General features: G+C 35.2%; 1 long non-coding RNA gene and 1 pseudogene across 1 annotated transcript; both read right to left on the reverse strand.

Annotated features, from left to right (window-relative positions):
* Positions 1–18630: 18630 nt before the first annotated feature.
* Positions 18631–19583, reverse strand: LOC125405543 (ATP synthase F(1) complex subunit gamma, mitochondrial pseudogene; annotated as a pseudogene).
* Positions 19584–27365: 7782 nt separating this feature from the next.
* Positions 27366–57181, reverse strand: LOC146889220 (uncharacterized). The gene is made up of 3 exons (XR_015000232.2): positions 57044–57181; positions 55553–55605; positions 27366–27825 (listed from the first exon to the last, which is right to left on the reverse strand). It is a non-coding gene; the product is annotated as an uncharacterized LOC146889220 (long non-coding RNA).
* Between the last annotated feature and the right edge of the window lie 14908 nt (positions 57182–72089).

Raw genomic sequence — 72089 nt, forward strand, 5'->3', positions numbered from 1 at the left:
GTTTTACAGCTCTAAAATAAAAAATAAATGTCATTAATTCCCCCTATATCTTTTGGATAAAATTATTACGCTGTAAAGAAACTTACCTTCTGATTTGCGTTGTCATTTTGAAAAGTCTTTTTTTTTTGGCTGGTCAGTGAGAAGACTGAGCGAGTAAAGGTGCTTGCTCCCAAGCCTGATGAAATGACTTCAATCCCATGGACCCACATGGTACAAGAAGAGAACAGAGAAAAAAAAAAGAAAAGAAAAGAACTGAGTCACATCAATTGTCCTCTGATTATTATACATATGCTGTAGCATGCCTGTATGTGTGAACATGCAGATGAACAGATAAACAACTGAAAACACATGGAATAAAGTTTCCTTCTTGTATTTTGTGCATCCTGATGGATCTGTTGTGTCTGGTTTGAAAACTGAGAGGGGAGGAGGGAAAGAGAGAAGAATGTCTCTCTCTCTCTCTCTCTCTCTCTCTCTCTCTCTCTCTATCTCTATCTGTGTGTGTGTGTGTGTATGAGAGAGAGAGAGAGAGAGAGAGAGAGAGAGAGAGAGAGAGAGAGAGAGAGAGAACTGGGACATTAAATAGCCTACACAACACATTCTCACATTCAATAGAAGTGGTAAAAATTTATGAAAGTTGAGAGGAAATTTGTCACATATGAAGGCCAAGTAAAAGGATGGAGTGGCAAGCAATAACTCAAAGTGCCTTATGTAATTCTCTAATCTTTATATAAGCTGTCAGTTAAACACTGCTTTAAGTAGAATGACCAGGATGCACAAGAAGTTTTAGTGTTTTTGAAGATTTTCATCAATTTCTCCCTCATATCATCCCATTCATGCATTGCTATATAATATAACTTGAACATTAAACACAGAATAACATATTTCAGAACATAATTGAAAATCAGGTATTGTTGAAGCTGGAGTTTCTGGAATAATAGTTATAATAGCTTCCATACTCCACTGCACATCACCATTATCTGGAAGTCTTTTTAAAGTCTAGATGTGGTACCCTTATAATAAAAATGTCAAAATGGTTGTGATTGATTTTGTCCAAGGTAGAAGGAGGAAGCTAGGTGAGCATACCATTCATTTAATATAGACATTTTTATTTAACATTATGATGAAACTTACCTAGTGAGATGAAGCTACATACATGATAAAGTTTTAATATGTTCCCAGTAAATCCACAGTTTAGAATCTTAATCTACAAACTCAAATGCTAATTGAATTTGGAGATGGAGTTTTTAGGAGGCAATCATAATTAGAGTATTAGCATGGGCCTCTCATGGCAACAAACATGTCTAATAAGAATAAAAATAATTAGATTTTGTTTTCTTTTGTTTTTCTATGGTAAAGCAAGAAGGTCTTTAATAGATGCCAAGCAGAGACTGGCACCACAAGTTTCAACTTTCTAGACTCTATAATCGTGAGCCAAATGAAATTGTACTCTTTTTTGTTGTTCTGTTTTTTATTTATTTTTTAAAGAAAACAAATTATCTTTTTTCATTATACAAACCAATACAAGTTCCCACTCCCTCCCCTTCTCCCATTCCCTCCACGCACTCTCCTACCCCACCCCTTCCACCCCTCAAAGAGGTAAGGCATATTGCTTTGGGGAAGGACCAAGGCCCTCCCTACCATATCTAGTCTGAGCAAGGTATCCATCCAAAGAGAATAGGTTCCCCAAAAAAATAGTACATGCAGTAGGGATAAATCCCAGTGTCACTGCCAGTGATCCCACAGTCTGCCCCAGTCATACAATTGTCACACACAATCAGAGGGACTAGTTTGGTCCTATGCTTGTTCCTTTCCAGTCTGGCTGAAGTTGGTGAGCTCCCAGTAGCTCAGACTGTTTCAGTGGGTGTACCCATGGATGGTGGAAAGGGATGAGGAGGGGAGAAAGGGAGGGGTGAGGAGAACTTGAGGGAAAGGGATAATCTAGATGGAGGAAGGACAGAGATGTGAACAAAGAAAGAGATATCTTGATTGACTAAGCCTTTATAGATTTTGCAAGAAACCTGGCTCTGGAGAAATTCCCAGGAATCCACAAGGATGACCCCAGCTAAGATGCTAAAATAGAGGAGAGGGAGACCAAACTTGACTTGCCCTGGATTCAGACTGATGAATATCTTAAATATCACCTTAGAACCTTCATCCAGAAACTGATGGCAATAGAGGCAGAGGCACACATTGGAGCACCGGACTGAGCTCCGAAAATCTAGTTGAAGAATAGGAGGAGTGAGAATATGAGCAAATAAACTGTACTCTTAACAATTGTTCATTGTCAGTAATCTGTTATAGCAGCGGAAATAAGGCTAATACAATATCAGAAGCCACAGAGCCCATGCAAACACTCAAACTGTGGTTAGATTTGGTAACAGGTATTTTTCCCTCTGAAAAATCGTTAGAAAATTGAACTATAGTAGCACTGTTAGCAACCAGTCTGCTTGTCCCTGCAGTGTACCAAATAGTATTTTCTTTCATTGAAATAAAAAAGTAAACTACAATTTAATAATAAATATTTCAAAATAAATTAAATGCCTCTAAGACAGTGATATTGTTAACTTGAGATTCAAAAATTATTTAAAAATACGAGTTCACTGCTATACTGATCTATTCAATTTCCTTTTTATTTGCATTGCATAACCCATTCCTCTTATTCTGCTGATTTCTTACTCGTTTAACCTTTACCTATTAGTAACTTGCACAAACTTTCCAGCGTCACACATTGTAATAGTCAGGAAATCTGCTATATGATACTCAGACAAACCATTATGTACTGTTAGCTAGTGAGGAGTAGGCTAGGGCACTTTGCCATGGAAAGTTTAGATGTTTGTGAGTGCAAGTATATTTGCTTTATTTTTGCCAGAATATGTTTTAGTTAACAAGAATAATGAACAAAATGCCTTTTAGCACTTCCCTAGCACATTCAGACATTCTGCCTTTTATAATGACGTCAGAGGTTTGTGTTTACTCTTTCTAAGCTGTTTAAATAATGATTCTGACTCACTGTGTAGCTAGCACAATACTAAATGCTTCATAAGTATTCCGTCACTGAACATTGTTTAGGAAGTATTAGCATCTTCAATTTGATGACGGTAACCTGGAGCTTATGACTATTTAATAGCTTGCCCAAGAAGAAACAGTAAGTAGTTGAACCTAAAAATAAATGTAATTATAGAGAATTGTGTTCCATTAAAGGTTTTAATTTTAAATCCTCACATTCCATCCCTTAGAATACGGGTCTTTAAAGAATGGAATTTTAGAGAGAAAACAGGAATTTCCAAATAAATGAAAATAAAGAATTCAAAACCTTTTGTTTCAGTGGTAAAGGGAAACAGTAAGCTGTCTTCTGACTCAGCTATAATACAATGTACAGAGACTGGAGTGGGAATTAGGAATAAATATTAAGAGGGAGGCATAAAGCAGCACATTAGTAATTGAATTAGAAAACTCATGGTATTAATCACACACTTCTGATTGTATTTAATAATAGCTTAGGTATAGCCATATAAAAGTTTTATTGAACATGCTCTTATTTGAATGAAATACTTAAGCAGCAGAAATATTTTTTGTTCACAGAAATGTAAAGTACAAATTCTTGGATTACATTTAGAACTAAACATGTAAGAACACACATGAACAAAGAGGATGACTTTTTTCAGTGTTGCTTTTTTGTGTAATGATTTCTTAGATCTGTTCCTATAAACATATTATGATGCTTACTTACTCTCTGGTAAAAAAATAATTCTACTTTTGATACCTGATTTTAATTAGAGTTTGCATGTTTTTGTTTTTAAGTGGGAGGAATTTGCGTAATGAAAATGGAGGCTGCAATTGATATTTGAATGTCAATGTCAACAGCAATCCAGTGTAATCTAGGCAGCACAGTATGCAGACCATCTGGGCTGACTGCCATTATCCTGCAAACTAGCTAGGCATGAGTGATCCTCTGGAGCCTAATTCCCTGGTTTGCCTCTCTCAAAATAACTCTATTTGCCAATATCTTAGAGCAGGTGCAAAGTCATTCTGAAGTTTCCTGCTGAGGTTTATGCAAAGAGCTGGCTTAACTGGACTGTGGGCTCAAATTCCTACTTCCTGAGAACACTGAGATTCAAGAATGACTTGGTTATACTTCTCTTTCAAGTTAATTCATACGCTTTTCCAGATTTCTTCAGCTCTTCTGTCTAAATCACACCCTATTATCATGTACAGTGTTTCTCAAATGAAATAATTGAGAGTGTAAATATATTTAAAGGTAAAGGTAAGTTGGAGGAATTCATAGGCTGGTAGTTGTGTGAATTGATTTTTGATTCAACAGGTGTTTGATTTATTATTTTTTTTTGAGCATCACTTGCCTCCCCTGGGCTTTCAATCTTATGGAAATAAACAAATAAAATAAGGAGCTACGTTAGAAGGTAAGGAGAAGCATAATGTACTCTGTCAATACAATATTGGATAACGGGGAGAGAGATTACAAGCAAGATTAGTATACTAAATGGTTTGAGGAAGCATGTAAGGAAACCAAACCAGATTGATTTTCTTATTTCCAATTCAGGTAATTTATTTGGATAATAACATACTTGACCAAACGAATGAGGGTGTAAGAGAACAGAACAGTTATGGTCTTTTTGTTTACACTCTAATGACTGCCCACTCAAAATCCACTACTTGCTTCCTTTCTTAATGTGTGATCTAGTTTTGATTTTGTGCTCAGATAAATAACGGGGCTCAGATAAATAATGGCCTTTTCCTTGTCCCTTTGTTTGATAGTTGATGAATATGATAAGCTTTTTGACTCCATGATTGGGTACCATGTGACAAGGTAGGTAACATACTACTTTGTAGTAAGACAATAAGAAATAAACATTGAGATATAAAACAGTGTCTCTAGAGGGAATTAGAAATTGGTTTTCTTCACTTAGAAGAAGAAGAAAAAAAGCAACAGCAAGAGAAGAAACTATTTACTTTTGAATACTATTGCATGTACTCCTCTCGTCATGTAATTTGTCTTTTAAATATATTAACAAAGAACTGGACATTGTCAAACTACTGAATTAGTCCTAGAAACATTATGTTTTTCCATTGTATTTTCTTCTTTTTTGTTATGAACAGAATGGTGTACCTCTTCATTCCTAAAGATATATCCATGTTCTTCTAATTCTCAAGGCTTATATGATATGGCTTATGATGCTTTTTATATTGTACCTGAATGGTTTCAGTTAAGGATTTTGAAGAGTGTATTGTGGATTATGTGAGTAAGAAAGAGTAAAGGCAGTCAAGTGAGTTCCTATGGATGAGAAATGGAAGGGAGTTTTCACATATACACATAGTAAAAGACAAAGGGTATAAAGACCTATAGATTGGAATGGTACAGTCACATACTCCAAGCAACCATATGCAAGAGGGCACCTAAAAAGGATTTTTCTCTGGACTCATGTTTGGAAATATGAACCTACCCACATACTCTTTTCTGATTACTGACCTACAAATCGTAAGGTACTATACTTCCATTGCTATTAGGCACCGAATTTATGGAAATCTGTTATGGCTGCCTTAGGACCCTAGTAAAATCTCACTGAGGTCATCTAATCTGTTAACATACATAAAAAGCACCAGCAAATGTGCTTTGTAAATGAAGAGGTTGATTTTTCATTTCCTAAGTATTGCCCATCTAAAAACAATAGCTGTAAGTTACAAAAACCAAAAATATATTTTTCGGGTTAGGAGAATATGAGGCAGAAGTCTGCTCCACACATTCTTCAAAGGCATAAAAATGAGTATAGAATAATAATATTAATGTCCTTCAGATAGTAAATTTTCATAGAAACGCCACTTGGGAATCTTTCTAATGAAGTAATTTCACATATATTCACATAATATTGCTTTATAAATAGGAGAAAATGAGTTTACTTAAATGTGTAGCAACAGAAAAGTGCATAGATCAAATAAAGTTTGGCCTGTTATGTTCAGATTTTTACAAACGCAATAGATTCACAAAATGGATATAACAACATTCCTAAAATACATTGTTCATCCAAAAACCAAGTCAAAATATGTGTGTAATCTTAAAAATGTACTCATGAAAGCCTTTGAGCCAACATGCAAACATACTATTCCCATTTTAGTCCATTATACCCTCATTTCTGTCCAGTTATGACAGAATTTCCTAGGACTTTGCATAGTTTCCTAGCCATTTTCTGGGCCTTCAATGTTGCTGACCTGCAATAGTCTAAACAGTAGTTTAAGAAATTCTAGTAAATTATAGCAGTCACTCTACTTAAAATTTTTTCATGGGTTCTCATTGCCCTTTGGATGAAGAGAGGCGAAAGAAAAGGAAGCACAGGGAAGGAGTAGGAAGATCTCTCTTTACCACTACTTTGAAGACTGGATGATCTGATTTTTGTCTCCCACTGAAACATCCTCTCATGCCACATTTCTCTGTAGTCAGGGGTCCCCTTCTAGTATTAGCTCAAAGCACCTCTTTTCTAATGCAGAGTCCTTTCATTTGCTCACCTCTCTGCCTGGAATATGCCCTCACTGATATAAGTCATTACTTGCCTGACCTCATCATTAAACTCTTAGGTCCACTTCCACCTCTTCAAAGAAGTTCTTTTGGATCCCATACGTATTAAGAATGAATATATTTTTCCTGGATCTCTGTTATGATTGTTGATCACTTTAAGAGACAAGCCACGCCTATTCCCTTTGCCCCCCCTCTTCTTCTCCCTTCTCTCTCTCTCTCTCTCTCTCTCTCTCTCTCTCTCTCTCTCTCTCTCTCTCTCTCTTTCCTCTTCTCCTTCTTTCCCTTCTCTTCTCTCTCTTCTCTCTCTCTTTATCTCTCTCTCTCTCTTTTCCCCTTTCTCTCTTTCCCCTCCATAACCTCCCGAATAAATATTTAACCTCACTTTGCATGTCATGTTTATCCATGTTTCTGTCTCCTGCCTGCCCACCATGTATCTCCCTGCCTGGGACCAGTCACTGCTCGAGGACTGGCAGCCATCTCTGCCTGGGACTAGCTGCTCCCAGGGCCAGCAGCCTGCCACCACATGGCCCGCTAACACCATTTGGGGACCTACTGCATTTCTGCTGTCTACTGCCACCGGGAATCTTGCAGCATTTTTAAAAAAAAATACAACAATCTCCATTTGTTCATCTTGGATTCAATGGGGTCACCTTTGGTTAGCACCAGCCCACCTTATGGCACCACCCTCACATTGAGGGAAATACTACACTATATTGTACATATGTTTTGACTTGATTTTTGGATGAACAATGTATTTTAGGAATGTTGTTATGGATATGGATAAATATTTAGATGGAACAAGAATACCAAGCTAGGTTTCTTAGGTAATAAAAGAACCTCTTGATAGAGAATCCTAGCTTGAGAACTACCCATCAGCTGAAAACATAGAACTTTAGATCCATAAATTTTCTTCTTGACAGAAACTAGAGCTACATTATCATCAATATGAAGAGTTTCTTAGCCCCTGCTTACTCTATGCTATAGACGTTTTGCTAGATTTTTATTTAAATTTATTTATTAGAGTATTTTAATTTTTGAAATTACTGTATAATTATACAATTTCCCTCTTCTATTTCCTCTTTCAAATATACCCCTCCATGCTCTGTTTAAAATTCACATCCCCTTTTTATACTAATTAATGTTGAATACATGTATGTAGACCTACACACACATACATATTTGATATGTATATGAATATTTCTAAATACAAAACTGCAAACTGATCAGTCTATATACTGTTACTTGTGCATGTGTTTTAAGGAATAAGCATTTGGTGTTGGATAATAAGTTGGTGTGTGCTTCCCATGGGGAGACTACTTCTCCCACTCTCAGCACTCTTATGTTGGACATAATTCGTTGTGTAGGACTGAGGTATCTTGGTTTTCTCTACCCATTCACTTTGACATGTTTTTGACGTGTTTATTGTTGTATTGGTTCAGCTCATGTTTAGGCAATTATGCTGGTGAGGTTATATAAATGTAGTTTCTGACACTAGGATGCACAATCTCACATTAAATTTCTTGATCTCCTGTTTTTGTTTTGTTTTGTTTTTAACAATCTTTTGCCTGTATCCCCCTAAGCCTTAGGTGTAGGAGTTGTAGATACATCAGTTGGGAATTGTCTCCAAACTATCATGGTTTTCTGGGCATTTTCTATTTCACCTGAACCTCTCAGCTCCAAATCTTCATGGCAACAGAAAGCACATTTAAGCTTCCAAAACAGCAATTAGTCATATTCAGCTGTGGCATATATGAACCACAGTAACGACTACCGAGCCACAGTAATCTGAAGGGTGTAATAGTAACATGCATACCTTGGTGATCTCACCAAAAGATTTCTAATTGAATTTAAGACTCATGAAGTAATAGAGAATTCATGCTTAGTACTGGAAATGTAGCTAACGTAACATCATGGATCTTGGAGGAGATCCTAAAACACTTTAGTAAAGAAGTAAAATCCCTAACTGCATTCTAAATATTTGTTCTTATGCCTATAGTCCTCTGACCTCAGCAAGGAAACTTTTCTTTGAGGAAGTAATTCTTACCAATAAACTTCTCATGCTTCTAATGCTACCTTCATGTTTTCTTCTTAAGAAATCAGACTAATAAACACCTTAAGTGTTCCTCCTCCTAGTCAATTTCTTATTAATTCACTTGTTGCTTTTCAAATAACTACTACAGCCTGTAACTACTTATTACTTGGATACTCATTTATTATTCTACCAATTCACTGTGAACTCTATGGAGAAATTTTCCCTAAACTTGCTCATCCCATTCCCTCATGTTCTCTTCATGCCTCCATTTCTCCTCTCCCTTCTTGCCCCTTCACCCCTGCCATGCTCCAAATTTCTTCTTTTTTCAGGAGAACTTGTCTATTTTCCCTTCCCTGGGGAATCTATGTATGTATATATTAGGGTTCTTCTTGTTACCTAGCTTCACTGGGGTTGTGACCTATAAGCTTGTTATCCTTTGCTTTATGTCTAATATCCAGTTATGAGTAAGTGCATACCATGTTTGTCCTTCCGAGTCTAGGTTGCCTCACTCAGGATGTTTTTTTTTCCCAGTTCCATCCATTTGCCTGCAAATTTCAAAATGTCATTTTTTTTACCACTGAGTAGTACTCCATTGTGTAAATATATCACATTTTCTTTATCCATTCTTCAGCTGAGGGGTATCTAGTTGTTTCCAGATTCTGGAATCATGCTGATGTAAGCACAACTGAACAAATATTCTTGTGGTTTGAGTGTGCCTCCTTTAGGTATATGCCCAAGAGAGTCATTTATGGGTCTTGAGGTAGATTGATTCCCAATTTCCTGAGAAACTGCCATACTGATTTCCAAAGTGGCTGTATAAGTTTGCACTCCCACCAGCAATGGAAGAGTGTTCCAATTACTCCATATCCTCTCCTGCATGAGCTATCATTTGTGATTTTTATCTTAGCCATTCTGACAAGTGTAAGATGGTATCCTAGAGTTGTTTTGATTGCATATCCCTGATGACTAAGGATGTTTAACATTTACTTAAGAGTATTTTGGCTATTTGAGATTCTTCTGTTGTGAATTCTGTTTATATCTTTACTTCAGTTTTAATTGAATGATTTGGTATTTTAATTTCTAGTTTCTTGAGTTCTATATACATTTTGAGGATCACTCATTTGTCTGATAGGGGATTGGTAAAAATATTTTCCCATTCAGTTGGCTACTGTTTTGTCTTGGTGACTGTGTCCTTTGCCTTACAGATGCTTCCCAGTTTCAAGATGTTGTTTTTATTAATTGTTGCTCTCAGTGTCTGTGATACTGGTATTATATTTAGGTAGTGGTTTCCTGTGCCCATATGTTCAAGGCTACTTCCCAATTTCTTGTCTATGACATTCAGTGTGGCTGCATTTACACTGAGACCTTTGAACTATTTGAACTTGAGTTTCATGCATATGGGTAGATATGGATCTATTTACATTCTTCTACATGTTAACATCCAGTTATGCCTGAAACATTTGTTGAAGATGCTTTCTTTCTTCCATTGTGTAATTTTAGTTCTGTGTCAAAAATGAGGTGTGTGGATTAATATCAAAATCTTTGATTTGATTCTATTGGTCCACAAGTCTGTTTTTATGCCAACACCAAGCTATTTTCATTACTATAGCTCTATAATAGAGCTTGAAGACAGGGATGGTGATTCCTCTGGAAGTTCCTTTATTGTACAGGATTGTTTTGACTATCCTGGGATTTTTTTTCCATATGAAGATGAGTATTGTTCTTTTGAGGTAGGTAAGAAATGTGTTGAGATTTTTGATATCGATTGCGCTGAATCTGTAGATCGCTTTTTGTAAGACTGCCATTTTTAGTATGTTGATTCTACCTATCCAAAAGCATGGGGGATATTTTCATTTTCTGACATATTCTTCAATTTCTTTCTTCAAAGGCTTAAAGTTCTTGTCATACAGGAATTTCACTTCTTTGGTTAGTGTTCCCCAAGATATTTTATGTTATTTGTGGCAATTATAACTGCTGATGTTTCTCTGATTTCTTTCTCAGCCCCTTTATCATTTGTATATAGGAGGGTTACTGAGTTTTTTGAGTTGATCATGCATTCTGCCACATTACTGCAGATGTTTATCAGTTGTATGTGTTTCCTGGTAGAATTTTGGGGGTCACTTATGTATACTACCGTATCTGTAAATAGTGAGATTTTGACTACTTCCCTTCCAATTTGTATCCCCTTGATCTCTTTTATTGTCTTATTACCATAGCTAGAACGTTGAGTGCTATGTTGAATAGATATGGAAAGAGTGGACAGCCTTGTCTTGTACCTGATTTTAGTGGAATTGTCTTGAGTTTCTCTCTATTTAACTGGATGTTGGCTGTCAGATTGTTGTATATTGCCTTTATTATGTTTAGATAGGTTCCTTGTATCCCTCATCTCTCCAAGAGTTTTATCATGAAAGGGTGTTGGATTTTGTCAAAGGTTTTTTTCAGCATCTAATGAGATGATCATTTGGGTTTTTCTTTTAGTTTATTTAGATGGTGGATTACATTGACATATTTTTTTATGTTGAACCGTCCCTGCATCTTTGGGATAAAGCCAACCTGATCATGGTGGATTATTTTTTTGATGTGTTCTTGGGTTCTTTTTGCCAGTATACTATTGAATATTTTTACATCAATGATCATGAGGGAAACTGGGCTGTATGTAAATCTCTTTCTTAGTCTTGGTGTGGTTTCGATATTAGGGTAATTGTAGCTTTGTAAAAAGAGTTTGGCAGCCTGGTGGTGGTGCCATATACCTTTAATTCCAGTACTAAAGAGGCAGAGGCAGGCAGATCTCTGTGAGTTTGAGGCCTGCCTGATCTGCAAGAGATAGCTCCAGGACAGGCACCAAAGCTAGGGAGAAACCTTGTCTCAAAAAAAGAGTTTTTGCCACATTCTTTAATTCTGGTTCTATGGGGGGGGGCTATTTGAGGAGTATGAAACCATCTTTCTCTGGGCTTTTTTTGTTTGGGAGACTTTTGATGGCTTCTCCCATTTCCTTAGGAATTATAGTTCCATTTAAATTGTTTATCTGGTCTTAATTTACTTTTCTTATGTGGAACCTATCCAGAAAGTTGTCCATTTCTTTTAGACTTAGATTCTACATTACTATTTTTTTTTGGAGTATGTATTTTTAAAGTATGACCTATTCTTTGACTTTCCTCAGTGTCTGTTGTTTTCATGTCCCCCTTTTCATTCCTGATTTTGTCAATTTGGGTATTCTCTTTCTGCCTTTTGGTTAGTTTGGATAAGGGTTTGTCTATTTTGGTTTTCTTGAAGAACCAGTTTAGTTCTTTGTGTCATTGATTCTTTGTATTGCTTATTTTATTTTTATTTTATTGATTTCAGCTCTCGATTTGGTTATTTCTTGTTGTCTACTCCTCCTTCGTGAGTCTGCTTCTTTTTGTTCTAGAGCTTTCAGGTGTGCTGTTAAGTCACTTGTGTGAGATTTCTTCACTTTCTTAATGTGGGCATGTAGTGCTATGAACTTTTCTCTTAGCACTGCTTTCAAAGTATCTCATAGGTTTGGGTACGTTGTGCCTTCATTTTTGTTGAATTCTAAGAATTCTTTATTTTCTTTCTTTATTTCTTTGACCCAGGGGTGATTTAGTTGAGCATTGTTCAATTTCTATGAGTTTGTAGGATTTCTGAAAGTAGTGTTGTTGTTGAATTCTAACATTAAGCCATAGTGATCTGATAAGATCCAGGGGATTATTCCAATTTTTTGTGTCTGTTGAGTTTTACATTGTTACCAAGTATGTTATCAGTTTTAGAGAAGATTCCATAAGGAGCTGAGAAGAAGGTATATTCTTTTGTGTTTGAGTGAAAAGTTCTACAAATACCTGTTAAGTCCATTTGAGTCATGGCATGTTAGTTCTCTTATTTCTCTGTTATGTTTCTGTTTTGCAGGCCTGTGCATTAGTGAGAGTGGGGTGCTGCATTTTCATATTAGTGTGTAGGGTTTGATGTGTGATTTAAGCTTTAGTAGTGTTTCTTTTACATATGTGGGTGCTCTTGTTTGGGGGGCATAGATGTTCATCTTGTTAAATTTTTCCAGTGATGAGTCCCTGAAGTGTCCTTTTCCATCTTTTTTGATTGACTTTAGTTTGAAGTCTATTTGGTTAGATATTAGGATAGCTACACCTGCTTGTTTCTTAGGTCCATTTAATTGGAAAATCTTTTTCAAACTCTTTACTCTGAAGTAATATCTGTCTTTGAGGTTGAGGTGTATTTATTGTATGCATAATAAAAATGACTCCTTTTTCTGTATCCATTCTGTTAACCTGTGTCTTTTTACAGGAGAATTGGGTCCACTGATATTAAGAGATATCAATAACCAGTAATTGTTAATTCCTGTTATCTTTAGATGGTAGTGTTTGTGTGTTTCCCTCCTTTGGTATTTGTTGTTGTGAGGTGTGAGGTAATCTGTTGCCTGTGTTTTCATGTTTGCAGCGACATTCCTTGGGTTGCAGTTTTCCTTATAATAATTTCTGTAAGGTTGGGTATATTAATAGGTATTGTTTAAATCATGTTTTATCCTGGAGTATTTTGTTTTCTATATCTGTGGTGATAGAAAGCTTTGAAGGATATAGTAGTCTAGGCTTGCATCCATGGTCTCTTAGTCTCTACAGCACATCTGTCTAGGACCTTCTGGCTTTCACAATTCCTTTGAGAAGCTGGATGTAATTTTGTCATGTCTGTCTTGTACGTTACTTGGCCTTTCTTCCTTTGTAGCTATTATTATTCTTTCTTTATTCTGTATGTTTAATGTTTTGATTATTTTATGGGGAGGGGACCTTTTTTGGTCCAGTCAATTTGGTGTTCTGTAAGCTTCTTGAACCTTCATAGGGGTATCCTTCTTTAGGTTGGAAAAGTTTTTTTCTATGATTTTGATTTCTTGAATTTTCTTTAAGATAACTTTTAGTATTTCTCTTTTGGGAATTCTAGAAAAAATATTTAAAAATGAACTTTACAAAGCTTTTCAAAACTTTTTGACATCTTTAATGTATTATGTAGAAAAATTGTTCAGCGATTTCCCCATTGCTATTTGATTTGGAAGTTTTCTTCATGTATAAATCTGAGCTCTTCATAGGCTACAGTCATGTGAGATACATTGGTAAGAGGGTCCTATCAGCAGATTCATGTTGGTTTGCTATTTTTTAATAGTTACATTTAAATAAAGAATATATTGCATTTGATACAGTTTCATTTTATATAACCCAGGTTGGTTCCATGATGGTAACAGGGAAGATCTCTTCTGTGTGTCTTTCTTCCATTTTCTTCTATGAATAGTCACCTAACTAGAATGCAGTTTTATATTAATAATGACATAATCAGAAGAGGTGATACTTGTATCACAGTGATCAAAATATCCTATATTATCAAGTCCACTTTTAGGTGTTAGAAAGTATATGATCCCTTCTGCATAAACCTGTTATGTTTCACTGAGGGTACAATGTATATTACATAATTGGGTCTTATGTTTCATTTTTCCTAAATGAACAAGGTAACCATTTGAATGATTCTGCATGTAGGAATCATAACACCTATCCATGCAACACTTCTCAATGAAGGTTCTATTTTCACTCTTCCTGTAGAAACTCAAACTATATACTGCCTGATTTGGCATTTCTGGATCACAATCACTAACTATGGTAAACAACTGGATAACCTTCTCCAAATAACCCTTATATAGTCAATAATGATCCTAGGATTAAATATGCTTATGTGCTTTTACTAATTGAGTGAATTTTGGCAGAAACTAGAGAAACTCACAGTTCTCAGTCTTGAAAGGACAATAGCATTTTAAACATACATATAGGTACCATTATGTGGGCCAAATAGGTTATACTTAGGAGTGTGTGTGTGTGTGTGTGAATGCAATATCAATTGGTGATTTTAAAACTGTCATTAATTTGAAGTAGAATGGGGAAGTTTCTGAAATTATTTTGAGGGAAGAAAAAAGTGTCTAAAGGGAGGGGAGCAGAGAAAAATGTAGAACTCAATTATAATCAATAAAAATAAAAAAGAATGGAAAAATTGTAATCTCAAAAATAAAACAAAAATTAAAAAAGATATTAGCAGTAAAAAACCTCTAAGCCCCATTTCACAGTCAATAGTTAATGAAATGAAATATATGATATAAAAACAATGAAAATGAACTGTATGATACCAGTATGCATTTGTCATGCTACCTTCATGTCATCATGGGAATGTAAGGCTCTGTTTCCTTGCTTTAATATGACAGTAATAGGCTAATAATGTGAAAGCAAAGTGACTAGATTGGTTTTTAAGGACTGAATATTATGACACATTAATGATGTTTGATCCAACTGGGGTTGTTTAGTTATGAAGAATAATGATCACCTTTAGAACAGAGAATTGAAGCTTGAGGAGGAGAGCCTAATTAGAGTTTCATTTGATCATTAGACAAAGAATTGCTGAGCACCTGATATGAAATAGGTGTCATATTGAGCCTTTTCAAATAAAAATAGACTTATTATGTGTTGCTTAGAAAGCAAATCTAGAAATATTGTATGAGATGGCAAGCAAATGGCTTTTGGCTTAACATAAGAAGATGGAGATATAATTAGCAGGGAATATAGAACAAAGAAGTCGATGAGTCTGAGAAGTCACTGAAGACCCGACATTTAGACACATTTAGATTTTCAGAGAGCAAGAAATGAATCCTATTCATCTTTGAGATTCTGGTGAATTCATACACAGATGTGCATTGAGTGGATCAATAAGACTGTGTTGAATATGTAAACATATCAAGTACATGATTGAGATTGCTTATTCTCAGAACAAGGAGTGTCATAGGGTCAGTCTCTGCTTCTCTCGTCGGTTCCCTCACACAGTATGTAAAAGATGGGTATTCATCCAAAGAAGTTCAAGAATAATATGGAAGGCAAAATAATTTTACCCAAGAATGGCCAGATGATTGTATGGAAAGGTATATAAGTAGCACTGAGCTCTCTAAGGAGATATCTGTATGGAGCTGAGAGTATGTCTTTGGCTCATCATTCCTTTCTGTCCACCATCTGGGATACTAGGAAAAGCAGCAAGATGAGTTTTCTAAATAAATTCCAATAATTCTTCATTTCCTCCATTATTTTGACTAAAGAAAGCAATTTGTTTCTTGTCATTAATTTATTTCAAAAAAAACAAAACAAATCAAATAGTGGAATATTATTGGGGATATGATTCAATTACAAGCTATGTTAAATTTTGGTTAATGAAGATTTTATCTGAGGAGAGAAGATACTTATTGATGAGAAGTTAACGGTTACCAGTCAAAAATTAATGTGTATGAATACATGCTAGGGTCACTCATGTCTCTCCAAGAGAAATCTCTTGATGCCATATCATCAATCACATATAACTAGTGTATATATGATATATGCATTTTAGAAACAATCCAGAAAATTCATGTGAAGCAAAAAGAATATCTTGCCAAATGAATAGATTATTACCAGGCAAGTTTGGGCTTGGGTCAAAATTATATTGAAATTAAATGATACATCCTAAGTGCCTAAAAGTCTTCTCTATTTTTGCACATTGAATTAGCTTTTACGTTATACTATGATATGGGCCAACAAAAGGCAGATAACATGTTTCTTATTTCTGAATATAATGAGATAAATTCTGGCATCTAAATTTGTTTTTCTGATGAGAATAAAGAAAACTGAATGTACCAAATGAACCACATGATGTATAATGGTGTTTCAGTTAATCATATAACATGATGTACTGGCATTCTCATAAGACTATAACACCTAGTGGCAATGTACCTGTCTTAGTTTGGATAGACATTTCTTATCATGCTTGAACACTAAAAAAATCCTACCTTGCCTAATAATATGTTTCTCAAAATTTATCCCTATCATTAAACACTACTCAATTGTAACTAATTTTTCACACTAGACAACGAATTACACGAGGAAAATAAATTAGGTGCACCCCTGGATGTCATCGGTTTCCTACCTAAAACCAGATTCTACTCTCTAAAGTCATAGTGAAGAGTTCAAGCAGAACTAGAAGACTATGTCTAAGAATTGATGAAAGAGAAATTAGGGAAACTAAGAAGCCTGAGAAATGAGAACTACCTAAACAAAAAAGTCTAGATGAAAGCTAATCGAAAACACAAGAAATGAAACAACTGGAGACCTGACTTGTGAAAGGTCTTCAATTATTTCATTTACTAGAGAAAAATTCACAGTTGCTTTTAATGGTGCCTGTCAGTACTGTGTGAGCAGAGAGCAAATAAAAAAAAAAAGGAAAACTTGTGCAGCAAAATGTCCAGAGGGGCTTTGGAAAGATCTTACTTGGCAGTAATATGATTCAATAGTGGTCTATATTTATGTAAATATTTAATAAGATAAAATGAAATCAGCAAATAAAATATCTTACTTATATTGCTTATATCTGAAAAGTTTTGTTACTGTCTTGCATATATGACACTTTACTCCTAAACAACAAGATACAAATTCTTTTTATATGTACATAAAAGAATTACCCAAATACTCTATGAAACAATTATTTTTACACTAAAAAGTTGAAATTATGTGAAATATTTCCATTGACTTAAGGGAAAAGAAACTAGAAAACATTAGCATTGGGAACTTAGTAAAATTCACAAACATGACAATTTTTAAACATCCTTTTTAAAACTGAGTAAATGGAGAAGTTATGAATAAAATTGGAAAATATTTTGAGGATGGTTAAAGTGAAACACGTATTTCTGGACATAGTGGGATATGCCTATAATCCCAGCATTCAGGAACTTGGTGAAGCAGGATCCCAAGTACATAGCTGGTCAGCGCTACACAGAGAAACTCTCCTGTTTTCTAAAAATCATATATTAAAATTTATGGGAAACAGTAACTCTACTCCCATGCAGGACTGTATATGCCAATAATATAAAAGAAGTTAGATTTGTTTGGATATGATACCAAAAGTACAGACAATAACAAACTAATGGTCTGGGTTATGTATAAAATGTAAAATATCTATATATCAATATAGCCTAAGAAATTATTTGCAAACCATTCATCTGATAAAAACTTAAAATAGAAATGTACAAAGAACAACCTACAGCTGAACAGCCACAATAAACACAAACAACTTGGTTAATAATAACTAAAGAGTTTAAATAAGTTTTCTTCAAATTCACGCCTAACTACTTAAGATGCAAATGAAATCCACATAAGATAGCACCCATCAGAAGGAATATACTTAAAGTGAAAGTGAAGTACAATGTTGAAGACATGAGTACATTGAAACATTCAGTCAGTGCTGATAGAAAATCAATATGGCAGTTATCCACAAAAGCATATCAGAATTACCATGACAACCTGAAATTCTGTTTGGTTGCAAAATGTGTTAAAATAACTGGAACACAAATGTCTGTAGCAATATTTTTCATTTATCATCCTGCAGTAGGAACAGAAAAAAAATTAATTGAATCCATTAATTTTATATGTAATATATTCATTGAAAGGGATATATTGTTTGAACATTAAGAGATGCAAATATTTTCATATTTTCCCCATCATATCACTTGTGCCCTGCTAAAATAAGAGAAAAGAAGAACTACATAATGAGACAGAGCAGGGACAGATAAGGCTGGTGTTTGGAAAAGCAATAGGGAATCATATTATGTTATATCCACAAAAAATTATATCTAAAACATATGAGTGAATGCGCATGTACACACACACCCATATATGTGTATATGATATATGTGTATATGTAGTGAAGTTATGCGACTTGGAGTGATAATGCTTCTGCCAAAAGTCATAAACTAACAGTATCAGGTGTGAGAACCTACTCTTGATGGTAATGGCAGTAAAAACGTCTCTCTAAACAATATAGATGATTGTTGTTGCCCTTGGTTACCTCTTATAAGTTGAAGACAAGACCCCATTGCTAAAGGTATCAGACATGTGTAAGTCTTAGATGATTTTACCTGGATCTAACCCCAAATCTCCCACCTTCACAAAGACTAGCTTTCATGGTACCACAAAGTGGAATGAAAACTTCAAATTAAAAATAGCAATAGAGTCCTACCTAGCTATGATGATTAGATCCATAACAATTGCCAACACAGCAAGATTTTCTTTCTTTCTTATTGAATTTGTTTATTGTAAGATAATTTACAAACATCTTGCTGTATTTATAACTCAGTGGACCAAGTTTCTTCTGACAAAGACAGCAACCAGTTAAAATCAGCTTGCTGCTTTCCTTTACCTATTATTTGTGGGTACAACTTGATTTTCATTACTCCAGAGCAGCAGCCCCAGACATGATTTCAATCAACTCCTTTGTGATGACATCTTGATGGATGCAGTTGAACATCAAAGTCAATTTATCAATCATATCAGAAGCATTCTTTCCGGCATTGCCCATAGCTGTCATTCTGGAACATTTCTTACTGGTGATGGACTCCTTCAGGGAGTAGTAGGTGATGTTGGCCAGACTATTCCTGGGAATTCTGCAACACATCAGCATTGAAGTCATCACAATGGCTCATGCTCTCAGCAGCTGTAATGGTATTGAGAAAGAAGGTGGACTTCTCTTATTTCTTGTAGGAGATAGCAGACTAGAACTGATTAAAAATGATAGGGTCTTCATCAAATTCATATCCAGAATTTAACAATTCAAAGGAAATGCCTGATGCATCTCCAAAAGTAGGGGACTTCTGTCCCACAACTTTGACACCAAAAACTGGTCAGAGTGAGTCCTTTAAAGTATGTCCTTGATTTTGTTACCAATTCTAGAAATCATAACTTCTTTCCCAGCTGCAGTGGGGGTAGTTACCTCATTGTTCATCTGTTTGGCCACTGAGGAATGAATAGCACCACAAATCCCTTGATCTGAGGACACACCAAAAAGGAGGTGTTTGTTCTTGTTCTCAGGTAATATAGTATCAGCCTTCTCATAAAGAGCTAAGGAGCTTGTTCCATACCCTCGAACTAGCCTGAGCTCCCGCTCAGCCCTGGCATACTTTGCAGCTGCCACCATCTTCATAGACCTGGTAATTTTCTGGATTTTTGATGGACTTAGGTCTCCTGGTAATATCGTTCAAAGTTGCCACATTTCAAACTTGGATCCATTTCAGCTGAACGGCACAGGGCAATAGCCCGGCAACACCCTCCAACAAGAGCATGGTGGAACCTTGAAGGTTGGGCAGACGGGACTAGCAAGATTTTCCTTTAGGTGCAATACTAGGACTTGTATCTTGGCAATAACTAAGAGCTATCATGGTGAACTTATAACCCATTCAATAGGACAGAAATCATGCCTGGTACTTGAAAACTAGCTAACTACCCAGGCATACTGGTGGCATAAATCTTAGAAGAGAACCTACAACTGAACCTTTACTAGAACATAATTTCTAACTGTATTCTAAATATTTATTCTTATACCCACAGTTAATTATAGCTCCCACCCTTCATCAAGGAAACTTCTCTTTGCAGCATATGGGGACCTTTATAGAAAACCACAACTGGTCCAAAAATCCAAAATATTCCTGCACTTAAGTCTCAGGGAACATGGAAGAAGAGGGGCTGAAAGATTGGTTGACCAAGAAGTCTGTTGTGAGATTATGTCTCCTAAAATTCCAGAGAAACTTCACCTTCAAGAATATTGCTTACTGAGCAATACCTGAACAAAACCATGTGGTGGTGGCACATGCCTTTAATCCCAGAACTAAGGAGGCAGAGGCAGAGGCAGAGGCAGAGGCAGAGGCAGAGGCAGAGGCAGAGGCAGAGGCAGAGGCAGAGGCAGAGGCAGAGGCAGAGGCAGAGGCAGAGGCAGAGGCAGAGGCAGAGGCAGAGGCAGAGGCAGAGGCAGAGGCAGAGGCAGAGGCAGAGGCAGACAGATCTCTGTGAGTTTGAGGCTAACCTTGTCTACAAAGCAAGTTCCAGGAAAGGCTCCAAAGCTACAGAGAAACCCTACCTTTAAAAACAAAACAAAAACAAAAAAACAAAACAAAACAAGAAAAACAAAAACAAAAACAAAACTAAACAAAAGCTGAACAAGCACAATACCAGCAGACATACTCCCATGGAATTGGGTGCATCAAAACAAGAGCTACAAATAGCTAAAGTATGTTGAGAGTAGGGGAAATAGTCTTCCACCAGGGAGAAACTCCATAGTAGGTTCTCTAATATTAAGTGGTCTACCCGAAATCAAATATATATAGGCAACACAAAGATAACTCAACAATCACTTTATGGATTTATATGTAAAAATGGGACAGTAATAATTAAAGAGGTCATGAATTTGAGAGGGAGCCGGAATAGAGTCATAGAAAGTGTTGGGAAGATAAGAGTGAGAGAGAAAATGATGTAATTAAAAATAAATTTTAATTAAAACTAAAATATTTTAAACTATTTTAAACAAAGAGGAGTAAAGTACTAATTCATATTATAACATAAAAATATAAATGGACCCAGAGAATGATATGCAAAATAGAATTAACTAGGCAAAATATCATGGTTTATATGATTCTCTTTATATAAAGGTGTCCAGGACAGATCAATCCAAAGAAAAAGAAATCAGATTACTTGTTTCCAAAAAGTATGGGTAGAAAATAAAATAACAACCTCTTAATTGATACAAGATTTCTTTTTTGTATTAATGAATATGTTTACAATTTAGATTGTTTTCACTCTGCTAGTATTATAAAAGTGTTGGATTATATGCTTTAAAACTGTTGAAATGGTGAATTTTACTTTGATTCAAAGGAAAAATTATGCATAGGAAAGGATGAAGCTATTCTTAGGCACACATATAAGAAAAGTAAGAATAAATTACTAAACAAAGAGCTGCTAGAAAATTTTAATGATTACATTGTTTATAGTAATTAAAAATGTAAACAACTAGAGTTATGTTTTCAGTTTTTATACCCATCTAACAAAGTAGTTGGTCATTTAAAGAAAACACTAATAAATACCATCACAAGGATTACTTTGATGACATGACTGGTAAGTTAAGGTTGTCACAACACACCATATTATATGGCTTATTTATAGTATATGATCATCATTGCTTAAATACAGACTATCATTTATCATCCATAAGATTAGGGTATTAATAAAAAATACAGGTTATTTCTAATATGTGTGTTGTAATTTTCAACACTATTGAAAATGCTCTTGGTAAAGATTGTGGCAATTATAAAATTTTAAGAATATCGAAAGCATACTAAACACTTTTGTGTATTTTAAATGTTTATTTGAATGGATTTTGAATTATAGTACTATTTAATAACATACAGTGAAAACATATGATCCATGACCTTGCATGAGTAGTAAAGGGGAACCAAACTTGTAAATTCACGATTCAAATGAAGGGAGGAAAAAGAAGAAATAAACCCAAAGCTGCTGGGAGAACAAAATACTAACCTCAGGCTGCTAGACAAGAACCAATAGTATCGACAACCTCAGTGAAAATAAATGAAGTGACGCCATGGTTGCTAATTCGAGGCTACCATGAAAAGACAGAAAGAGTTGAATAATATTCTGATTGTATGAGATTTCCTTTCAAATGCAAATCTTGTTTGTTTAGTTAAATGGTGTAGGAAAATTGTCTGTATTCTGTCAATCATGTATTTTAATAAAACGCTGATTGGCCAGGCAGGCAGTACAGGCAGGAAAGCCAGACAGGAAGTAGAGGTGGAGCAAAGAGACTGGGAGTATTCTGGGAAGCACTCCCCACTCCTGCGCAGACCACCGGAGAGGAAAGATGTAAGCTGCCCTGCTGGAAAAGGTACTGAGCCATGTGCTAACGTAGATAAGGATAATGGGGTAACATAAGTTATAAGAGCTAATAAGTAGCCTGACCTAATGGACCAATCAGCTTTATAACTTATAGAGATCTCTGTGTGATTGATTTTCTCTGGGACTTGCCGGTTGTGGGGTACCGGGCGGGAGCAGATATCCCAACAAGCCGGCCCTCATGCTACACTTAAACTTCTCAAAGTGCCAAAAATAAGTGATGATGAACTGTTTGACTCTAAAAAGAGAATCTCTCTCAGTCCCTCCAAGGTTCAGAGAAGACTAAGGAATGTAGGAGACTGAGAATAAGGTGGTGTACCACAAAGAATGGAAGGAAGAGCCTGATGATAGGGAGGTGTGACACAAAAATTGTCCTCTAGAAATGGCATGGCTCCTGTGCTCAGAACTATGGCCATCTAGAGGAGACATTCACAGCATATGGCAATTGACATTTCATCAGTATTCTAACTTGTTTTTTGTCAACTAGGCATAATTTATAACTACTTGGGAAGAAGAGTTCTCAAATGGGAAAATGCCTCCATAAGTTTTGCCTATGTGCAAGTCTGTATTGCATTTTATTTATTAGTGACTGATAGGAGAAGGCCTGGATCATTGTAGATGGTACCACTCCTTAGCAGGTGCTCCAGGAATGTACAAGAAAAGAGCCTGAACAAGACCAGAAGGAACCTTCACCCGTTGATGGATGGAGATTGAGACAGGGACCCACATTGGAGCACTGGACTGAGCCCCCAAGGTCTAAATGAGGAGCAGAAGGAGGGAGAACATGAACAAGAAAGGCAGGACCGTGAGGAGTACGTTCACCCACTGATACAAGGGGACTGATCTAATGAGAGTTCACCAAGGCCAGTTGGACTGGAACTGAACGAGCACGTAATCCAACCAGATTCTCTGAATGTGGCCGGATTCTCTGAATGTGGCTGGCACGGGGTCTTTCTGAAAAGCCATTGACAATGACACTGGGACTTGTTTCCTCTGCATATACTGGATTTTTGGGATTCAGCCTGTTTGGATGCTCACCTTCCTGGACCTGGAGGGAGGGGGGAGGAACTTGAACTTCCCACAGGGCAGGAAACCCTGACTGCTCTTGGGGATGGAGAGGGAGGAGGGGAGGGAGTGGGGGGAGTGGGAGGGTGTTGGGAGGAGGGGCGGAAATGGAAACTTTTATAAATTAATAAACTTTTATAAATTTTTTTAAAAAAAGAAAGGAGCCTGAAGCCCGGTGGTGGTGGTGCATGCTTTTAATTCCAGCACTCAAGAGGCAGAGGCAGGTGCATCTCTGTGAGTTCGAGACCAGCCTGGTCTAAAAGAGCAAGGTCCAGGACAGGCTCCAAAGCTACAGAGAAACCCTGTCTTGAAAAACCAAAACAAAACAACAACAACAAAAAAAAACAAAGAAAGAAGGAAGGAAGGAAGAAAGGAAGAAAGAAAGAAAGAAAGAAAGAAAGAAAGAAAGAAAGAAAGAAAGAAAGAAAGAAAGAAAGAAAGCAGGCTGAACAAAGCAGAGGAAGTAGGCCAGGAAGCATAATTCTTCCATGACTGATACTTCAGTTCCTTCTTCAAGGTTCCTGTCCTGTTTGAGTTTCTTCTCTGACTTCCCTTGAGATGGGTTGTATTGTGAACCTATAAGATAAAAATAAGCACTTTCCTCCAAAGTTCATTTTGATCATAGTATTTTATCATGGTAATAGTCATCCTAATATAATCATTGATGGCAAAAATTGTATATGAGGAACCACTGACCCTGAATGACTGGAGGTGAACGATCATTTTCTCCGATTGTACAGCCACTGAAAAGTGTCATGCTCCAATAAATATCCTCACAGTCATGTTCGTGCAAGTACCTTCAATTATACTTTATGGGTCACAAATAAAAAAACAATAGAATGGAGAACTTTTAGGAATAAGGGATTTAGTGGAAAGGGGGAGAGGGGCTGAGAGGGGATAGTAGGGTTAAACAACTAAAAATTATTATATACATCTATAAAATGATCAAATGCTAAAAACAAATCTTCAGTTTATCCTTTTTTGTGTATATATGAAATTCAGCATATGTAACTGAAAATAGTGCTATATAAAACAGACACACATCAACCAAATGCAGACCAGCTCCCTGATATCCACACAGCATTGTTGAAGGAATAGTGTTTATTAGGATTTTGAGACTGTTTTGAATAATTAATGTTGGATGACAAAAGAATTTTCACACATACACCTAGATATTTGACATGCTTTGGGACTGTGTTAAGCTTTCTATTAGCTTCACTTTATCACTAAAGTGCCAAATTAGTAATTCTGCACTCTTATATTCTGATAGTGATAATAGGATATGAGCCTGACGAAAAGGCAATTACCTTTCTTCCTTGGTAGAACAACTTTCTGTCTGCAAAAGGCACTTTTCTATGTTCAATCATCCTTTAGTAGATTTTCTCCAGAGTTTTACAGTACTCACTAGGCAGATGCCACTGAGCTGTTCTATAATGATACCACCACATTGCCTTTCAGCACAGAAAATTGTTGAAGGAGCTGGCAACTTTTCTAGTCTGCCCACAAACGAATTTTTGCACTGATACCTCAGTGGTCAATGTCATCCTCAAAATGAATTGTGAAGGGGATTTCACGTTGCACTGCTTCTCCAGAGTGTGGGAAATGGATTACTACTGCACAACCACGCAAAGACAATATGAAGGCCAAGAAACTGGAGCTGCCACTTTGACTTATACTTAAGCAAATGAATACTGCAGCTTCAGCCCAGGTCTGCCTGCCTGCCTAGGAATCACTTTTCCCCTTTTTGGCATCAAGGGCAAAAACAAAAGTCTGAGTTTTACAGTGCCATTCATTGCTATATGGTCCTTGCATCGGTAACCTTGCTAACCATTTTTTTTTAATTCAACGGTGTTATATCCCATTTCACCTGTGTGAAAAGACCTATTCAAAACAAGTAAGACTTATACTCTCTAATTAGGTGACACTTTTCTATGTCTTATTAAAGGACTAACCATGAATTCTCTTACTACACATTAAACTAATGTATTCTGTTTTTTTAATTGTTTCTGATTGTATCCAAAACCATACACCATAAACAGTAGTAGGAAAAAGAATAGCAGAGAATTTCTTTGGGTAGGGAAAACATGATTTATCCCTGTCTCATAAGTACCTGATATATGAGTATTTAATATTTTTATGTCCAGTAAGTGAATACACATATTAATGATATTAACAATAGACACGCTAATTTGGAATGGGGAAATCTCACAGACTCTGCCTATATATGAAGAGCCAGAGGCAGTTAATGACTGCTCAGAGGAGAATTAGTCTTTCCCAGTGTTGAGCCCCCTAATTGCTTATCCAAAACAAAGTGGTCAGCCCTGAATTTGTATATACATAAAAACCACATTAAATAAACTTACAATGTTATATAATATATATTATATATATTATGTAAAAATAATTATATAAAAATGACTATCGATTTGAGGTGAAGTGAATGGAGGACATGAGAGGAATTAGAGTGAGGACATGGAAGGAGGAAATGCTATAACTATATTTTATTTCAGTTATTTTTCTTTATGTGGTCTTGCTTTATTCAGATTCTTTCATGTGATTTAACTATTTTTTGAAATTCAAATATGATTGCATAATTTTCTGCTTCCTTCTTCCTCTTCAACCCTCCCTATGTATCCCCCTACACACATACACACACACACACACACACCTCTAAATATAGAAATAAAATCTGATCACTCCTTTTAAGAGTTCTTGTATGTCTATGATTTCAGATCTGACTGCTTGGTATTAGATAACAATTCGGGAGTACTCTTCCTTGGGGAAGATTATTTCTCCCCTCTTCTAGCATTCCTTAGTTGCTTGTAGGTCATTGTTATAGATAGGTGCCACATGAGACACTTCCTCTTCCACAGTAGAGTACTTATTGGTGTTATCCTTGTTTATTTAGCCGTGTTCAGGAGATTTCGTGGATGTTGCTTCTCTGACAATTCAACGGAACACAATATTGTTGCAAAGTGTCTGTTCCTCTGGCTTATAATCTTTCTGGACTCTCTATTTCTATCATTTCTCAGCCTCAGGTAAAATAGTTGTACTACAGAAATATTTGTTGGAATGTGCACATCTGGGAAGCAATCAAGTGCAACAGCAGTAGTACATACTGTTTTTTATGTCTCTTGGACTCCTCTGAAGGGCAGTTAAAATAGGGATACCTCATGCATGTTGGTAGGTTTTTGATAGTCTGGTTCTTGTTTGGAGAACCAATGTCAGCTCAGATGAAAAATTTTCACTTCAACTATATATTCACACATGACTACCAACATTTACAATTACATCTATTTATTTCTGTATCTATCTGTCTATCTGATGTGGGATCTCCCTATGTTTGCTATGAATATGTTGTATTACCATTGATTAATAAAGAAGCTCCATTGATCTATGGCAGGGCAGAATAGAGCAAGGAGGGGGAAACTAAACTGAATGCAGGGAGAAAGAAGGTAGTGTCAGGGAGAAGCCATGTAGCTTCCAAAGGAGACCGGAACCTTACTGGTAAGCCACAGTCTAATGGCAGTGCACAGATTAATAGAAATGGGTTAATTTGAGATATAAGAAGAATACACATAGGCTAGTGGCCAAACAGTGTTGCAATTCATATAGTTTCTGTGTGATTATGGCCAGGAAACAAACAAAGAAGTCTCTGTTTACAATCTATTTATCTATCTATCTAAATTTCTAGATATCTATCTATATCTACATAGATAGGTATGGATATGGATAAATAAATGTATGTAGATATGATGCATATATAAACATAGACATATAGATAAAACATTTACAAACTCAGATTCAAGAAATACAAAGACATACCAGAAAAAACACATGCATGCATCATAATGAAACTATGCAAAACAAAGAAAAGTAATGGTTATATAATCTACCAGAACAAAAACACATTTTTTCATGCACCAAAGCATACTCCCATATTTATTTTAAAATAACTCCTTATCATTCACTAGTTATGAAGCTGTGTATTTTTAAGTAGAAGAAAAAAATCTATAGTTCCATGAGATATTTAAAAAATTCAAATAGATTGAAATCCTTTTGGAAATACATAACAAATTAACTTAAGTCGGAGAAGGTAACTAGGTATAACAAAATTTCGAGCCATAATGTGTAATTTTCATCTTATTTCCCCTCAAAACACATCGGAGTACTCATTAATGATAAAGCCTGCATTGAAGAAATTGTTATGAACATTTTCTAAGCTATAAAAGGAAATATACCATTGTTGCACTATGAAAAGCAACAGATTGCATGTCCTTGTGGCAACACTGCTTTTGGAAGGCATTTTGCATAAAAGTATCTTCAGCCTTGACAGAGCCTCCTACTAGTGTCAATATCTTTATTGAAGGATGAGCACTCTGTTGGCTTGAAAATGCGTTTCTTTCAGAACTTTATAGGTGCTCCTGGAAAACAAGAGAACAAACGACATTTTTAAGTTAAGATATTTAACAAGAAGGTTAGAACATTTTCTTGATTGATTTATTTTCCCTTGTCCTTTACAATTACAAAGGCTTCTGGCTTTGAATTAGACAATATTGATCCCTGAAGTAGTTCTATTCAGCAGCTTTATTTACAGAAGTGAAATGCCAACCACTATTTCCATCAATGTCCTCATGAGGCTCAGCTGTCTAAGTTAAAAAATGTACTCTTAATTCTTAAGGTGTTCACATAATTGATCAAAACAGAAAAGTGCGGTTTTCTGTGTTCCATAAATTTACATTACACATAACTCTAACTAGTAAAAATTCATATTGTAGTCATCTAAGTTTAATGTGCTTTCAATGTATGATGTTTTTCCATAAAAATGTAATTAATTTTAAATGCCTAATAACAATATACCAAGCATATAAGAATGGAGGATCCTGAATATGAAAGTATAATAATCCATTTATCATAGATTAATTACCTTTCAGAAGGTAAGTAAATAAGAAACAAATATATAATGTCCTAGAAATATCAACCTTTTAAGTAAGTGTTTTAATGTTTTATGTCTTTAAGCTTTTCAATATAAAACACAGATTTTTCAATATTACTTTACAGTATTTGTTCATTGTTTTATGGTTTGAAGCTCTTATAAATTTATTATGATAGTTTTTGTTGTTGTTTGGTTTTGGTTATTTGTTATGTGTTTTGATTTGGTTTTGGTTTTCTGAATCAGAGTTTCTCTGTGTAACACCCTAGCTGTCCTGGAATTCACTCTGTAGACCAGGTTGACCTTGAAATGACAGGGAGTCTCTGGCCTCTGCCTCCCGAATGTTAAGATTAAAGGCATGCACTGACATGCCCAAGTATTTTGTAAATTTGTAAATGATATTCTGTTTTTGTTTTGTTTTTTGAGACAGGGTTTCTCTTGTAGCCCTGCCTCTTCTGCAACTCATTTTATAGACCAGGCTGGCCTTGAACTGAGAAATCCACCTCCCCTGCCTCCTAAAGGCTGTGATTAAAGGTGTGTGTGCCATCACCACGTGGCTATTGCAGCTTTCTAAATAAGCTATCCTTTGGACAGACTGCTTTATATGTAATAACATTTTATTATTTTTCATCTGTTATTTCTTTAATTGTGCTATGTTAATAATTTTTGTCTCTGAGGCATACATGTTTATTTCCTTACTTTGGGCTGCTGCTGGAATTAAGAAAAGAAAACTTAATGAGTCTTCCTGGATATACAATCTATACACTCTATAAAACTACATAAAATAACTATGTGAGTTGTTTTTCTAGCCAAAAAATGTACATAAATAATTAGGTTCAATGGAAATGCAATAAGTGACCTAACTGTGTGACAAGATTTTATATCAGTCATGCTTTAGTATAAATTTTGTCAGAATGTTCAAGTGATAAAACCCCAAAACAAAAAAAAAATGAAAAGAATGAGGGATGAGGGATAATTTACGAAAAGAAGAATGGGGCAGGGGAAGTCAAATACTATGTGTTTCCATGCAGCCTGAGTCTTTGGCTCACATCCATATCAGACACATGCATTGTTTCTTTGTTGAATCATTACAAATTATTCAATTTTTTAGATAGTATCATGTGTTCCATGTATCTCTTGAATACAGCATGTAGCCAAGACTAGCTCTACTACTGAAATACATACCTTATTTAATCTTTGTTATTTTCCTCTTTTGAAGGCACTTATTAAATTGCCCAGGCTAATCTTGAACTTGCTATGTATCTAAGGCAAGCTTTGAACTCGCCATCATCCTGTGTCAGCTTTTTTAGGAGCTGGGATTATAGGCATGAACTGCTAGTCTTTGCTTTAGGCCTCAAATTTTAACCTATATATCATTTTATGTGTCATGATTTTCTTTCAGTTGAGTCACGTTTTTGAAATTTTTTTCTTAATTGAGAAAATTAGATCATGAATTTTGAAGTGTTATTGAGATGAAAGGGCTTAAGTTTGCCATTGTCTTGTGTCAATATTGTTCCCTTTCCTTTCATCCTCTTTTTTTTGCCAGCTTCTGGTGTATTACTTTAATATCTTTTTATGATTTTACTTTTTTAAAATGGCATTTTACATTCCAATCCTCATTTTCTCTCCCAGGCCTCCTCCTGTTCCCCTCCCATTTCCACCAGCTCACCCCCACACCCTTCTCTCAAAGTAAAAGGGCTCCTTTGGCTAGTCAACAAAGACTGACCCATTAGGTTGAGGTAAGACCAAGTCCCTTCCCCCTGCTGAGAAGGGCATATCACCATAGGAAATGAGCTCCAATAAGCTAGCTCATGCACCAGAGGTAGATCCTGTTCCCACACTCAGGATTTTTTTTTTCTAGTTTCATCCATTTGCCTGCAAATTTCAATATATCACTGTTTTTTTTACAGCTATGTAATACTCCATTGTGTAAATTACCATATTTCCTTTACCATCCTTCTGTTGAGGGGCATCTAGGTTGCTTCCAGGTTCTGAATAGTACGAATAATGGTGTTACGAACAGTGTTGACCAAGTGTCTTTGTGGTTTGATTGAGCATTCTTTGAGTATATGCCCAAGAGTGGTAATGCTGGTTTTCGAGGTAGATTGATTCTCAATTTTCTGAGAAACTGCCATACTGATTTCCAAAGTGTCTGTACAAGTTTATACTCCCACCAGTAGTGGAGGTGTATTCCCTCTATCATAATGGCTAAGATTAAAAATACCTTAATATTTAAAACTTCTATCCTGACCTTATCAACGTATACCAGTGCTAAGTTTTTCCATCCTGAATCAAGGACCTGAACTTTCCTTGCATTTGTTTACTTTATTCTCTATGTCACTATAGTTTATTTATCACTTCATATATATCTCCTTCAAGACTGATAAATAGAATACCATGACAGAAAGCATGAACATTATCAATAATCATGCTATATAGTGTAACTCCTTCATCTTTACTTAGGACAGGATACAGGGCAATGACCAGGCAGTCTCTGCTGAAGTCAATATTCTTCCTTCTCTAGGAAAATTCTCAGTGAATTTTCAATGAATGTAACCTAATTTCAAGACATTATCTTCTTAAGCATTTTAGCTATATGTGTTGGCTGCCACATCAGATGGTGGTATAGCTTATACATTAGTGACACCTGTTAAAGAAACTCACAAAGCCAGGCATGTTTGTATATACATGTAATCCCAATGTTAAAGAGAATAGAGCCAAAAGATCTTTAGTTTAAGGTCAGCTATCTCTATATAACAAGTATGAAGCCAACATGGTCTACATAGTGGGGGCCCATTACAAGCAAAACACACACACACACACACACACACACACACACACACACACATACACGCACACACACACAAAATAAAACAGAAAATGAAAGGTATAAAAAGAAAGAAAAGGAAGAAGGAATGAACTTAATCCACACAGTTAGAATCATTTTATTTTTTCCATTATGCAGTTATGCAGTTCTTTGGGGTGTGTGTGTGTGTGTGTCTGTGTGTCTGTGTCTGTGTCTGTGTCTGTGTGTGTGTCTCTCTCTCTCTGACTCTCTCTCTCTCTCTCTCTCTCTCTTTCTCTTTCTCTCTCTGTGTGTGTGTGTGTGTGTCATGGCATATGTGTGGATTTCAGAGATCAACTTGTGGATGTTGATTTTCTCCTTTAACACTGTGGGCTCAGGGCTCAAGGAATTGAATTTATGTCATCAAACTTTGTTGCAAAATTGCTTTGATCTACTGAGTTGTATTGGTGACTGCACTTTCTTTTATAAAGACCCCAAAATTCTCCATTTTGTTTGAATAGTTTGCTTTAAACATTCTGAGGAAATAAGAGTCTGATGACAAATTCTCTTAATTTTATTTTATTTGAGAATGTCTCTTTTATTCATCCATAAAAGAGAATGAAATTATGCTTTTCCTTGGAAATACATGAAAGTAGAGATCCTCAAGTTAATCAAATAAGCCATATTCTGGATAAATGTCCCAAATTTTCTCTCATTTCTGGGTCTTATATATCTTTATATATATATAAGTACATTCGCATACATGAAAGCAGAAAGGATCCTGTAGGAAGAAAGAAAACTAGTGGGAGAAAAAAAATAGGAAGAGAAAGATATGGAGTATTAATATAGTCAATATACATTACATGCAAAAACTATTTGTCTTATCTGGAACTGAGCTGGAAACGTCCCTCCAACTGCCTAGCTTTAATAGCAGAAGGAAGGATGGAATATTATGGAATGCTATATTCTGACCTTACCATGACCAACATGGAAAATCTTGAACTCTCAGTATCTGTAGTCATATACACAAGATATGATCAAGACTGTATCTGTCAGCATTTCCTCATATATGTTGGAAAGGCTGTGAGGCATCCACTGATTGCTGAGAAAGCATTGAGTCAGTTATTGATTGCTATGGACATGCGCTCACAAAGCCCCAGTCTTCTCTTAGGACCTGTATGCAGATGGTTGCTTTACAACAGACAAATATTTTCTTCAGTGGTGTAGCCATTGATAAATTGCCTATGTTTCAATAAATGGCCCTTCATCCATTTTCCTTTAACCCCAATAAAATAAACTGTTTCACATGTACACACAATGAATTAAAATAGAAAGAGGACTACTGATTGGGAAAGGAAAGAGAATAAATAGCAATTGTGGAGAGCAAAAGAGAGTAATAGGAAGTGAATATGATTAAAATACAATGACATACATGCATTAAATATAATAAAACATGTTAGTTACTGTATATAAGGATTATGAAATAATAAAATATGGAAAAGAAAAAGAAAAAGACAGACAATGTGTGTCAGCTTTGTTCAGACAAATAACATATAAATAAATGAGTTTTTCCCCTGTCTTTTTTTATTGATTGATTTTTATTGAGCTCTACATTTTTATCTGTTCCCCTCCCTGCCTTTCTCCTCCCTTTCAACACTCCTGCACACACCAAAGTACTGCATAACTTTCAACCCTCCTACACACACCAAAGAACTGCATAATGGAAAAAATAAAATGATACAAACTGTGTAGATTAAGTTCATTCCTTTGTCCTTTTCTTTCTTTTCATTCCCTTTTCTACTTTCCATGTAGATTAGATCTATGTATGTTTCTCTTAGGGTCCTCATTGTTGTCTAGGTTCTCGGGGATTGTGATTTGTGGGCTGGTTTTCTTTGATTTTTGTTTAAAAACCACTTATTAGTGAGTACATGTGATAATTGTCTTTTTGTGTCTGGGTTACCTCACTCAAAATGATGTTTTCCAAATTCATCCATTTTTCTACAAAATTCAAGATGCCGGGTTTTTTTGCTTTTTGTTTTTGTTTTTGTTTTTGTTTTTTTCTGCTCTGTGGTACTCCATTGTATACTCCAAAATGTACCACATTTTCCTTATTCATTCTTTGGTTGAGGGGCATTTAGGTTGTTTCCAGATTCTGGCTATGACAAACAATGCTGCTATGAACATGGTTGAGCACATACCCTTGTGGCACGATTGAACATCCTTTGGATATATACCCAAAAATGGTATTACCGGACCTTAAGGAAGGATGTTTCCGAATTTTCTGAGAAATCGCCACACTGACATCCAAAGGGGCTGTACCAGCTTACATTCCCACCAGCAATGCAAAGAGTGTTCCCTTTTCCCCACAACCTCTGCAGCATAAGTTGCAATCAGTGTTTTTGATCTTGGTCATTCTTACTGGTGTAAGAGGGAATCTCAGAGTTGTTTTGATTTGTATTTCTGATGACTAAGGATGTTGAACATTGCCTTAAGTGTCTTTCAGCCATTTTAGATTCCTCTGTTGAGAGATCTCTGTTTAAGATGTTTATTGGAATACAAATGTGCAGTAAATGGTTAAGATAAACATATTAAAGTAAATTTCAGAGTGCTAAATACAATAGATAGTAGTGCTAAAATAATTATAGAAAATAAGAAGAAATAAGTGTGAGAAGAGTTTGATTAAGGAATGCTAAGTTCTAACTAGGCAGAAAGAAGAAGCATTTGTGTGCCATCAGATAGTCGAGTATCACCTTACACAAAACTCAAGTCCAAGTAGATCAAAGACCTCAACATAAAACCAAATACACTGAACCTGATAGAAGAGAAATTTGAGAATAGCCTCAAATGTTTTGCCACAGGATACAACTTCCTAAACAATACACCAATAGTGTAGGCACTAAGATCAATAATTAATAAATGGAATCATGGAACTGTGAAACTTCTATAAGGCCAAGGACACCATCACTGTACAAAATGGTAACCTACACAATGGGGAAAGATTTTTTTTTACCAACTCCATATCTGATAGAGGACTTATAACATAAATATATAAAGGAATCAAGAAATTAGTTATCAACAAGCCAAATAATCCAATTAAAAATGTGGTACAGAACTGAACAGGTAATTATCAGTGGATAAATCTCAAATGGCTGAAAAGTACTTGAGGAAATGTTCAATATCCTTAGCCTTCAGGGAAATGCAAATCAAAATAACTTTGAAATTCTATCTTATGCCTGTCAGAATAGCTAAGATAAAAAACGCAAGTGACAGCTCAAGCAAGAGAGGATGTGAAGCAAAGAGAACACTCCTCCAATGCTGGTAGGCGTGTAAACTTATAAAGCCACTATATATCAATATGGTGGTTCTTCAGAACATTGGGAATTTATCTAACTCAAGACCCTAAGAGAGGCATACAAGTATCAAATCTACATGGGAAGTGGAAAAGACAAGATCCCCTGAGTAAATTGGGAGCATAGGGACCATGGGAGAGGGTAGAAGGGAAAAATATATAGCTCAGTAAAGACAATATTTTAAGAAAATGACCCAGCTTTTCCATTCTTGGACATATAACCAATGTACACTCCATTCTGCCCAGACCCCAAAAGACAAATATAGTATCTAATCTATTCACTTATAAGTGAACATTAGCCATTAGATAAATGATAGCCAAACTACAGAACATGAACCTAGAGAGGAAACTGGAGGCATATGGATCTTTGGGGTGGGAATAGAATAGAATTTCGAGTTGACTTGGGGCAAATGGCGACAGGAGTGTGAGGGATTAGGTATGTGGGAGGAGTAGGGTGGAAGGGGAGAGATGCCTGGAATTGGGTACCATTTGGTGTATGTATTGACTCCTGGTACCCTGTAAACTTCCTGGAACCTATGAAGGTGGTCCTAATGAAGATTTTTAGTAATTGGGGATATCGAATATCAACTGTTCATCACTTGTAGCCAGAAAAGACTTCCAGTCATGGGCCTGGGTTGCACTCAATTGAGTTGTTGACTAAGGGGATCCCATGAAAATTCCCAAACAATCCAGGCAGATGCTAAGACAAAAGGTTGCTTCTGCAAACCAACCGTGGGCCCCCTTGCTGAGGACAACATCCATACAATTCATTGAACATGAAGAAGTTGAGCTGGTGCAGACATTGAGCTTTTACCACTAGTTCCAGTCTCTTTGGTGTAGGAAGGTACTCTGCAGGATCCCTAAAGAGAAATGTGCTCACAAACCCAGCCTCAAAACCTTTGACCATGCTTGCAAAATATGCTAGGGCAATAGTGGTACAGAACTTGCGGGAGTAGCTAAGCAATGTCTGATTTGTCTTAAGACCAACTCCATGAGAAGAAACTCGTACCTGAAATTGCTTGGGTAGCAAAGAACCAGAGACAAAGTGACCCAGAGACCTAGTTTAAAATTAAATACAACTAATTAAAAATAAGTAGATAGATAATAAATTAATAGTTAAAATGATTCCTAATGATATTCTGCTATACTCATAGATCAGTCTGTCCTCCAGTCATCACCAGAGAGGCTTCCTCTTGCAGAACATGGAAACAGATGTAGAGACCCAGAGCTAAAGATTATGTGGAAATACCTCCCCTGACCCCCGAGTTCAAAGAATTCTTTTTTAGTTTTTTTTTTAATTTTTAAAACAATCATATTTTTCATACCAATCTCAGTTCCCTCTCCCTCCCATTCTATTTCTTCCACCTTCTCCCCACTCTACCCCTCATCCACTCCTGAGAGAGTGTGAGCCTCCCATGGGGAGTCAACAAAGTGTGTCACATCACTTGAGCAAGGACCAAGGTACTGCCCCCCTATATCTAGGCTGAGCAAGTTATTCTTCCATAGGGAATGGGCTTCAAAGAGTCAAATCAGGCACTGTGGGATAAATACCGATTCCACTGCTAGTGACCCCACAAACTGCCCATGCCACACATCTGCCACCCATATTCAGTTATGCTGGTTCCCCATCTGTCAGTACAATATCAGTGAGTTCCATTCGCATCAGTTGTTTCTGTGGATATCCTCATCATGGTCTTGGCCCCATTGCTCACAATATTGCTCCTCTCTCTCTCTGACTGGACTCTAGGAGTTCAGCCCAGTGTTTAACTGTGGATCTCTGTATCTGCTTCCAATAGTTACTGGATGAAGGTTCTATGATGACAATTAAGGTAGTCATCAATTTGATTACAGAGAAAGGGCAGTTTAGGTACCCTTTACACTATTGCTTAGATTCTTAGTTGGGGTCATCCTTGTGGTTTCCTGAGAGGTCTGCAGAAGAGAAGGCAGAAAGATTATATAATAGGTGATGGAGGACACAAAGAGAGGTAGGCCCTCTGAATCAACTAAGCAAGGCACATATGAGCCTTGCCTCAAAAAGCAAAGCAAAATTAAATTAAAAGTAATTTAATTAAAACTTAACATCAAAGCTAAGTGGACAAATAAAATATTCTGCACAACTCTGTTGAAACCAATTCAAATCCCACAGTGAAATGAATACTTTAGGGTAAAAAGTTAACATTTCAAAATTCCTCAGAAAATAGGAAGAAAGGTTGCCTTAAAACAACCAGGGAGGGTTCAACAATTTGACAAAATTTCTAATCCTTGAAATATACCTATCACCTGTATTTGCATAGGGGAGATGTGTGCAAGGCAATTTGCATGAAGTTGTTGCTTACAACAAATTTTGAACAGCTTACCTTCCATCTGGAAGGCATTGACATAAATGAACTCTGTGTGACAGAAACTAGCATTGTGTGTTGGACTACTGTGTAGCTGAAACAAGCAAGTGTACGGAAACATTTTCTAACAGTCTTTAGCTAAGATACATTTCATAGGGAAAATTGCTAAGAGTGTGTGGTATATATTAGTCTTTCAGAAACCGAAATCATTTTGTGGGAATTCATATTTACATTCATATATATGCATAATTTTTATGAAAGAAAAAAATTAGACTTATACCAACCTCTATGAAATTGTGCACAACTAACTGGGGGCTATGGAGCTAGAAACAAGAAAGAGGTTTTTATTTTATGTATTTTCATTTCTTTTGGATTTTGAATTATGAGAATATGTCATCTATATTAAAACATTATAATTTAATTTGAAAAGAAAATCATAACAATGAAAGATCTTAAACAACAAAGGCCTTGAAGGTTATCAGTTGATTTAGGCCACTACTCCACCTCTTCCCTCTTACAGGAAACCAGAAGCCGGATACAGAGTCCCCTCTTCCCAATTGCCAGAGTCATCTTGTCCTTCAGTTTCCATGTGGAGACAGAATGGGATACTTTTAAGAACTAAAATTAAATCTTTATAAATGATTGAATCTCATTACAAATAAAACCAATTTCAAGCTTTATCTAAAAACCCAATGAGAAAAGTCTTTGCTATGGAGACTCTAATTTATAGTATATAGGAAGGCCTCATATAGCATTAATTCAAGATTAATAATTTCTTTTTAGATTGGAAGCTTCTATCATTACTTCAGAGGATGGGAATAAAAATATTCCAACCGACCTTCCACCTCAATTAAAATTCCCTTTGGGAAGCAGATAAGAATTGTATAAAGTAGAACAAGCTTTTTCAACTTCATTACCATGTCATTAAGAAAAATCAGCTCTCTGATTTCATTTTTTTCCAGAAATGCAATTTACCTCACATCCTAAATTGATCTGTTTGGTGGTGTGCAATCTGGGTTTCATTTAACCATAGGAAAGGTAATTATTTGAGGCTTTAAAAAGTGTGGTTTTATTTCTAGGTTTGTGAACAGCATGCTGCATAATGTAGGTTGACTCAGATTTATTAAATTTCCAAATGTGAACTTTCCCCTTCAGACCAAAACTGTCAATGGTTTTAACCAATGTGTTTGGCATGCCGATCACTAAACAAGGCATTACTGGTGGGTGGTTTCAGATCTGAAACTGTCCTGAGGTTTAAGTAATGCAAAATAAGCTGATTACCCTTCCTGCAGCAAGAGGAAGATGCTAGAACAGGGTGAGCCTATTAGAACTCCCTTGCTCTGCTGCATCCAAATTCAGGAATTTGCTTAAGTGATTGAGACAAATGGACAGGTATATTCAAACCGTCAAGTCAGTCGCGTGGCCCATTAATAACTTAGTTTTAATTCCCTAATAAGTAATTAGGATGGATTATTTTAGCTTAGTCAAAGTGTTTTTCTACTTGTAGCCTTAGTGAATCCTTCGTTTAGTTTCGTTAATGTTTAGTAATCATTCTGTTTACTAAGGAAAACATGAAATTCTTTTTCAATTGGCCAGTTTCTAAAAATATTCATGCTTTGTAATGTCTTTCGTGGGCAAATCTTTCCTTTGATAGTCTTTGACCAAACTTTTCACCTGTATTCTTCAGGTTTAATTGCTGCCATTCTGCTTTTCTTCCCCCTTTGAAAGCTCATCAAGAATTTCATACATGTATATTCTGAAGTTGAGGCATTTCGCACACACCCATTATCTATCTCCTCCCCTTGCAACTGATACTCTTTTTTAAGCATTAAACTATATTTATTTTGAATAATACCAGATACCATATTAAAATATAATAAATACAAACATTCTTCGATACAATTGAAGGTACACTTATCCTTCTCAACAAACATATCAGCATATTTAAAGTAGTATTCTGGAGCCAAGATATACCTAATACAAAATCAGCATACAAACAACAAATTGAACTATCAGTTCCATGACTTAAAAGCTCATAATACTGGTCATTTTTCCTTATATTTTCATTCATTTTATTTGATCAAATTTCAGTATATCATAAGATTACCTTCAAAGATGACTACAAGGCCACTCGGTCTGAAATGGTGGCTAACGCAGGAAAACTTTCAATTTTGTTGAGATTTTTTTTTCTGTTCTTACTCTAGCAACTTTAAGAAACATTAGAAAGCTGCGATTCAAATCTAACCTCCACTTTAGCGATAGTTGTCATTAGCACAAGAGGCTGGAAAGTTACTTTCAAAAGTAAAGTTGAAGAATTAAATCTCATAACCATACTTAAAGCTCTTAAGTATACCGCATAAGCCTACAAGTGCTCTCATGGTTCCTTGGTCTCTCCAAGTATTTGGCAAATCTACATTATCCCTTAATCCTCTCAAATTGGCTCAAAATTCATTGTCATCATTCAAAAACCAATTTCAAGCTGATGAACCTTACAGTCCTTGTATTTACAGTCTGAGTAGTGTAGAATCTAAACTATTTGAGCATTCAGTCATGTTTTATACCCATGGTTTTCCAACAGATACACCTCAGGAATCACTGCTTAATGAGTTGGTCCCCAATACCCAATTACCCTCTCAGTGAAATCCAAATTTTAGAATTAAAATATTGTCGTATGTGAGTTCCTGAGCCTTGGATAGTAACAAGGCAGACTAATGCAGTGCTCAATGGTGTGTATAACTAGATAACATAAATTAGAGTTGAATTTGACTACTTACAAACTTTGTGATTGGGACTTCAACTTTCTGATCTGTTAAACAGGGCTAATAATATTGGAAACTATTTCATAGAACTGCGGCAAAGATTAACTATACTAATATTTATCAAGTAATGGGAACCATGTTTGGCATATAATAATCATACAAATAAAGTATGTTAGGAATTACCTGTTTTTTTAATTTATTAGATTTTTTTAAAAAAATACCAATCCAAGTTCCCACTCCCTCCCCTTCTCCCATTCCCTCCAAACACCCTCCCACCCCACCCCCATCCAATCCTCAGAGAGGGTAAAGCACATTGCCTTGTGGAAGGTCCAAAACCCTCCCTACTATATCTAGGCTGAGCAAAATATACATCCAAAGAGAATAGGATCCCAACAGTAGGGATAAATCCTGGTGCCACTGCCAGTGGCCCCTCAGTCTGACTCAGTCATGCAATTGTCAACCACATTCAGAAAAAACAGTTTGGTCCTATACTTGTTCCTTCCCAGTCCGGCTGGAGTTGTTGAGTTCCCATTAGCTTAGGCAAACTGTTTCAGTTTCAGTGGGTGAACATCATGGTCTTGACCTCTTTGCTCATATCTCATTCCTTTCACTCTTCAACTGGACCTTAGGAGCTCAACTCAGTGCTCCGATGTGGGTCTCTGCCTCTTCTTCCATCAGTTGCTGAATGAAGGCTATATGTTGATATTTAAGATAATCATCATTCTGACTACAAGTCAAGTCAAGATCGGACTCCCTCTCCTCTATTGCCCAGGGTCCTAGATGGGATCAACTTTTTGGATTCCTGGGTACTTGAGGGAATGGAATGGTTGAAATGGAGGAAGGACAGAGATGAGAGCAAGGAGAGAGATATCTGGATTGAGGGAGCCTTTATAAGGTTAGCAGAAACCTGGCTAAAGAATTCCCTGTTTTGAATAAACTTAGGTCAAGACAATTTTCCTCTAAATTTGCATTAAATTCTAACACATGTTGTATGCGATACTTCACAAAGCCAGGAACCCCATATAATCCAAGCTCAGTGTAGAATAAGGATCCATTTGAAACAATTTTTAAACTTATCAGACTCATAACAACTAAAACGGTAATGTAGATCAAAAGCACAATATAATGTAAATATATTATATAATATAATATATATTTATTAAGCGCAATATAATATAAAAGCCTTTCATATAACCCTGTGTTCTACAGTTGGCAAACTTAGTAGCTGACTTCTCAGCCTTGGGTTGTTGGTTTTACAAAGTGATCAAGATTTTCCTTTATTTCCCCTCTAAAATTCATTCCTGTCTTATTCTGATGTGTGAGGTTTTCCTTTATCTTATATTTTATTTTATTACTGTCACTTAGGAAACTGTTTTCTAATAAGAGACAGAAAATGGGTAGATCCAGATGGGAGGGGAGGCAGGGAGGAACTGGGAGGAGTAGAGGGAGGGGAAACTGTAATCAAGATATAGCATATGAGAAAAAAACTATTCTCAAGAAAAGAAGATTAATTAATGTCGTTTAAGAAAAATAATATGGCTAAAATCTATATAGGACACGGTCTTCCATTAAGCAGTAATGTAAAAATTCATTCACATTTTTTATGTTGTAGTTTATTCTTTTAGCATGTTTCTTTATATAAATGTATAGTAATTATTTTAAACATTATATTATTGACAATTTATGTTATTTTTAGCACTTATTACTTTTGCCAATAATAGTCCATAAAATTTAACATCTTTAGTTCAAAAAAGCATTTAATTTTTTGAAAGTATGCAGTAAATCAATATTGTTACGACATAAAAATGAACACACACACAAATACCTCCCTCTCAAGAAAAATAGTTAATTTCATGACTCAGAACTTGTAAGATTATGAATATCGATTTATTTTGATTTTTTATTTTTATTAGTGTTTTGCCTGCATGTATATTTATTAAACTTGTGCATGTCTAATGTCTTCAGAGACAAGAAGAAGACTTCAGATCCCTTGAAACTAGAGATTCAGACAGTTGTGGGCCACGATGAGATGCTGGGATTTTATCTTGGGTCACTTAGAAGGACATCCACTGCTCTTATCTGTTGAGACATCTCTCCAGCACCCTTAAGAAGTTTTCTTTTCTGGCTCTCCAGACCCTCAGTCCTGAAGCAGGCTGAGTTGGTGGATCCAAGGACCCCGCAGATGGAATGGAAGGCTTGGGGGCAAGATGGGATGGGGTAAATAGAGAAAACCAGTAGCTGGGGAAACTTCCTACTGGATGACCAGAAATGTTTAGAGAATTGAAAGGGACCTGTACTCCCTTTCCACAGACAAGGCGGCCACCTACTCACCACTCTGAATGGATCTCCTCAGTACAGGAGCAGGGCCTCTTGCTGGGCCAAGGACCTAGCAGACAAAAGGGCAGGCTTAGGGGGGCAGGGTCCTGTGGAACAGGAGACAGGAGCACTCACCACTGGCTCCCCAGACACTCAGCCTAAGCAAACTGAGTTAGGGGATCTAAGGACCCCTCAGATGAAAAGGAGTGCTTGGAGGAAAGTTGGGATGGGATAAATAGAGAAAGCCAGTAGCCTGGAAGATGCCCCACTGGATGGCCAGAAACATTTAGGCAGATAAGATTATTTCAAATTGATAATAAATACTCCATCATGAATAGGGGAGATCCTCATGAGGCTCTATTCCTCCCTGGAGAGCTATTGGCAGTTAATGAATATAGGGGAAGAGAATATAATTTTCTTCACTGTATAGCCACTGCTAAGTTTCCCACACTCCACTTAATAACTCCCTAACCATGCTATCATAAGCAAATCTAATTAAATTCAATGAGTCACAAAATATCCAAAATTACAAGAAATAATGGAGTGGAAAAGTTTGGGAAAAATGGTTTCACAATGGAGGAAGGGGGATAAACAAAGGTTAATGGGAGTTGATATGATCACAACACATTGTATACATATATGAAAATGTCAAATTAAAATTTTAATTTTTAAAAAAATATTTATTTATTTATTATGTATACAATATTCTGTCTGTGTGTATGTCTGCAGGCCAGAAGAGGGCACCAGACCTCATTACAGATGATTGTGAGCCACCATGTGGTTGCCGGGAATTGAACTCAGGACTTTTGGAAGAGCAAGCAATGCTCTTAGCCACTGAGCCATCTCTCCAGCCCCAAAAATTTAATTATTAAGAATTTTAATTTTTTGTTAATAGAACGTGATTTACATGTAGCATGTGTATAAGCAAGTAATCCCCCCCAAACTATTTCTGAGGATTAAAATATTGTTAACTATAATAACCACATTATGCAATAGATCTCCTAAAGTTTTTCATTACATCTAGCTCAAATGATGCATCCTTAGTCCAAAGACCTTTATTTTCTTAGTGTTATCTATTGATCTATCTGTTCCTGTGAGCTTTAATTTTTAGAGATCACAAATATGTGAGACCATACAGTTATGTGCCTTTATGTGCCCAGTTTATTTCCATATGATAATGACCTCTTGTTTTGTCCATGTTGATACAAATGACAGGATTTCATTATTTTCGCAGCTAAATTATTACTATTCCACTGCTTATTTATACCACATTTTCTTTATTAGTTTATTCATCGATGAGCACACACCTTTATTCAATTTCTTGAATTTTGTGAAGAATGTTATAAAGTACCAGTACTTCCCTGGTGACCTAGACAAATCATTTTCTTAGAGCTCATTTGTTCATCATGGTATTTATGAATAAAGGCATTTAATTCTTACCAGCATTTGTAGAAATAGGAGGATTTAGCCTAAAAATATACTACATTTGGATAGTATTTCATACTTCTGGAACAGTTCACATGTTCTTAATCTCATTTGAAGCAGACAACAGAAAACCCTTTTGGACAAATGAAGAGACACACAGTATGGAAGTCACTAGAAGTAGAACGAAGAGAAACAATGATATCCTACAAGTTGAAAAGCACTGTGTCTAAATACCCATACAAATGAGAAGAAACAAATTAAATCTTGGTTCCTCCGCATACCTTCCCTTGTTTCTTGGCCTTTGCACAAATATTTACATAGTTATTTTCAAATTATAGAAAATCTGTTCTGGACATTTATTGGAAATACTTGGATATAAAATAAAATGTATATACACTTATTTTGCAAATAATAAGTGTATTTAATGGATATTAAAAATGGGAAATAGTCTCATACATGTATTTGAAACTATGCGCTTCATTATGGAGAAGGAGACATCAATGTTCTTAGATGACTCTAGTGCTTTTTTCAAAGCATTAAGATGTTAAAATAATGGCATCTTGAAATTTTCAGGCAAATTGATGGATCTAGATAAACACATATTGAGGTAACCCAGACCCAAAAAGACAAATATAATGTGTACTCACTCATAAGTGACTTTTAGACATAAAACAAAGAAAAACCAACATAAAGACCACAACCCTAGAGAACATAGACAACAAACAGGACCTTAAGGGAGTCATACATGAATCTCCATAGGAAAGAGAAGATGACAAGATCTCCTGAGTAAATTGGGAGAATGGGGGTCATGGGAGAGGGTAGAAGGGGAGGGAAGAAGAAGGAAGGGGGCAGAGAAAAATGCATAGCTCAATAAAATAATAAAAAAGCAAGTTGAGAAATAAAACAAATATAGATAGATAGATACATAGGTAAGTAGGTAGGTAGATAGATAGATAGATAGATAGATAGATAGATAGATAGATAGATAGATAGATAGATGGATAGATAGATAGAAAATCTCAAATACTTTTATAATATGAATATTTTTTTTCTAACTCCACACTGGAACTTTAGTAGTCTCTGTGGTCTCTTAAAATGTGGTGATTTCTCAGAAAATTAGGAAACAACCTTCCTCAAGACCCAGTAATGCCACTTTTGGGTATATATCCAAAGAATGTTCAATTGTGCCACAAGGACATGTGCTCAACTATATTCATAGCAGCGTTGTTTGTCATAGCCAGAACCTGGAAACAACCTAAATGCTCCTCAATCAAAGAATGGATAAGGAAAATGTGGTACATTTACACAGTTGGAGTACTTACTACACAGCAGAAAAAAAAAATAATGATATCTTGAATTTTGCAGGAAAATGGATGGAGCTAGAAAGCATTATTTTGAGTGAGGTAACCCAGACCCAGAAAGACGATTATCATATATACTCACTCATAAGTGGTTTTTAAGCATAAAGCAAAGAAAACCAGCCTACAAACTACAATCACAGATAATTTAGACAACAATGAGGACACTAAGAGAGACTTACATAGATCTAATCTACATTAGAAGTAGGAAAAGACATGATCTCCTGAGTAAATAGGGAGCTTGGGGTCTTTGCGGGAGGGTTGAAAGGGGAAGGGGAAGGGGAAGGGCAGAGGCAGGGAGAGGAACAGAGAAAAATGTAGAGCTCAATAAAAATCAATAAAAAAATAATGAATATTTCCATTATGTCATTTCTACTAGGAAAATAGTTTGATGGCTTCCTATTGCACTACGAATAAGATCCACATTTTTTTATTTGACATGTGAAATGTGGCTTTAGCTCCCTGATTTCCATCTTAGAAAAATTTTGTTACTATTTGTACCACTTCCTTTCAAACTCATTTTACTTCTTCAAATTTGCAAAGCTCTTCTTTTGTACCTTAACACTTCAGTATGTTAATTCCTTTGTCTTCAAGGAATCTTCCATCATTCCCTGGATAGTAGTTCCTCTTAGCTGTGAATTTCAGATTAAATGTAATTTCTTGGATGGACCACTTACTTGTATATTGTATACTTTGTTGCATTTCCTAATTGTACCCAGCCTTGTATAAATATCATAATTTTATGGTCTTCACAAACTGTTCACAGAAAATTTAGCATATACTACTATTTTAAATGTTTTCATTCTTTGATATATAATAACGTGTATCAAAACAGGGACTTTGTGTGCGTAGTATGAAATACACAATGATTATCCTGGTAACTAAACCAAATTCCATTCATTTAATTCATTAACAGTTTGACTGTGTGCTGCTTTGTATCTCATGTAAAAATTAGCCTCACAAGAATAATATTTTTAAGTGTAAAATGTAAAAATACAAAAGCTCTTAGAAAATAATAGAAGAGCCTCTGTAATTCAAGAATAGGTAGAGATCTTAGACATGGTCTCAAAGGCATGAGACACAGAAGAATTTGAAAATTAGATTTCATCACATTTAAAAACCTTTGCATTTTAGCAGCCCTGTTAAGAGAATGAAATATTGAGCTACATATTGGTAGATCATATTTACAAATTGTATAACCAAAAGGCACTTGAATCATAAATATTTGAATAGTTCCATAAAACCCACATTAAAAAGAGAAATGAGAAAGCACTGCTTGTCACCAAACAAGACCAAACAAGAGAGTTGGTGGGGGGATAGAAGAGAAGAAGATGAAAAAAAAAGGAGAAAGAGGAGGAGGAAGATAAGAAGGAGAGAGATCAAATCTAGCACTAACACATATTCGTAAATCTATTATTTCCATATAGTATTGAAAATAATGAAAGTGGATCTTCAGACATGATAACTTTAAAATCTTTCTTAGAAGGTTAAGGATATACCTCAGTGGTATTGTGCATACCATGCATGCATAAATCCTTGCTTCCCAATGCATGCACCATACACACATACACACCCATCCTTCCTTAATTACTGTTACATTTTACTTGAGACAGAAAAGGGGGAAAACATCCCTTGACTCATTTTCAGTTTTTCCAGGAATCTAAATCCACTCTAAACAAACAAACAAACAAAAAGAGCCATGTCTATTAAAAGTAAACAAATGGCATATTGTACTTTATCCCAGCTGCATATAAAGTCAAATAGGTGCAATCAAAGTTCCATAAATATGCACCAGTTAAATATGGCCCTTCTTCCTTCTATATTGTAAGTCAAAATGATAAATGATCAGCTCTGTGTGCTTTAGGTATGAACTCTACATCAACGTAGGCTGTTAAAGAATTCTACTGAAGGCTCATGAAACTGTACAGCATTTGGCAGTGATAAATGGGTTTAGCTGACAGTAATAGAGACTCATCAACAATTGGATATTGAGTTTCACTCAGCTGACACTCATAGGAGGAACTGTATCGAAAACATTTTTCTCGTACTTAAGATTCTCTGTCAGTAAGGAAAAACTATTCTGCGTATTTGTGCTACCTTATCAAGAGGCACAAAAAACTTCCCCATTTCCCCAATTTAGGATTCTGTTTTAGAAATTGCAGTTCTCATCCTTTCCTCAATTCCCAAATGTCCCTAAGTTTCTTGCTATTGCTTCTGGTATAGCCCTGGAAGATCTTCTTCATTCAAAAATTTTTCTTTACTAGTATTGCTGACTTTAAATTGATAGCATATCAAAAACAATGAGCAAGAAGGGAAGGAGAAATATGTAAGCAAACACCTATGTAGGCAAAACTACTGACTTGAGTGTAGGAATCAATAGCATAGTCCACATTCCTATGCCTGGGAAAGCCTTTGATGTTAAAGAATCCCTGTTTTCTTTCTTTTAACAATTCTAAGGGACAAAAGACTCCTCTTAGCATTAGTTTTGAAGCTGACTTGCACCAAAATGTTGTTCTAATCCTAAAGTCAAGCTCATTTTCACTACATTATAAAGAGACTTGACATGGTTCCTAAGCAATGTGATCAATTAAAAAAAATCACATTAAAAGAAAGAAACAAACTGTTAAATTGCAAAAAAAAAAAATGTAGCTGAGTCTTAAATCTCCTGTCTCGCAGCTTATGAATCTTTAATGACATAAACCAGAAGGACATCTGCATCATTTTTTTCAGGCAGTCTGAAGTAATATAGCCGAACAGAGGTGTACGGCAGATTTTGTCACCACTCATTAATTATCTGAATAGATTTGGCAATTGAATTCTATTTGTGCTTCCATAATGTTTCAAACCTATTTTGAGATACTATACTTATATGGTATTTCTTAAGTTGTGGAGGACAAAATACTCCCAACATTCTTTGGAATTGGTTTGGCAAGGGTCTTTCAAAAGAGACTGAATTCCTGGCATCTCTCCTAATCTTATTAGAGTGTTCTTCTTGCTTTCCAAGTGTTATTTTTTAACCAGTACATTTACATAATTGTACCCTAACTCTATGGCATTACTTATATTTTAAGACTACTAGAATTTTCATATTTTGTGTATATAACAAGGGAATAAAAGACCTTTGAATGAGTAATTTCATCTTTGCAGGATGTAATGATTAAGTAGAAAGCTGTGTTAATCCTGCAATTATGGTTTTAAAGATACAAATATTCAAGGTAGCATGTCTAACTGCCAATGAATGATTATGAAAATCCTCATTAACATCAGGTTAGTGACCATTCCAACAAAATAGAAAACGTTTTGTTCCACCTAAACTGTTTTGAAGAAACTCAATGTCGTCATAAACAGAAGAGAAAATAGAAAATGAACTGACAGAATGGTTCTCAGCTAGATAAATGGTATATAAAGCTGAGCATATTATAATGAATATGTCTGCAGAGAAAAATAGTAGATAAGGATGTTCCATAGTTGTGTCAAAGAGAGGCAGAAAGAGAGAGAAGAACATACAGCTTAGGTGTTTGGTTGTAGACTGTGCTTTTCCTAAAGTGTAGTGGGGCATGGGACATTGAGATTCTTTGACTGGAGAATTGTTATGAAATTGCACACTACATGGTGTTTAAGTCCATATTGAACTACACAATATAATGGAACCAGAAATTCCCGTCTCATGGTATTTTTCTTGTGTTATTTATTTATATTTTTATACAAAAGTCTGACTCTTGTGCTATACTTTCCTATATTGTAAAGTTAGATGCTATATAGGCTTGTAGCTGAGAATGAAAAGCTATATAAGATAGCCTATGTGTATAGTGCATTTTGTCATATAGATGTGCGCAAATATATTTGATTTTTTGAGACAGCGTTTCTCTGTAGCTTTGGGGCCTGTCCTGGAAACTAGCTCTTGTAGACCAGGCTGTCCTTGAACTCACAGAGATCCACCTGCCTTTGCCTCCAAAGTTCTGGGATTAAAGGCATGTGCCACCACAGCCTGGCAATGCAAATATGTTTTATGATGCTTGTAGAACAAAACATTGTTTAAGCATCCATTTATTGGAATATATTTTGAATACTAAGTGGCATATATCTATATTTCTATTCAAACAGTAATCAGTGAGGTTGAATCTCCTTTTGTATTTTGAACCAAGATAAGATTTTATGCATTTGACATTGGCATCCATGTTTCTTCTCAAAATATTATTTCAGAGGAAAATAAATCTCTATTCATTCAATTCAATAGGAAGAAATTTTACATTCTCTTGACACTAGTTATAGCACTGAACTAGGTTTCTTGAAATAATGCAGAGTAGGGCATTTTGTTATTCTTTCCCCTTACCAGGTACTTTTCCCTAAAGTCATTCTGTCAAAAGAGTTATTATGAGTCACGTGTCCCAAAATATTATCTCATTCAAAAATGTCTTATAACTGAAGATCAAAGAAATAAGTGAAATAAGATACACTCTAACCTTGGCATCACTATAATTTGGGGGTTAGTATAAAATTTTATTTCAGTGATTTCCTAGCACCCATAAAGTTATACTTCTGTCTTTGAGCACATCACACTGAATGCATTCTTCTCTTGGATACACATGTGGTAATACTGATGACACACATAAGAAAGTCTATATTCCAAGAATATTTACTGGGATTGATGCAGACATGTACTCACAGTGACTGTCGCAGCACTCAGGGGGTCTGCACTGTTCCAAGCCAAATAGAGTCCCAACACTCAGAGGGGGAAGTGGACACAGGCATCCACACCAGACCAAGAAGCTGTTTCCAAGTGGCACATGCTGGTAAAGTAAAAATTGGCTTTCTCCAATGAAGACTCACTGGATATATAATATATTTTAAGTTTTCCAATTTTGTGATTCTCTGGTGTGTGTGTACATGTATTCATGCATGTGTGTGTATATTTCCTGTGATCTTTCATTAAAGGTTTCATAATCTCTTCTGTTTCATTTGTTTTTGTTGTTGTTGATTTTGATTGCTTTCTAAAGAAAGAGAGAAAGAAAGCACAGTGAGTTGCCTGGATAAGGAGGTTGGAAGGATGTGGTAGAAGTTAGGGGAGGGGAAACCATGATTAGACTATTGTATGAAAAATAAATTTCAATAAAAAGTAAAAAGTAAGAGATTAGTATATTTACAGAGAGAATGCATGAACAAAAAGGCTAAACCTCTTTTGGAGGTAGAAAAGGGGTCTGGTGAAATATACAGGACTTGGGAGTTTACATTCTGAGTTTGTGATTAGCCTGGGCTTCTACGTAAAAACAGAGTTTCATTAAAAAAAAAAAAGAATGAAAAGTGTATATCTCAAGACCAAAGAAAATAACATTTTTCCTAACGTTTTTCTCCTAATAATATTTTTACCTTCTAGAGATATTGACTTGGATAATTCTTGATATTTAGTATTTTCCATTATTTATCTTCTGATTTAAGTTTTCTTAACGGTAAAATTTATTTTATTCAAAAAGCCCCTCACTGTGAATTAAGAACAATGACATATAATAGTAAAAATTAAAAAAAAACAAAATACATACTTTTTGAAGTTCTAAGCCTTTAAAAATACTAATTTTGAGTATCAACCCATAAAATATTTGTAATGCATACTGTAGGCTTTAAGAGGCAGAGGATTTTTGAGTAATATTTCTGTTCCAATTAAAACTAAAATATAGCTTCCTAAAATTCGTTGTTTTGTTTTTAATCTGGACATGTTGGTACATAATTGTAGTTCTAGCTGTTCAGTATGGTTAGAAGAGTGAATAGTTTGAACTCATGAATTTGAGCATAACCTAGGAAAAATAAAAAGGCACAGTTCCTCCCATACACACTCCCCTCAGTGTTTGTTCAATGCACAGTTTGTTGTAGAGTTGGTAATTGTGTATGCCTCCCATCTCTTCAGTAGATTCTAAGCCCCACTCTTTATAGGAATCACTTCCCATGTTAATTTCTACAGTCAATGCGGGATGGTGACTGTTCCTCATATATTGTTAGGATTAACAAACACTATTTATCTATTGATAATAGGGAGTTTTTTTTTTCTTTTAAGACAATAAATCTTAAGGATCTTGAGTAGGATGCTCTAAAGTCATTAGACATATGATCTTGCCAAAATGGCAAGACTAACACTCAGTTTTTTACCTAACATACAGACAAATGATCAGTGATTATGACATTACAAATTTCTTGGGAAATGAGGTTAACATTTGAGACATGGCAGCACATTTCCTGCCAATAGATATGAAGATAAGCAATATATATCCAACCCATATTTCTTCCTGATTTTTAAACTGGAGTGAAGGAATAGAAATCTAAAAAGCCAAAAAGAGACCATAGAATCATAATGCGACAGGCTATTTTATATCAGGTTATACTTAGGAACATATGTGTATACATATATACATATATATATATATGTATGCATTCAGTAAAATTAGTGATAAAAATTTTAAAAGAGAGCATAAAAGGGTATAAAATGACTTTAAAAGAGAGTGTGGAAGGGTATATTTTAGGGTTTAGAGGAAGGAAATCAAAAGAAAAATGTTGCAATAATATTATATTCTCAAAAATATTTTTTCAAAATGAAAAAAAAATTGACAAACTAATGGCTGGATGAAATGAGAACAGTCTAGGCAGAGAATTTGTGAAACTGCCTGTTTCAGACCAGATACTGAACACATGAAATTTACTATTATACTATTCTGTTTTACAAAAATTCTTCCTTAATATGGACACAGCTATCTATCTATCTATCTATCTATCTATCTATCTATCTATCTATCTATCTATCTATGTTTTATGATTAAACTTGTTCAGTATTGATTTCTTTTTTCTTTTCTTTTTTCCATTGAAAATCTTTTTTTACAATATATTTTGATCATTGTTTCTCCTCCCAGATTGTTCCAATTTCCACACCTAGCCAACTCCTTACTAATTTTCTTTAAAAAAAAACAAACAAACAGGCACATTCAAAAAAATTAAAGAAAAAAGGGGAAATTATAGGAAAAAAAAGCGTAGACACATACAAGAAAAAACAAAACCCATGAACACACAAAATTTGAAACAATAATATATGCTTCCAAAGTTAGTAAAATAAAAATGCCCAAATGAAACAATATGAGAGAAAACAATATTTACAAATAATTCCATTAACTTTGGTTTGCTCTGGTTATCTATTGCTGGGCACGGGGCCTGCCTGAAGTGTAGTTTACACTCCCAATGACAATCTATTGAAAGAACGACTATTGCCTTTGCAAGCAGTCGTCAATTGGAGCAAACTTCCTGGCTAGGGATGGGAGTTCACTTTCCTCTCAGAGCTCTGACACCACATTTGACTTTAACATTTGTAGGCCCTGTGCATGTTGCCACTATTTCTGTGAGTTCTTATATGTAGTAGACTTGTCATGTTTGGGAGACCGTTTCATTGGACCCAGTCCTCTCCCCTAGTTCTTAACGTCATTTAGCCTTCACTTCCGGAGAGCAATCTAAGTCCTGAGGGAAGGGTTTTGATGAAGACATCCTGTCTAAGACTCAGCATTCCAAAGTTTCTCATTTGTTGCTCATTGTCCTTTTGTGTCTTTGCCCTATTTGATCTTATCACTCCAAAGTCTCTCAGCTCTTAAACAGGACTACCGCATCTTCTTTCCCCCAGATCTATATCCTCTTTTATTATTTATTTATTTGTTTGCTTTTGTTTTTGATTTTTTTTCAACCCACCAAATCGAATTAGAGCTGCCTGTAAGCACATGGGCATGGGGTGACCCACCGCATCATGGACAGTCTGTAGACACAAAGAACACATTCTCAGAGAAAATTTAATTCATTCAGATCATGCCTAGAAGGACATTTTCTCTTGTGCCATTTGCTTATCACCGAATATCAACACTTATCACCAAATTACTTTTGAGAAAATGTTACTTTAGCATTTCATGTCCTCTAGTTTGGATGATTTATTCCAATCTATCTTACTTCTTTCAATGCCTCTTGTAGATTAACTGTCCTTATCCAGTCATCTGAAGAACTCAAAAACCTTACTCACGTGTGGAATTCCTGAAAAGCTACTAATAATAAAGCTTAGCCTTTGGGTATTTAATTTGGATGAGGAATAAAGAAAAGAGATATCTACTGGCCCTAGGAAACAAAAAAGAAATATTGAGGATGAAAAAACTAAGTCTCTGTCTTTCCAATGTACATGAAAGAGATAGAATACTGTGATCAGCTCTGCTGTTCACAGACTAAAGGTCAATAATTGCCAAGCTTTGATCAAGTTTCTCTCCTCTATTAAATCTCATTTTCTTGTATATGCTGGCCAACCATTAGGAATATGTTCAAAGGGTTATTTATGTATTTCTTTTTAGAACCAAATACAAGCGCCATATGTTTGCTGTATACTCTGAGACCACTGTGTCAGTATGTTCTGTTTTGCCTTGTACAGGATGTCATTAAATAGGTTATAGTTCCAGGATTTGTTTGTAATCCATCTGAAAGGATGTTGGCAAGTCATCTGATGCTGAAGAAGATAACATAAAACTCAGAATTAACTATTGCTTCCAGGACATTGATGACAATTTGTTAATGAATGTCATCAATTCAAAGAATGTCTAAAATTAGTCATTGCAGACAAAAAAGGGAAGGTGCCAAGAAAGCTGCTAGCTCACACATGAAAGCTTGATTGAAGTCTTACCAAATTTGATGTAACAGTTTGAAAAATTGACATGATGTTATTGATAATGATTTGCCAAGCAGAATAAAACTGTTTTTAAATTCAGAATAACAAAAATTAGTCTATTTTTCCATACATATTTATATAACAACATATTGTCTTATAGACACCAATATGTAATTAGAGTATTGCACTTAAAACTTTATTGAATTTAATCTGAAGATTGTGACCGACCACTCACTATTCATTTACAATGATCCCCCACTACTTCTTTATATGAATCCTCCATCTGTCTTTCTGAGCAAGCTAGCATCTTTTGTAGCCTCCTAGTTTAACTGTGATGCTTCCTTTTCTGCGTGCATCCAACTTACTTTGCTTTTTACCTTTAATTCATCTGACCATATAAAGACTTAACTTAAAACCCTCACTTAGTGTAAATTATTCTTGATTTGATCATCTCTCTTCAGATGCACTTAGTCTTTCTTTTCTGTGACTCAGCTTTTACTTTTATATCGGCTTACATAAGAGTTCGGAAATTTAAGTTTCCGTCCCTTAGATCATCTTAGCTCTCAGCGCACGATGGTGCTCCATGAGGTTAGAGTCTTCCAGAAGGTCTGGTTCATTATTGTCCTTGCAGTGGGCTTTCAGTTGATGTTGGTTGAATCAGCCAGTGGATGACTAATAAATTCCTGTTTTTAGACTGCAACTAAATCCCATTTGTATGAAGCTCTCTTTTCCCTGTCATCTCAAGCTCTAAGTTCTTCGTTTATGAAAATTTCCTTTACATTATGATCTGCACCTCAATTATTTGTAACAACATGATTATACATTGACTTCCCATTTAAATTGAAACTAGGAACAATGCTACAGTGTTCAGTAGGAGCCTTCCTGGAGGCTTGCTATTCAACTAAAATGTTGAGCTGTATTTTAAAACACATTTTATATGCTTTTACACTACAGGATTTTTTTTTCTACCTATGTTCATTAATAGTAATAGTCATCATCATTGCACAAGTTCCCAATACCTATTTACTTATCTTTTCTCTTTAAAAAATGTTGGTGGTAGGAAGGTTTGAATCCAGGTTCTCATACATATTAAAAATAACAATCTGAATTATGATCTCAGCCTGCTTTAATATTTTGTTTTAGCACTCACACCATTTTTAAGTTATGTTACATTAAAAGAAAACAACTGAGTTGCTAGGAATAAAGATTGGAAATATTTTCTAACTTTATACTTCTACTCAGTTAGATGTTCTTACTCCAAACCTGCTTGTGCTTCAGTAAAAGAAATATTATCAAATAGTCAAAGGATGTTTAGCTCTTGGGCCCATCAAAATTGGGGGTTTTCCTCATTATAATTAATTCATTTGCTTATTAATTCATGTACATGACAAATATTGACTGGACTCATGCTATGTAAACATATATTTAAGGTACCCTGACTCCTTAAGATCCTAGCGGGAAAGGCCAGGGAAAAGTCGTAAATGCAAATACAAACAGTCAATTTGAAATGGAGTCATTTAATAGAACAAAATAAAATAGAATAAGGTAAAATAAAAAGTAACCAATTTTAAATTGGGAAATTAGAAAATTAAAAAGTAACAGAGCATTATGAAGAAAATTGTAGTCATTAATTTTAAAACCCATGTCTGCATATCACATAAAATAATCCCTGTATATTATCAATTTACCACTGTTAAATTTTGACAAGAAAAAATGGCTCACAGAACGACCCAAATAATGATCTTGTCTTTAATTTTACTCATTAGGAAATCTTATGCAGGTTACCTATTCTCCCTAACCATTATTCTCCCTAACCATTATTCTTCCTCAGAAAATTTAGAATGTAGAAATACAGTAAAGATACAGAATTACTATGAAGTTAAGAGAAAGTAAATAGTCCGCTTAGCGTAGCAGCTGGCATGCTATAAGTAATCTTCTGTAAAGTGTTTGCAGCAATTTTGCTAGTGAGCAATCAAAGAATCTTTTCGTATAAGAAGCTTTCAATACTTAACCTTTAATTAGACCAATATATATATATATATATATATATATATATCCATAACCAAACCTCACTGTAAATCTTGGACAAAAAATTATTATGTATACAAATATTTATAAGCACACAGTCCTTCCTAATTACAAAGGATTTGAGGTAAATCCCATTTTCTTCCATACAACTAATACTTTAGAGAAAGAAAAAACTCATCTCCAACAGAACTTACTATATCTTTGCAGCAGGAACAACAAATTAGCTCGTTCAACATATCAGAGTCTTCTGTGGAATATGACATAGGAGAAACACAGAGGTTAGAAAATGAGTTATGCACAGAGAATTATGGAGATTTATACTCCCAATGTTCTTCTAGTGGACATCATTCTTGACATATTAGTGAGACCTACATTATCTTTATTACCAGTCATCAATCTCAATTACCACCGCAGCTCCGATTCTAATTTTAAATGCTCCCATGTGAACTTTGATAATAATATTTGAAATGCTAACTCTTTCTGTTTATTTCAATTCCGATTTTAAAGTACTTCAAACATTAATAAACTTCCTATAATATAAATCAGTCTCAATCAGCATATACATTAATATCTTACTGTGTTTATTCAAGTATTTTAAGTAAAATATCTCTGAATATAATGACTCACTAACATTAACTACCATCTTCAGTAAGTAAAATTGTAACTTTTCTGTGACAACTGGAATTACTTTAAAAGAAAAGTACAATTGTCCTAGTTTTTCTGTAGTTATTCTGTGAAAATAATCAAGGACACAAGAAAGAACTGGTTAATTCTTTCTCGTCACTGACTGAAAACTATGTTGACAAGCAGAGGATATTTAATTTAATTTTTATTACATTTTACATTTATTCTTTGCTTCAGACATGGTTTCTCTGTAGCTTTGGCTCCTGTCCTGAAGTTAGTTCTTATAGACCAGGCAGGCTTCAAACTCACAGAGATCCACCTGCTTTTGTCTCCTGAGAGCTGGGATTAAAGGCATGCACCATGGATACCCAGAATTTTTTATTTATTTTATATTGTGTGTGTATCTATATGTATGTATGCATGTATGTATTTTGTGTGTGTGCTTACATGTATATATGTTTGCATGTGTGTATGCATGTGTGTATGTGTGTATGTTGGAACATGCATGCCATAAGCATGTGTGTGGAGGTCAAAAGACAATTTCTTGGAATAAGTTCTTTCTTTCTACCCTGTGGATTCAAGGAACTGAACTCAGGTCAGCAGACATGGCAGCAAGAGCCTTATCCCTGAAGCATATCACTCACCTAGTACTTAATATTTTTAGTTCTGGGCAGATAAGAATAGTCTAAAAGGGCTGATAGTTGATAGTATTACAAATACACTATGATCGTAAATAGAAAAATAAAATCAAGTGAATAGGTCTCTCTCACCATTTTCCTCCTGATTGTATGTGTTGTCAGAGCAATGTTACTGCATTCAGTAAACAGTATTCATCACAGCTCTGTTCGTAATTAGCTGTGTGCTTGTGCACTACCCACAGCTCTATGCTTCAAAGTCCTCGTCAAGCAGGCATATCAGCTTTCGCTAACTGCCAGAGATAACTCAAAAAGAGAGAGGAGCTATAGATAAGCACAGGTATCGGAAGGAATTAAATATCGATGCTAATTAGACTGCAATAATTAATGTTCTTTTTATCTTACTTCTTAATACGAAATATTTACCTGCAATAATAGCACTGGTGACATTAGTCCAATTAGACATCAGTGGATACTTAGTTCTGCACAATACAAAAACATATCAGCATATAGAGAAGTCATTAATTTTTCATAAATGCCACGGAGGAAGAAAGTTTTGTTTTCTTCCATTGAGAAGCTGATGGCATTGTTTATACAACGGTAATACGCCATTCACTAGGTGTTCATGTCCAACTTCTAATATTTTTATTCAAAGGACAAGTCTAGCTGGAGCATTTCTTTGATGCTTCTGAGCTCCATTCAAGTACACCTGTCAGCTCCAGTATTCTCAGATAGGTAACTGCTGACAAGTTGCCAGGTAGCTCAAAAGGTTCCTTTATCCAATCTTCTTTTGTTGAAATCCAAAAACCATTTACGTCAGCTTTTATTGGTAGTGTTAAAAAGTTTTTACAAGACTGGTTGGTTTTATAAGTTTTTACTGAACTAGAAAAACACAGTACCATGTGTAACAAGGTTTTGTTTTATTGATAATTTAATTTTAATTATCATAGATTTCCAATAACAATACAGTGGATCTAAAAATGCAGAAAATACTTTAAATGTAATATGTTTTTCTACCAAAAGGCAGGAAATTTAATAAGAACAACAACAGAGCAATCAATTATACAATTATCATCCTAGTTGATAAAATTTGATAACAGAGTTAAGTAATCAATTGACCCAGGAAACTCTCAATTTATCTGTCTCTACGTTTGAGGCCCTCTTGAGAAAAGGAGGACATGTCAGAAGAGAAAAATTAAAAATACCCTGAAAGGAAACCTGGCATTGCTGATCATCGATGCCTGGAAAGAATCACCCCATGTAAACACCATCACAGATTGTTCTAATTAAAATCTGCATTTTCCTTAAATTATGAATTTTTTTACTCTCTCTATGTGTACATATATTACATGTAACACAGAATTTCTGTGGAGGTCAGAATATAATTTTTGGATGTTGGTTCTTTTCTACCATCGTATGAGTTCTAGACTGTTTATGTGCTACAGGGCCTGCAAGGCTAAGATTTCTAGGATTGAAGGATATTCCAAAGACTTGAATGATGATAAACTATGGGACTCCAGGATTGTGAGTTCAAATGCATTTCAAACAATGTAGTTTTCATTTTTATAGTTACGTGCAGTAAAATATGAGGGGACTTTGGCAGTTAGCTTAAACAAATTCTAATGCAGTGATGGAATATACTAGGTGTTACATCTTTGTTCATGTGGAAAGTATCAAGAATATTACTACCAGGCATTCACCTTTTCCACAGAGATAATGTGAATAAATCAGGTCATTCCCCTCAGGGCCTTCTTTTTAAATGCATTCATTTATCATAATTTGTGCAATTCTTTTTAGAAGGCCACTTCTTGGGAAGAACATTTTGCATTTTCCACATGTGTAGTTCCCAATCAGTTCATAGCTTTCTTACATGGGCTCTCACACTGGAGACTGAACTCAGGTTGTCAGCCCTGTAGAAAAGAGCAATGCCATCTTCCTGCTCATAAGTCTAGATATTTTTCAGTACCAGACCCACCTGGCAATGACTATACACTATGATAAACTATGTAAATATACAGACATTGACTAAAATAATGATCCTTGATTCCAGGTAAATACATGTATAATGTTCTCAGCACAGCTCCTTCATAGGGACTTACATCTTCATATTGCTGAATCTGGAAAAAGTCTGCCAACTGAATTTAGCTGTGCGTAAGGAAATGCACTTCTTTCAGTGAGTTTAATGTTCAATTTATCCCACTACTGAGAGGCAAATGTCGTTTATTTCTCAATATCTCTATGAAACTATATCCATCCAGTACTGTGGTAGAGTATATGCTTAGCATTAATGAGGTTCAGGGTTCAATCTTGAACATATAAAAGAAAAACCTGTGTGTATCTATTAGCAAAGTAATTTTTGCCTTTTGAGTTGATCTTTAGATTATTGACTAGAATTGGAGCCTTATGTAAATAATGGATACCAATGCAAATGAATGTCTTATGAAGTCCCACATACTTCCCATTCTTTTTATGTCTGTTTCTTCCATATATGCTAAATTCTGCTCAAAACTAATGTATTACCTACAATATAATACTACATTAAGTCTGAATTTGCCAGCCACTAATTTTGTGAGGCTTGTTTCTGTAACCTTATATGCTAGATCACACTTCAGATAATTTGATTGTCTGTTATGATCAAGCACACATTAATCAAATTGATAGATTATTTTAATTTCAACTGATGATTGTATTCTTAGCACTTAGCCTTACAGTTAAGTCAGCAAATTCTCACCTTTGTTCTTAACTATTCTTTCCTCACTCTGTAACAGAATCTACCTGGGTCATTGCAACTGATCCTAATATTAAGGTTTTTTTCTAACCATTATCATAGGATGCCACAAATTTTAACTATTGTGAAAATGTCTTCTTTTATTCAAACCTTCTTTTGACATTTGTTGTTTAGGACTAAAATTCAGAGTGATCTCTAACAGTTCAATGAATCTACTTATTTATTATGATTATGTAGATGCTATTAGTGTGGAAATAGAATCTGCTACAGTAAAATTTTATATTGATGGTCTAAATTTCATAGTACAGCAGATGATATTAAGTATTGTTATAATTAAAGTGTATGTATTAAAACCACTGGCTTGGATTATAGGCAACCAATGCCTACTACAACAGAAATAAAAACTGTGCAGGTATAAATTAAGCCCAGAAATCAAGTCTAAAAATTAAACTAGAGAAAAAAATTCATACTACTTATTGAAATAGTATGTCCAGTATGATGGTCAATTATAAGATTATGAAAGTTGTACTCTTATGTTATATATTGTCTAGGATGACACTATCCTCAATTGAAATCTACTATATATGCAACAGTATCACCCTTGCTTGAATATATAGATGGTGTCATAATGTGAATATATGAAATGAGTGACACATTTGGTTAGGAGTTCTAGTCACATTAATGCAATAAATACCACTCGATGCATTAAATGATATGAAGGAAAATGTTTATATGAACAAAATACAAGCTCTTACTCTCATGAAAAATCATGAAAATGCCAATTTCAGTTATGTAATATTAGGAAATCATCATTAAAGCAATGTATAAAAAATATAATATCTTATGTTCCTTTATATTTCTCATAATAAGGTTTATACTATTTATAATTGCTTAGTATAAGCTTGAAGAAAGGATGCTTAAAAGAAATCCCATACTAGCTCAGAATTGAGAAATCTATGGTTATTTATTTAGGGGTAGACTCACAAATCAGAACCCTCTGCTGTCACGAAGATCAGAAACCAAAATCCACAACTGGAACAGAGAGGCTGCAAAAGAAACTGGATGCATGCTCTGCATTGGCTTATATAGTATAAGAAGCCACGCCCCAGTGGACGGGTAACCACTAGCTGTAAGACTTCCTACAGCACCTCCCCCTTTTGTTTAAACAAGAGATCTAAGCCTAATACAAAATTATATACTATAATAACAAATATATTCAATAATTATCCTATCCTAACTAGTTTAAGTCTTGTATGATAAATAACTTGGCCAAGTCATGAGAGGAAAGTAACTACAACTACCTAGTCTTCAACCCCATCCAAGATCTGAGAAGGGAAATAATAATACTTGAGTAAGCAGGAAGTGCAATCAAGCAACTTCCAAAATGTGCAAAAAAATGACAGAGACAACTGGCTAACTGGGCAATCACCCAAAGTCTCATTTGCAACGTTGAAGCAACCAACTTTGTCTAAGGCAGACCATTTTCAAAGACAGGAAATTTTTCAAAAGTGTCTTATCCTGTCATGGCAAGATTTGACAATCTTGCTTATACATTTCCGGATACTATGTATCTTGTCAGTGATTGAGGCATGGGCATTTCTTTGCCCAAAGGCTGGTTTTGCCAAGAAGAAAATAAGCTCCAAATGGAGTGTCTTCGATGTTCAACAAAAGCTAAAATAAGGACAATGTATGTGATAAACATCTAAATACTAGCATGACTGTTTACTCAGTAATCAAGAAATTTTTACTTTATGGACAAAATAAATACCAATTCTGACTTTAGAATATGGAACTTAGATTTAAATGTTGGAGAAATGTGACAACAGTATGATTTAAATTAGTATTAGCAATAGAACTCTGAAGAATATCGCATAGATACAAAATGTAATGAATAATTTAAATAATACTACAAGATTAACTATGGAGAAGCTTAATATAATAGTGTGGAATATAAGCATAAGTATGGAAATGACTCAAATTAGTTCTTAGTTTGGATGGACAACTGAGAGTATACAATGACACAGATAAAGGTTGAGAATATATCATCATATGATCAGTGTCATGAATGTAAGATAAAATACAAAACCAAAAGGAAAAAGGGTCACTAAGTAAACAATGGATATGTACTCATGAAATTTAAATTTAGATAATTTATGTTCCTGATAACAAGGAGAAACAAATATAAGAGCTACAAAAAGATTCGTGAGAGCATAAGAATAAAAACTTTAAGAAATTACAGAAATTCTACAAATGAAAGGCCTCGATATTCCAACAAAAGTTTAGTATGACAAAGAAACACAAAGATATTCCTTATCATTTAATGTTCGAGAAAGAAGGGTATGATGGATATGCAGAAGAAGAACACTGCAGTACTTCTAATTTGGGGGCACAAACAACAGTCGAATTGGACTTAAGACCTATTTAATAAGAGTGAGTTTCTACCTGGTACTATTAATCTCACCAACTACTTATGCCTGAGGAGGTCAACTTAAAGACAAGCATGTGATATATGTAAACTCTAGATACTGATCTCTTTAATTAGTAAACACTGATCTCTTTAATTAGTAAAGAAAATCTTCCTCACAGTCCTATGGCAAAATCCCACTTCAATATATGTGGCTAGAATATGATCACATTATTACACTCTAACTTTAGAAAAGGCTGGGAGCATGAGTGCCTGACATTGTTACACTCTTTTATAAAAATAAATTCTGTCAGCAAGTAAGAGATAAAATGGTACACGCTAATGGATATGTAACCAAAGTATCTGCTATAGTTAACTATTATGGGAGGAAATTCTGGGAAAATTTATATATTTTTTGGAAACACCAGACGCCAAAGATGAAAATAATACCAGAAGCAGTTGTATAAATATATATATATATATTTATATTTATATATATGTGTGTGTATGTATGTATGTGTGTGTATAAAACTACACAAATCAGAAGTCTACATAATTTAATCAGTTTTACATGACACCAGCCAGAATAACAAAATCAATACTACAGTTGATTTAATTAAAGGACTTTGTTTAAATAGAAAAAAATTATTTTGTCTTCTTTTAAAATAAATTTAATACAATGTCTTATATATTCAAGGCTGAACTTGAATTCACTATGTAGCTGAAGGTGGTTTTGATCTTATAACCCTTGTGCCTCTAAATTTCAGCTATGTGTCACTATGCCTAGATTGCTTGGTGCTGGGAACTCAACCCAGGGTTTCATGTGTGTTAGCAAGTACTGTACCAAATGAACAACAATTTCAGCCCCCAAAATGAATTCTGATATAAATATTTGCAAAAAAGAAAAATACATTATTTAACAAGTATATAAAATACTCACAAATATATGAAAAGACCTCTAACAAACATAATGCAAAAGCATACAAATATCTCAAAATAAACACATAACTAGCAATGAGATATCATTTGTCTTTCTTATTTCTTCCAAAATATCTAAATGTACAAAAAAAAGCCAAGTTTGGTGGCAACATTAAGACATGCCTGCCATCCCACTTACAAAATAGAGACAGCTGGTCTAGGAGTTCAAGGACAATCTGGCCTATAAAAACAGTCTGAAGCCAGCCTGTGCTACATAAAATTTTGAATAAAAAAATCAAACAAAATAAAAGCCAGTCTAATACAGGATAGCTATTAACACTTAGACTTGCACTTTTGGCAATAGAAAATAGTATAAACTTTACTAACAAAATATGACAACAAGTGTAAAAGCACTTATTTATATATGAGAATTTCTTTTCTCATATATAAATATGAGTTAGTCTTTCTGTTGCTGTGAAGAGACACCATGACCATGATAACTCTTAGAAAGGAAGACATTTAATTGGGGGTAACTTACTGTTTCAGAGGTTTAGTCCATTTTCATTATGGCGGGACATGGCAACATGAAGGTTGACATGGTGCTGGAGAAGGAGCTGAGAGTTCTACATCTTGATCCACAGGCAACAGGAAGTGAAACTGTGTACATGCTGAGCATAGGAGACCTCAAAGTCCACTCCCGCAATGACAGACTTCTTCCAACAAGGCTATTCCTACTCCAACAAGGCCACACTTCCTAATAGAATCACTCCCTATGAGTTTATGGGAGCCAATTACATTCCTTGTAGGAAGTTAAGTCTTACCAGGCCAAAGGAAGCAAACGTGGAGTTTGCCCGGCACCGTCAGAGCTCCTGATTGTGCCTAGCCAGTGTGGGACAACCAAGCAATATCGACTGTCAAGGGATGAGAATGCCTGGGTGCTGGGTGAGTTTATAAGTTTTTCACGTTGTTAAATAAATGAGTCTGCTCTACCCCTTCTACCTGACTCCCAAGTGTTTGAGACATTGACACTGCACCTTCTCACCCCTTCCTTTTAGGAAGCTATTAGCGCCCAGCAACAAACTGCCACATTCCTCTCCCTGGGCCCCATGAGCTTATAACAATATCATAACACAAAAATGCATCTAGTTCAACTTCAAAAGTCCCAATAGTCTATCACAATCTCAGCAAGGTTTAAAAGTTCAAAGTTCTGAGATTCACACACTCTCTTAACTATAAACTGCTATAAAATAAAACTAAGAAATAAAGATCAAATACTTCCAACATATAATGGCACAGGATATACATAACCATTCCAAAATGCAGGGAAAGGAGCATAGTGAGGAAATACTGGAGCAAAGCAAGACTGAAAACCATCTGGGCAAGCTCCAAACTCTGCATCTCCATATCTGATGTCAAAATGCTCTTCTTATCTTCAATTGCTTTCAGCTTTGTTTTCTGCATGGTCAGGCAAACACAGCAATACTCCACTCTCAGTACCAACTTCTTATTTAGGCTCTCTGTTGCTGTGAAGAGACACCATGACCACAACTCTTAGAAACAGAAACATTTAACTGGGGTCTTACAGTTTCAGAAGTTTAGCCAATTATCATCATGGTAGGGCATGGTGGCATGTAGGGAGACAAGTTGTTGGAGAAGAAATTGTGAGTTCTACATCTTGATCCACAGGCAACAGGAAGTGAAATTGTATGTACACTGAGCATAACTTGAATATAGGAGACCTCAAAGTCTATACTACAGTTACATACTTCCTCCAACAAGGTCACACCTACTTCTACAAGGCCACACCTTCTAATAGTGCCACTTCCAGCTTAGGGAGGCCAATTATATTCAAAAATACGTACAAACATCCTCCATTATGGATACATCATCAGAAAATTTGAATATATATGTAAAATAGCTGTCATTGTTTTGCATAGAAATACAAAACTATTGAGAATATCTAAATATTCACCTTAGGTAGTTGAACACTTTGTGATCCTTTTATATGAGAGGATGTTTAAAAGCAATTTGCAAATGATGCTGATTTTAATAATAGAAAGAATGCCAACAGCATAATGATGCATTACGAGAACAGATTGTTAAACAGTTTGTGATATGTAGTACTTCTATGTGCTTGGAAAAATTTCATCACTTAAAAATGTTCATAATTTCTTGTTTTATTTGATTTTTAAGCATTTGTTTTTGTAAACTACAAAAAAGTTGGCTTAGTCTTAAACAGTGGGTGGAGAGTGAATCCAGATTCTTTAATATTAAAACAGTAAGTCGATATTCATCTGTGTCCCTCAAAAAATTTAGAGAGATTTGCAAGTCCCAGAGAACCTAGACATCAATAAGGACCCTAAGAGAGACATACACAGATCTAATCTACATGAGAAGTAGAAAAAAACAAGTTCTGAGTTAATTAGGAACATGGGGACCATGAGAAAGAGTTGAAGGGGAGGGGAGAGGAAGGGAGGGAAGTAGAGAAAAATGTATAGCTCAGTAAAATCAATAAAAAAATTAGAGAGATTTGCAAAGAGTTAAAACATACCTTGGTACTTGACTATTACTGGAAAATAAATGCAAGTATTGGAAGAACACACAGCCAGGCTTGTTTGAACAGGCTAAATAACCCTAGCTACTCAGGATGTTGGGGAAAGATAATCATGAATCCAAGGCCTACCTGAGATCCTGACTTCAGTTTAAAAATTGTTACTTGTCTCAAAATAAAGTAAATGCCCTGGGATATAAGTAAATAGAAGAGGGCTTGCCTGGCACAAACAAGATTTTAAATTCAGTCCCAAGTACTGCATGCAGACAGGTAGACAGACAGGCAGGAAGGGAGGGAAGGAAGGAGGAAGGTAACAGGAGAAAGAATGAAGAATGGGTAAAGGGAGGGAAGAAAAGTGTGCATACACACAATAATTTTACCACATCAAGGCAGTTGTGATTGGTAAGAAATAATGCTACTATCTAGAGATGATCTAGAATTTATTCAGACTTGGAATGATTTAGGAAATGAATGACCTTGAGAGGTTGAGGTGTGAAGATGTCTTGAAGCTAGGAGTTGTAACCAACTTTGGCAAGGGAGTGAGACCTCCAATAAAAGTTTTATAAATAAATGAATAAATAATGAACGAGAGGCTGAATTAATAAAACATAAATAAGGAGGGTAGTGGATTAATACATGATTGCAACAGTCCTATGTAGATAGGACAATGAATCTTTTTTTATTTAAAATAGAGAACCCTGTGGAGAAAAAAAAAAGCAAAACGTAGGTCAGGTTCCATGTTATACAATTGTTGATCAAATCCATAGAATGAGGTAAGGAGATTGTATTGCATATATATCAGTGTTTCTCAAATTTAATTTACAGCATGTGGAAGAATTGGGAATGTTGATAGAAGTCATAGACAGGTGGTCTAGAAGCAGTGTCATCACTCAGCGTGTTTTTTCTTGGTTAATGTGTTTTCTGTTTACTCATTGATTTCAGTTTGTTTTTTCAAAATATGGTTGATGTTTTAAAATCAGAACCTTTTATATAAAAATAATTCAAACCTTTACATTGTTTGTTTGCTTTTGAAAAACATGTAATATATGGCAACATTTATTTTTGTATGGCAATCGTCATTTATCATATCTTAGTTGAGGCAGTTCCCTTACAAAGCTGTACCCACTCCTCAGTATACTCATTCCTTGTCCCTTCTAGTCATCTGGCTGACAACTTTATTAGAATTTAAGGCTTCTGCTCTACAGCACACAAAGACCTTTGAAGTAACCTTATCTGGGAAAGTTAAAAGACAGTCTACTTTTTTGTGATCCAGATAAGACTGTGGGAACAAAGATAGAATTTACTCCATCAAACCAAGAACGTTGTCGTGGCTCTTTCTCCATCCTGATAAAGAAAATCCACTTTCCTAGCACTATTATGGAATTCATATTTTGCTAATAATTTGTTAGGGGAGTTGAGATTGGAGCTACACTTGTTGTGACTCCTTCAAAGCCTCCCTTTGTGATAAGAACCATCACCAAGTTTTACTTGACTAGTGTTGCCTCAAAACTCGGGCACATCCAGCTTCAAAGTTTGCCCCTTTCTTATGCATTTTAAGTTAGTACTTTCTTATTTTTAATATCACAGTTATGTTACAGCTTGTCCAAAAGTCGTGCTTTATGATAAATACTACTTAGGAATTTGTAAGATGATTATAAATGATAAATTGCTTTCAATTCCAGTATATCTCCTCTTATACTTGTGTTATAATTCTGCCCCATATATGACAATTCTACGAGTGGAAGTGATTGCCTGTGACCAAGAAGATTCATGTTGTAGACCTATCTAACACTGTGGGAATATGAGATTGGATAAGACGCACAGACACAAGACTTTCATTAATTGCCATTGGTAAATGAGACTGCAAACATGTTCTTCTTGTACAATATGACTCTTAATTTAATATCAAATGTAGTGTGTAATATGAACTGATTTTTTTAAGTTGTAGATATTTAATGAATGCATGTGAAAATCTTTAGCTTAAGTTTCCGTTTAGCAAATATCTTTTCTTGAAAACTCATCATGTTTCCAGTACCAGGCTGAATATTTTCTAAGTACTTTTTCTTTAACCTCTGTAATCATTTGATGTGGCAGAGATTGAAGCTGCAGGGTGATTGGTAATGAAAAGTCCCCAGACTATCTTAATACAAAATATACAGTTTTAATAAACAGAAGTAAGACTTACACCAGCTTACACCAGAATACAAACGATCCATCTGGACGTAGGAGCCAGACAAGAGAGAGCGAGTGGGAGCGAGCTTGCAGGTTTATAGGCAAGCTTTAGCCTAAGGGTGACACGTCCCACAAACAGAAAGTGATTGGCTGAACTCCCCTATCAAGAGATCTACCTTTTTTGTACAAAAAACTAAAACTCAAATTAAAAAAAAAAAGCTAAATAAAGGAGATTAGATTCAAGGTTCTTGTCCTGAAAAGAAAAAATGTGGAAGTGATGTGGGATAATTCTCTTGTACCTTGTAAAGTGATGTCACTTGTACTGCTTTAATAAAACACTGATTGGTCAGGAGCCAGGCAGGAAATACAGACAGGGTGACCAGATTAGGAGAATTCTGGAAGGATGAAAGTACCTCACTGATGATAGGTACCAAGCTACATAGCTAATATTGACAAGAGTTATGGGTTAATTTAAGTTGTAAGAGATAGTTGTTAATAAACTTGATCTAATAGGCCAAACAGTTTATAACTGTTATAAGTCTCTGCGTGTTTCTTCGGGATTGAATGGTTATGGATCCAGGTAGGACAGAAACTTCTGTACACAGTTGGGAAGGGTTTGGAAAGTGTGACTCAACAAAAGTAAAGATTTATTGAAAGGTTATAAGGAAATTTGACATTTGAGTAAGCTAACAAAAAAAATTAAATTTGAAAGTGAAGCTTCCTGCATGGATGTATAATGATACTCCCTGAATCCATAGGTTATTAAATGAAAACTCCACTGCAAACAGTGAACCACCTTATACTGAGCTGTTGATCAGAAAGGTCTCAGAGATTTTCCAAATAATAAAGACATTTTTCCTGTCAGTCAGTTGCCCACTGAACCACTGCTTAAGACATCATCTGCCTTTGTCACAGTATAGAGAGAACAAAACCGATCACAAGATAGACCTGAAGCTTGTACTCACCTTGCTTAAAGGTGCTATGGAGTCCACCAATTTAGTTATTCAACTGTGAACCCCATGTGTAGTAATGGTGACCAGTCATGTACGAAGTGCTCACGGTTTTAATAGTGGTAAGTTTGTTGGAATACTAACAACAGTTTTGCGATTGATTTTGATGCCTTCTCCATAGAAGAGAATTCACATCTGGTTTTATAAAGCAGCTTTAAACCCTGTAGCTGGTACAGGTGTAGGCCAAGTGTGGAAGCTAGCCTGATTTATTACTAAATGAACCCACTATTTCAATAAAATTGCTTTTTAAGGAATTATGTTATGTCCATAGATTAGTGCTACTGTCGGCTTTGGACAGGGGAACTTCTTTTTGGAGTGAGCATTATAAAATGTAGAGACGAGACTTGTAACTGCTCAAAATGATAAGAACAAAAGTTTGTTGAATATTCAGGTTACATGCTATGAGTTGCAATAATTTTTACTATTTTCTACTAGTATAGAAACATCCTAATTTTTCTAGTTATGGTTGCTTAGGGCTATATTTCCGACATCGCTAACATTCAAGAGGCAGGAGGATTACATGACTTTAAGGCCAGCCTGGGATACATAGTGAGGTCTAGGCCATCTTTCACTACATAAATAAGACCCGGTCTCAGAAATTCAAAATAAAAGAAAAACTCTCTAAACCATAATGTTTTGATTATATAAAACAAAGACTTTAAATATTTCCTTACTAGCAGTCCTCAATAAGCAAATCTTAAATAAGTATATGTTTGTATTATGCTGTGTTAGAATGTTTCCTTTTTAAAATTTATGTTTTAGTTTTTGACTAAAGTTTCATTAAAAATTGTTCAATGAATTTTGGCAATTTCTAACAAAGTCTAATAATGTTCTGAAACATATTTGTGCCAGTTTTGCTACGTCATTATACAAAGTAGTATTCAGGATTAAACCAATCAACTCTGAAAAACATTGAAATTGCTCTATATCTTATAGTATCAAATATTTATCCAATATTTATTTGAAGCAAATTAATACCATAAGTATATAAATTTGTTTAATCTTTAAAATATGGTATTTTATAGAAACTTATTTCATCTGTAATATATGATAAAACTGTATATGTATAAAGAAACAATTATAAATCCTTTTTGATTTATTATTAGTAAATGATTTGTGTACCTCTCTTACATACCTGTATATTTACAAAACCAGTGATCATATAAAAATGTATTAGGCAAAAGGAGGTTACAAGTTACAAGGTTTATGAAGGTTTGGTATGTTGCTATTGCCAAAATACCTTGAAAGAATTGCCTCATATGTCTCCCGAAGTATGGGGGGAAAGTATATTTTATTCTCCTGACCACATGAGGCTTTAATTTTCCATTTGAATGGCAATACTGTATATAATCTCAGCATAAAATTAGGTTTGTATGATAATAACATGTGTGGCCTATTTCATTTTTCTAGCAATACTTTTAAAGCTTTCAATTTTCTTTTGGTCCAAATAACTAAATAACAATTTGATTTTTCATATTCCTCTATTCACAATCACCTATTTTCTAAGGTACTCATTTGGATACAAACTGAAGACTTTAGTGTTAAAAAATGGGGAAGACAGTAGTTTTGATAAAGCTGTTGCTGATGTGCATTTTTGATAGTTGCTTCTCACTCAAACTGAACCTGGGAAAACTCCCAAACATTAGCTAATTCTATCATTATGCCCTCCTGAATCCAAAGAGGGTCCTGTAAATTTGGCAAACATAGAAATGGTCCAAACTACCAAGGTAGTTTCTTTCTTCTGGCTGGCCATCACTGCCCTATATTTCCCTGAGCTTGGGGCCAGTACATAGTCAGAGAAAGGAACAAACTTGTTGGTTCATGGGGACTTCTACTTGTTGAAAATAAGTGTATGAGTGCACAGGTGGACAACATAGCAATAGGAAGGGCTGGGACTATTCAGGGATGAGGAGAAAACCTTAGATGCTGAAGTGCAGCCTCTGAAATGAGAAAGTTAAAGGGACCAAGTTTGCTTTTACTTATTTTTTAAGATTTTGGACATAAAAAGGAAAGTGTTATCATAGGGATAATGGTCTCCTGTACCTGTGCAACTGCTATGATAAATATCAGAATATCTATTTTCTGAAAAAAAATACATTGATCTTTTGTGACAAAGGTCAACATTTTACTAGATGATAAATGTACACTGGGTAATTTTGCCTGCTACACATGGTTTTTAGTCAAACAACAGGTACACCATGCTCTACTAACAATTTTTTTTCCAATACAGGGAGCATGGAATTATTCTATACCGTGGTGATCTACTAATTTGGGGGCCAAAACCAACCATTATAGTCATTTTGTTATTCTCTTTTCAAGGCATTATTATTCCCACTAATAAAATGTATGACTATAAAACTGTAAGGCCATTATTTAAATAAATATCCAAGCACAATGGCATTCTGAGAATTTTGTCACTTTCAAAGCAATTATCCCAGCTATCTACATAATAATTATCCCTTGCAAAATATCCGGGACAGATCTCCAGATGGTTTATCATTGTATTATGCTCAGTGAAGGTGATTCATTAAAAACAGAATGAAACATTTATCTGAATAAGTGTTTGACTTTCACAGGTATTTACAAATCAGGAGGAACCCTTCCTGTAATTGTGTTGCGAATTGGGGCTGGGTAAGTATGGTTAGAGAAGTGAGACAGTGATTTTAAGAGCCTGGAGAACTCTGGCAGCTACTTCTGGAATCAGCTGTCTGAGTCACACACGGAAATGACTGTTATTACAGCACCTCACTGTGAGATATGTTCTTACAGCTGAGTGGAAAAGCATCTCAGCATCCCATTTTCTTTGCACAGGTTTCCTAAGCTGACTCCTGAGTATAGTGCTTCTATATTAGACTGAAATGCTAAAAGGTTGGAATGAATATGGCACCTGTTTTGCAGCTTTATTATAAAAAGGATGAAAATGGGGAATTCTGAGGATGGAACTATGGTGTGGTACAGTATATTAGATTAAATGCAATGAAAGCTTCTATCCTGTGGTCTTCGACTCCATCATCATTTTCAAATATAACTATCCTATGAATCAGTCCATTAAGCTGCAGGTTTTTAATGAATGCTTTTTTTTATCCTTTTAAGACAGTTTTTTCCATTTTACATAGCAAGCCCTGTTTCCTCTCCCTCCTCTCCTCCTGCTCTCCCCATCCTCCTCCCACCCCACCCCATGCTTTTTACTAGTTCTGCAGTAGTGCAGCCAAATAGCTTTCTTAAAAACATTTGCAATACCAGTGCTAATAGTTAAGAAACTAAGTTATTAGAATGGGTTTATATAATAACACATGATAAGTCTAGTCAAGCAAACCACTTTTAAAATATCCTGACTCAGTGACCATTTCTGAAATTACTCTTCTCTACTCTCTCACATCCCAGGGGCATTATTCTGTAAGTGAATTTACTAAAATACTTAAAATCATGGTAGTTGATGTAGCTTTTGTGAACTATATTGTATCTACTTAATGATCTTTGGAGTAGGGTATAGAGATGTTCGTTGTGGGAAGTAAAGCAGACTAGGACTCACTAATCTATGCTATGCCAATTGGGCATAGATATAAGTTTGAGATAAAAACATCTGAGATCCAGCAGAGACAGGAAAAGTTCTCTATCTATTCTTTAGGACCTAAAAGGGAAAAGTCAAATTTCTTCTTAATTATAAGGAAGATTACCATTTCTAATGG

This window comes from Myodes glareolus, chromosome X (assembly GCF_982192425.1).
Source record: "Myodes glareolus chromosome X, mMyoGla1.1, whole genome shotgun sequence".
Taxonomy (NCBI): Eukaryota; Metazoa; Chordata; class Mammalia; order Rodentia; family Cricetidae; genus Myodes; species Myodes glareolus.